This window comes from Caretta caretta, chromosome 4 (genome assembly GCF_965140235.1).
Source record: "Caretta caretta isolate rCarCar2 chromosome 4, rCarCar1.hap1, whole genome shotgun sequence".
Classification (NCBI taxonomy): domain Eukaryota; kingdom Metazoa; phylum Chordata; order Testudines; family Cheloniidae; genus Caretta; species Caretta caretta.
This window is the reverse complement of record NC_134209.1, coordinates 96,547,580-96,610,826: the sequence shown is the minus strand read 5'-3', so window position 1 is coordinate 96,610,826 and position 63,247 is coordinate 96,547,580. Positions and strand designations below refer to the sequence as shown.

Here is a 63,247-nt window from a genome sequence, read left to right as displayed (position 1 = left end):
CTGTAAAGATTCCCTACATTGTACTGTCACTCAGTTATTTCTGTGTCTGAGCTGGTTTGCTTGTGTCTGACCTAGATTGCAGCTCCTTGGGGAAGCTCTGTATCTCCTTATTTGTTCATATAGCACCAAGGACACATTCAGTGGTCAGTCAGTGCTGTACATAATAAAACACTATGACCATACATCGCCATAGCTTTGGCTTTATGTTTCAGGCTATTTGGAGGGGGAATAAGAAGTCAGTATAATGGTTGTGAAATTGCTTAACTGCCAGCCCAGGGGACTGAAATTCTTTGTCTTCAGGATAGGTATAAAATAGTATCCTGTTTATTTTAACTACTTGCCTCTCAAGCACACTCTCTATTTGCCTGTATAACTCCTTTGGCCTAAGCCACTAATTTCTGCAGCAATTGAGGAAAATACTTTCCAAATTCTCTCAAATGAATTCCTATTTGCACCAGCAGAGTATTTCGCTCTGTGACGGAGCCACTAATGTCCCAGGAGTGCCCCTGCTGGCTGCGTGCAAGCCTACAATCTCTGCTTTGTGCTGCTTGTGGTGGGCCCTGTTGGCAGTTAATGTCTTGAGCAGGTTTTCAGTGACTCCGCCCTCTGGCCAAGTCACACACAGTCTGTATGTGCAAAACAAAACAGACCCCTTCCAGGGTACAAGTTCAATAGGGCCTATCTCAGTGCACTCAGTATCGCTTTTGTCTGAAGCCCTATCCCTGGGCTCAGTTCTAGTCCATAGGGCCTATCACAGTACGCTGATTCAAACTGTCTCAGCCCCTTCTGGGCTCTCTCGCTCTCTCTCAAATGGTCCCTGCTCTGGAATGGAGCAGTGCCCCCAGGGCTTCCTTCCTGGACACTCTTCACTCGGTAGCAAGTCTTACTGGACCCAGCTCTCCAGTTCATTCCCCTTCTTGCGGGGATATCAAAGTCTACAAATGCCTACCCTCTTTGGGGTCTTTAGCCCGCTCACTGGGGCCTGTGGAAACTCCCCTTCTTCAGGGCTTTGGCCACTTCCCTAGTGGCTGGTGGGAGGGGGGGAACAGGCCTGCCCACCACTCCAAGTCCCAACCCAGGGACCCTATAAATAGCAGCCACATGCTGTGCTCCTTTTAACTCTATGGTACTGTTCCCTGGGCCACTTCCCTGCAGCTCCTTCAGCTTTACCTTCACCCTTATCGCAGGGCTAAAGTCTTTTTCTTGCATTCCCACAGCCAGCCAGGAGGACTTTCCTTGCTTCTGCCTCCCCTCCCCCACTTGTCCCTGCCAGCAACTGCTCTGTCCAGGTATTGCAACCAGCCAGGAGCACTGTCCTTACTCATCTGACTACAGCCAGTAACTGCTCTGTCCAGTCTTGCCAGTAGACTGATTGCCTAGTCCCAGCAGGCCCTTTTATACAAGCTTTCTGAGCCCTGATTGGCTGCTTCCCTGCACGCTCTTTCTGATTGGCTGTGTCCCACACAGCTGCTCTAGGCAGCTTGGAGGACCTAATATATCCCATCACAGGCCCATTAGCATTAATGCTGTGCAAAAGCTTTATAATTAATCTTGAAATGAGATGAATGGATTTTGTTTTATTACGAACCCTAAACTCAGGCCCTATTCACTCACTTCTTATTTAGCCATCCTCAGTCCTTAGGAAGCCAAAACCCTCCCCCACCCCACAAGCCAAGATTCTTAGGAACAATCTTATGCTAAGTGGGGGACTTGTCTGCCCCACTTTCAAAGCGAAATGACCCAGAAGCTACTGACTTCTTCACAGTGTAAATCAGCCATAATTCCACTGAAATCAGTGGAAATACAGCACTGTAAAATAACAATGGAAATCTGGAATGTCAGAATGGAGATTTACTCTTACAGTAAGGTACAACGAGAGCATTCCAAGCTCCAGAATAAGGTAAAGTGACATTTCAGCAGCAGCAGCTGATCAAAACTTTTGGGTCACTTTTGGGTGCAAAACTGGGAATAGGAGAGGAGAAGATCATCTGAATATATGGGAAGAGTAAAGTGTTCTCAATGCATAAATTACATCCTCTTAGACTTACTTATGCATCAATAGAGACGATATAAGGAAATATAAGGGAGGCTAAGTAAGTGAAAAGACATTTTAATTTACATCACTTTACTTCCCACTTCTGAACTTGGTCTGTTCACTACAAATGCCAGTACCCAGGTTGAATTAGCACCCACTAATCTGGCCCCAGAGCATGCTTTCAGTTGTTTAATTCATCCTGATTTCTTTCTGTTTAATTCTCCCTTATGCTTTCCAGTTGTTTGATTCTCTTGCATTTATTTCTGTACCAAAGATTTCTCTTTAAATATGCTAATTTTACAGAGGGGAAAAACATGCACATTCCACAGTGTTGTAAAAAGTCTTCAGGTTAATTTTATTAGTCAAATACATAAAAATAGAATAATATGAAAGTCTTCAATTAACAAAAGCATCTCTGTTAAGACATTACATAAGCATATTCTTATCTCATTAAAGACAATGGAACTTGTATGCTTATAGTCAAGTATGTGTATTTCCATGAATCAGGACCTTAATTCAGTGAAGTGTCCTTGTCATTTAGTTATGTTTTATTTACGTAACTATTAAATGGCTGCTTAACATATCATCATGGTCAGTCCTGACCCACTAGTTTGTATTCTTTGAGCCTATATGACTGTAAATTATGCCCTGATCCTGCAAACACACATATATGTGCTTAACTTTAAGCATGTGAAGAATCCTAATTATTTCAGCAGGACTACTTTCAAGCTTAACAGTAAGCCTCTGTGCCTACAAAATCAGAACCTTAGTTTCTTCAATATCCTTTTAGATTCATACCTCTCTAACTCTGAGAGCTTGCAGTAGGTGACTATTGACATTTAAGATCTATTATTGTCCTTATATACCTATTACATATGCATAATATGCTCATTACCTTCAGTGGGAGTTATGCATCTCTGAAGGCTGAATTAAACTTTACAAGTGACACCAGCATCTTCATCATGTTTGCAATCTGTCACACCCCAGCCTTTAAATATACAATTTTCAACAGAGGTTTCATAGCCAAAACAAAGAACTTCATCCATCCATATTTGACCAGTACCTGCAATGTTAAGAATAATTTATCTCATATATATTTCAGAAGGATAATTCTTACATGAAACTAAATATTTGTACATCTTATATATAATAACCAGGAATACTGATGGTGGGTATAACATAGTTAAATATAACACTTGACTTAATTTAAAATGCCACAGATTAAATAAATATCCCAGTAAAATTGGTAAAATGGGGTGTGTTAAAGTATTTAAAGGCACCTATTTTTCCCTATAACCAAACTAAGTTGACATCCAAAATCCAGAAACTTGGAAAATATTCTTTGATTGGGAGATAGTTCTAAAATTTTGGGTATTAATTGCAATGGGTCTAATTAATTTAGGTTTCTTTATACAGAGCACACTACCTTGGTTGTGAAATGACTGACCCACTTGGTACCCACTATGAAGCTTAGCTTCACTATTGGAAACATATATTTTTCTTTTCACCAGTGATGTCAGGATTTGAGAAAGTCTGTCATAGACCCTATACTGTGGAAAATTTTCTTCATTTTAAGTGGTGGTGTGCTTGGGTTTTGGAGCTTGAGGATTTGATCTCTCTCTGTGGCTGTCATGAGTGATGATCATGAAGATCACAAAAAAAAACCCATAGATTCCTAGGCGTACAAGGATTTGTTCAAATTATATCTATCACGTATATATGTGTGTGTGTGTGTGTGGTGGGAGAGAGAAATAGTAGTAGTCCTGGGCAGTGGAGGTGGGGGGGGGGGAAACAGTAGAGAAGAAAATAATTTAAAATCTGGTCCATTTTGGTTGTGATTTCTTTGAAAGGCTCTCAGATACTGTGACAATAATTACATTATAACCTTATCTATATGACTGATCACATCAATATGCATTATATAATTGTAATAAACACTTTAAATATAAGTTATAATTATAAAGTTTATTTATATAATCAAAACATTGAGTAAAATGCCATGTTTCGGAGAATACTCCTTGTGGGTTGGACTGACTACTTAACCTGCTGTAGATAAAACAGATGGTTAATTTCTACTTGTCTGTCCTTTTCTCTTAGTAAAACAGTTATTTTATCATTATTTTTTAAATGCACCCTTTAACTTACTTTCCTAAAAATCAGTAGCATGGCTTTGAAAATCCAATTAATTGTATGTATCTTATCTTGCTACTGTTCCATAAACAGTTCTTTAGCTACCCAACTTTAGCTGTGATTCGGGGGCAGGAGGGTGCATGGGGGGGAGATATAAAGGATACCTAGACTATATGAATTTAAAAATTCGTTTGAGTACCTTGTCCAAAATAGGCACCACTGTGAATTCTAGATGCTGTTGAATACCCCAGACTCTTACAGACCACTGCTCCATCACGAATATCCCAGTGGTCATCACAGATAGTACCCCATTCGCCAGCATGAAAAATCTCCACTCTACCTTCATTAGGAACATGTCCTCCTACAAGTTGAATACGGGAAGCTGGAGCGGAGAAAATAAAGGTAGGGTCTGATTAGATACAAACTTGATACCATGATTCATACAGGGAATATTTCAGTGGGTTTCAGTCATATGTAATAAAGAGTTAGAATGCAGGCATGGAGGTCAGGAGTTGGGGGTGCTGTCACTGCTCCTGAAATTCACTGTGTGACACTGGGGAATCAAAAAGAAAAGGAGTACTTGTGGCACCTTAGAGACTAACCAATTTATTTGAGCATGAGCTTTCGTGAGCTACAGCTCACTTCATCGGATGCATGCCGTGGAAACTGCAGCAGACTTTATTTATACACAGAGAATATGAAAAAATACCTCCTCCCACCCCACTGTCCTGCTGGTAATAGCTTATCTAAAGTGATCATCAGGTGGGCCATTTCCAGCACAAATCCAGGTTTTCTCACCCTCCAGCCCCCCCCCACAAATTCACTCTCCTGCTGGTGCTAGCCCATCCAAAGTGACAACTCTTTACATAATCAAGTCGGGCTATTTCCTGCATAGATCAAGGTTTTCTCACATCCCCCCCACCCCCATACACACACAAACTCACTCTCCTGCTGGTAATAGCTCATCTAAACTGACCACTCTCCAGGTTTAAATCCAAGTTAAACCAGAACATCTGGGGGGGGGGGGGGGTAGGAAAAAACAAGAGGAAACAGGCTACCTTGCATAATGACTTAGCCACTCCCAGTCTCTATTTAAGCCTAAATTAATAGTATCCAATTTGCAAATGAATTCCAATTCAGCAGTTTCTCGCTGGAGTCTGGATTTGAAGTTTTTTTGTTTTAAGATAGCGACCTTCATGTCTGTGATTGCGTGACCAGAGAGATTGAAGTGTTCTCCGACTGGTTTATGAATGTTATAATTCTTGACATCTGATTTGTGTCCATTTATTCTTTTACGTAGAGACTGTCCAGTTTGACCAATGTACATGGCAGAGGGGCATTGCTGGCACATGATGGCATATATCACATTGGTGGATGTGTAGGTATACGAGCCTCTGATAGTGTGGCTGATGTTATTAGGCCCTGTGATGGTGTCCCCTGAATAGATATGTGGGCACAATTGGCAACGGGCTTTGTTGCAAGGATAAGTTCCTGGGTTAGTGATTCTGTTGTGTGGTATGTGGTTGTTGGTGAGTATTTGCTTCAGGTTGCGGGGCTGTCTGTAGGCAAGGACTGGCCTGTCTCCCAAGATTTGTGAGAGTGTTGGGTCATCCTTTAGGATAGGTTGTAGATCCTTAATAATGCGTTGGAGGGGTTTTAGTTGGGGGCTGAAGGTGACGGCTAGTGGTGTTCTGTTATTTTCTTTGTTAGGCCTGTCCTGTAGTAGGTAACTTCTGGGAACTCTTCTGGCTCTATCAATCTGTTTCTTTACTTCAGCAGGTGGGTATTGTAGTTGTAAGAAAGCTTGACAGAGATCTTGTAGGTGTTTGTCTCTGTCTGAGGGGTTGGAGCAAATGCGGTTGTATCGCAGAGCTTGGCTGTAGACGATGGATCGTGTGGTGTGGTCAGGGTGAAAGCTGGAGGCATGCAGGTAGGAATAGCGGTCAGTAGGTTTCCGGTATAGGGTGGTGTTTATGTGACCATTGTTTATTAGCACTGTAGTGTCCAGGAAGTGGATCTCTTGTGTGGACTGGACCAGGCTGAGGTTGGTGGTGGGATGGAAATTGTTGAAATCATGGTGGAATTCCTCAAGGGCTTCTTTTCCATGGGTCCAGATGATGAAGATGTCATCAATATAGTGCAAGTAGAGTAGGGGCTTTAGGGGACGAGAGCTGAGGAAGCGTTGTTCTAAATCAGCCATAAAAATGTTGGCATACTGTGGGGCCATGCGGGTACCCATAGCAGTGCCGCTGATCTGAAGGTATACATTGTCCCCAAATGTGAAATAGTTATGGGTAAGCACAAAGTCACAAAGTTCAGCCACCAGGTTAGCCGTGACATTATCGGGGATAGTGTTCCTGATGGCTTGTAGTCCATCTTTGTGTGGAATGTTGGTGTAGAGGGCTTCTACATCCATAGTGGAATCAGTTAGCCTCTTTATGTCTCAGTTTCAAAACCTGTAAAATGAAGGATAATATTTGCCTAACTCAATGAGTTGCTGGGCAATTTGAATCATTGATGCCTTTGTAGTCCTTGGATGGAATCTTATAGAAGTGTAAAGTATGACATCACCATTTGCCGATGAAAATGTAGAATTGCAAATGCTTCTTGCTAATCTTCTTACAATGGATTTCCATGATCTTTGTTAATTTGGGTACAGTACTATGTATGTGGTTGAGCTACTTGCAATTGGTGTAGTTCAAGTATCCATACTATTAGATCTGTCAACTGCCTTTGATGCTGCTGATCTATGAGGCTTTGTCAATTCACCAGTGGACATTGTTGCTCTGTTCCTTCCTGTCTGAGTAGTCCCATAGACCAGGCTTGTGCAATGGCTTTTTTTCCCCCTCTCAGGATGCTCTCATTTGGGCTTTCCCTGGGTTCCATTTTGCTACCCATCTTGTGCAATATGAGGCTGTTCAAAGGGTGAGTGAGGAGACAGGGAATATGATGTTTTCAGTATGCTGTTGGTGCCCAGCTCCTGGTCTCCATTTTGTCTGTAGGTGCAGCTTAGCCTCCTGTCCAGTGTCTTGTAGAGACTAGGCACAGATGAGAATGCTAACTGGTTGAGGTTTAATCAAGATAAGACAGAAGTGAAATGCATAGGTGAGAGAAAATCCCTTGCTAAGGATTATTTCTGCCCTTCTCATGACAAGTATGTGTTTGTGTTCACAATTTGGAGGTTTGATTAGATTCCCAACTTCTGTTAGACCAGGTAACAGCAAAGAGCAACACAGCTGTTTCCCACCACCCCCCCCCGATATTCTTGCAACTCTCTCTTGTGCATGTAGACCTTATTACCATTATCTATGCTTTTTTCTCACAAAGATAGCTTACTGCACTGTATTCTACCCAGACCTACACCTTAAATCCAGCTGGAAACTGAAGATGGTGCAAGCAGCAGCTGTGGTAAGCAGTGCCTCCCACACTGCATGTCACATGAGTGTTCCAGGATCTGCATTGGCTTCCTTCTGGCTTATAGGTGGAATTCACAATTTTTGTCTTGAACTAGAAGCCCTGAATAGCTACCTCCTGAGACACTGCCTCACTTACTGCATGATATGACACTGCCAAAGCTGAGAGTGATCCTCATATGAGCATTAATGCTAGGAGTTTTTTTATTATTTATTTAACACACAGTGCTTGTTCTTTAATGTTAGGATTAATACTTTCAAGTAACAGTGAAGAGTACTGGGGACCTTCTATTTACTATATGTTCTGCGTTTGTCTTAGCTGGATTTTTTTTTAGAAACACTATAGAAAAAAATGTTTTTGCCGGAGATGACTTCTTTGGAATCTCAGAACATCATCTTGAGGATAATTCATCTGTTTTATGAAACCACCTCATTAACTCAACCAAAATGAATTATTATTTTACTATGAAGCATTGTGGGCCTATTCATCTATCTTTAGCATGCCGTTAAGGAGGGGTATTTGCAGCATGGTTCATCTCATATTCCAATCTACTCATAAAAGATAGAAGCATGTGCGCCATAAATCCGTTCAGCTCAGAAAAATGAGAGATTGATAATACTGCTTAAAGGTAGACATAATGTAAACCAGTGGTCTCCAACCTTTTTACGTCCAAGATCACTTTTTGAATTTAAGGGCAACCCAAGATCTACCCTGCCCCTTCTACAAGGCCCCGCCCCTTCCCCAAAGGCCCACCCCACTTACTCCATCCCCCACCCCCACTCTCACTCACTTTCACCAGGAGGGGGTGTGGGCTCTGGGCTGGAGCTGAGGGTTTCGCAGTGTAGGAGGGGCTCTGGTCTGAGCCTGGGGTAGGTGGGAGTGGGGCAGGAGGGGGTGAGGGGTGCAAGCTCTGGGAGGAAGTTTGGGTGCTGGAGGGGGCTGTGGGCTGGGGCAGAGTGTTGGGGTGTGGGCGGGGAGTGCGGGGTGTGGGCTCTGGGCTGGAGCAAAGTGTTAGGGTGCAAAAGGTACAGGGGGATGGGTCTGGGACAGGGGGGTCAGGGTTGGGGCAGGGTATTGGGGTGCAGGAGGAGGTCTGGGGTGCTTGCTCTGGGAGGGGGGTCAGGGCTGGGCCAGAGTATTGGGGTGCAGGAGGGGGTGGGAGTGCTGGCTCTGGGTTTGGGATGCAGGAGCGGGTATGGGCTGCTGTCTCTGGGAGGGGGCTCAGGGCTGTGGCATGGGGTGCAGGAGGGGTTTCAGGGTGCTGGCTTCAGGAGGGGGCTCAGGCACTTACCTCCGGTGACTCCTGGTCAGCAGCACAGCGTGGCTGATGCTAAGGCAGGCTGCCTGCCTACCCCATCACCATGCCGCTCCCGGAAGGGGCCAACGCACCCCTGCCCTGCTCTGCAAGCACTAGCTGCTTCCAGGAGTGGTGTGGGGCCAGGAGAGGCCAGGAGCCTGCCTTAGTGTCAGCCACACTGTGCATGTAAACTGTCACTGTGTAGGCTACCTGCCATATGCCATGTAAATGGTATAAAAGGAATCTCATGCAACGCTCCTCAAATACAACTGTTTTATTTAATCCCAAATATGCAGCCTATCAGCTCCCACTGTTCAGTCACAGAGCCAGATTCTCCCCTTGCTTACACTGTTAAATCTCCAGTAATAGTTATTCCCATTGTACCCAATGCTTTATAACACAGGAGAATCAGGCCCATAGAGTAGTTACCTGTGATCAGTTTCTATTTCAATCTTAAAGTGACACAGTCTCTTTAAAATGCTGGCTGCAGATTCATTAACCTATGTCCCCATTGTTACAAACATGCTTAGCTGGCCATTCCATATCTAATTCTCTTACACTTGCTCCAATTTCTTTTTAGATATTATCTAGTACAGTTCAATTGTAACTAACTGATGACTTGGCTCAAGGTTTTTGCTTGCATTTACATCACTGGATCCTTCTTAGTAAGGCTTTTCCTGGTTATTGCATCATATTGGACTGTTTTGAACTAGACTATAAATGCCAACACAAAGTTCAAGGCAGTGGAGAATCTGTCCTGTGGCCGCTATCTATTGTATACAGCAGTCATCTTTTTTGAGTATAGAGTCTTCATGCAAGACTGCAAACCATCCAGAATGTGAGAGACATCTGAGCATGGGGGTCAGAGATAGCCCAGGTGAAACCCATGGTTTCCATGTGGTTAGAAGAGATTGGATACTAGTCTGTCTGTGGCATTGTCTAAGAAAAATGAACCTGAGGAATTCCAGTCTTATGCTGACCCGAAGGTCCATGAGCACTTCCAACCAATAAGCAAGTTCTTTATCTGGACATCTGTAAATCACCACAAGTCTTAGGCTTTATTTCTGGTTTCATGGAAATCATATGGATTTTTGTTTCTAGAGTGAGGCACATGAAGTTGGAGGGGAACAGGCGCTGCTACTCCACTTCCTTTAGGCACGTTCTGGAATCTTTCCAGGATTATGTTGTGCTAAGTGGACTGGATGAACTAGAATAAAGTTGAAGGTGACATTACACTACAATGGGCCCCACATTACAAGAAGGATGTGGAAAAATTGGAAAGAGTCCAGTGGAGGGCAACAAAAATGATAAGGGGCCTGGAACACATGATTTATGAGGAGCGGCTGAGGGAACTGGGATTGTTTAGTCTGCATAAGAGAAGAATGAGGGGGAATTTGATAGCTGCTTTCAACTACCTGAAAGGGGGTTCCAAAGAGGATGGATCTAGACTGTTCTTTGAGCAGGGGGTTGGACTAGATGACCTCCTGAGGTCCCTTCCAACTCTGATATTCTATAATTCTATCATTAAAACAGGTCTCAGAAGAACTGGGTGACTCATCCAAAATCGGCTCCCCTCTGCAGGTAGGATCTACTCATCTTACCCCATTACAATTTAAATGGAACTGGGATTTGGTATCTATCACAGTGGAGGGCAACAAAAATGATAAGGGGCCTGGAACACATGATTTATGAGGAGCGGCTGAGGGAACTGGGATTGTTTAGTCTGCGTAAGAGAAGAATGAGGGGGAATTTGATAGCTGCTTTCAACTACCTGAAAGGGGGTTCCAAAGAGGATGGATCTAGACTGTTCTCTGTCGTAGCTGATGACAGAACAAGGAGTAATGGTCTCAAGTTGCAGTGGGGGAGGTTTAGGTTGGATATTGGAAAAACTTTTTCACTAGGAGGGTGGTGAAACACTGGAATGCTTTACCTAGGGAGGTGATGGAATCTCCTTCCTTAGATATTTTTAAGGTCAGGCTTGACAAAGCCCTGGCTGGGATGATTTAGTTGGGGATTGGTCCTGCTTTGAGCAGGGGGTTGGACTAGATGACCTCCTGAGGTCCCTTCCAACTCTGATATTCTATAATTCTATCATTAAAACAGGTCTCAGAAGAACTGGGTGACTCATCCAAAATTGGCTCCCCTCTGCAGGTAGGATCTACTCATCTTACCCCATTACAATTTAAATGGAACTGGGATTTGGTATCTATCACAGCACAGATCTTCCTGTTAACCTTTGTGAAAACATAAGCTTCAGTCATTCAAATCAGTCAACAACTTTTTCTAAGTATTTGAATCTCTCTCTATTAGTTCATGGCATCTCTAAATATAGAATTAGCCCACACTGTATGCTAAGCTATTACTGTGTGATGACTTAACTCCATAGATAAATGTCACAGCATGGAAGAAACCAAAGGATGCTGATTTAAGCTTTCCCTAAACCCTTTTTCTTTTGAAGATTTCTTTACGCAGCAAGTCGAGACATCTGTATATGGATCACAAAACACTGAACAAGGCAGGTGCTATAATTAGATACTTTGAGATTTTCTAAGTGCATGTTCCAGAGAGGTGACACAAGTCAGACATTAAACTGCAGGATATGAATTAGTGACTTTTCCCACCACCATACTGTGAAAGAAAATCATCCAATTACCATACTCTTAAAGATTTTAATAAAAAGGTTACTAGTGACTTGTAAACAGAGTTGTAATTGCATTTTTCAGGATAACATTTTGCATTGCAAACAAATTGATTTAAACTCTTTTAGACCATATTTTAATTACATACTTTCCTTTATTTGATTATTAATATTTTCGTATTGAACTATACATAAAAAATAAACAAGGAAATACACACAGCCAAATCTGAAATCAGATGTTGCACAGAACTTCCAGAGCAGTCTATGGAGGTTTGAATTTGGATCAATTCTAGGATCAGGTGCTTAAATAAAAGGTTAACAAAAATGCTGTGACTTGATGATTCTCACCTTCTGCCTCCCCCAATGTATATGTATAAATCCAGAGATTAAAAAAAACCTGGATTGTGTTTTTTGATGTGTGAGCTGTTTGTTGCTAACTAAGGCCCCAGTCCTGCAATCAGATTTGTGTAGCCAGGTTCCTGCACCCATGAGGAGTCCAGTTGAAGTCTGCCCATTCTCCCTCCCTCCTATCTCCCCTGTTCTGCTCCACACATTAAAGAGAAGTCCTTGTGCTCTCCTGAAAGGAGGGACTGGGATTCTACCTAGCCTTTATATGGGCCACGCAAGCACAGAGGGCAGCTCCGCACTCCCTTTCCTACCTATGATCTGATCTATCTCTTAGTAATTATTTATCTAAAGTATTAAAACTAATTACAGGTTTCAGAGTCGCAGCCGTGTTAGTATGTATCCACAAAAAGAAAAGGAGTACTTGTGGCACCTTAGAGACTAACAAATTTATTTGATCATAAGTTTTTGTGAGCATCTGATGAAGTGAGCTGTAGCTCACGAAAGCTTATGCTCAAATAAACTTGTTAGTCTCTAAGGTGCAAGTACTCCTTTTTTAAAACTAATTAGTGATCACTAAAGCTTTCCTTTAAAAGGCAAGAAGAATCCCTTCTGTTGTTCAGATTCCAGAATTACAAACTACTTCAATTTTGACAAACACCCTGATATTGGAGGTCCCTAAATCTCCTTGTAGTGTAACATCTTCAATATGTTTTATTTTTCTGTTGTCTTCAGGTTCTTATACCGCTCCCATGATCTATAAGACGTCTCACTGGCAGTTTTTGGGTATCATGTTTTATCCTGCGTTTACAATAATGTTTTGTTTTATTAGTCTGACATTTTTGTCCTGTCCTCTGTTGATGGCTTCTGCCCTCTGCTATGAAATCTGTTCAGGGTCTTTTGCTCACACACAACTCCCCCACCCCTTTATTTATAAGGTCTACTCTAATACTCAGACTGCGACACCTGGATTTGTGATCTGGTAAGAGGTCTACTGTTAACGTCAGAGGTCACCTCTCTCTTGGGGTTTTTTCCTCAAATGACCTTGGTTAGACTCCTACATTTTCAGTGTTCTTGCTTCCAAGTTCTGGTTTATTGTTTAATGTTCCCTGTCATACTGAACAGTCACTTCTTAGCCTTATGACACATTAGCCTGCATTGAGGATGGGGAAACAAAAATGGCTAAAGGACTTTCCTGTCCCTTCCCCAGGAACCTTTCCTCCAAATCTGAATTGAACTTTTTTTGGAAGTTTCAGATATGTTGGTTAACTTTTTAATATTTATTTTAGCTTTGTACTTATGGGTTTTGGCTGAGATCAGATTGGAAGCAACAAAATACCATGGGCAAAGTCTGATCTCTCTCAATCTCCAGATCAACTTTGGCTGGATTTGCATAAGAACAGGCTTGTCCCCCTGAGATTTCCAGTCTTTACGGATTGTTTCTGATTGGTCTATGACAAAAGCTGTTCACATGAGATTGCCAGCCCAGTTTTGCAGATCTAAGAATTTCATATAGTTCTGAGTGCAGGGTGCTTATACAAGCCAAAACCAAAATGAGGACAACATCATGTACCACATTATGTGAACTTTGTGTGACAGATTAGGAGCCGCTCTGTAATAATTTATGAGTATTGTATGTTGGCCTGGTTATTGGGCTGTTTATGTATGAATATATTGGAGGGCTATCTGGAAAAAAAAAAAACCAAGCAGGAGGGAACAAAAAAAACAAGATAAGCCATTTCACTGCAAACGCTTGAGAGCTGTAAAGAGAACATGCCCAGACAGGAAATGGCCCAGGAATACCATGGGGGAGTTTAAAAAGGAACTCTGAAGAAAGAGCGAGGTAGTTGTTCAGGGGAGCCAGAGAGACACTGGAACCCACTGGGAGTGTCTGAAGAAGTTAGGCCTGGCTAGGTTATCGACAGAGGATGGTAAGCCAGTGGGTAAGACAGACATGCATTTAGACTGTTTTTAAAATTCTCTCTCAATACTTTGTTCCTACTGTGAAAACAAACTGTAGTTTGTTTTAAGAAGGCTGTTTTGTCACTAGATGCCACTGCTCACTGGTTCTTGAAAGGAAGAACTGCAGGTGTCTGAATTCAGTTGGACCTGTAGGGTAAGAACTATAGATACACCAGGAACTGTAGTCCAGGGCCTGATCTCAGAGTAGAATTGTGTGATTCCACCCTCAGACAGGTAAAAGCCTGAGGCATGAAGGGTGTACACAGAGAGACTAGGAAGGGGACAGGTTACTCTGTAACTGTGACATTTTGTACCATCAGAGTGGCACAAACAGGATCCCAGCAGTGGAATTCCTATCTACAATGGAGCTAGTGTTGCCTCCTGCTTCTGACCCCTGTCAGTTTAGATGACATGTAGAGCAGGGAGGAGCTGGGTTCTGGTGATCCCTGGCTGACACAATTGCCCCTGCTGATGTTAGGGTAAGCAGTCAATTAAAACAGTATTAAGTACTAAGATTCCTCTAATTTATGCCAGCGGACAGTCTAGCTCCCTGCAAACACAAGGATTGGAGGAATACAGAAGTGACGTACTTTTGTCCCACCCTCAACCTCATCCTGCAACGAGCACAGCTTGGCTGACACGTGGATTGGTTTAACTAGCTATAAAGGCTCCATTTCCAGTTGGGTGAGAGGTTCCAGACTTCTTGTGCAGAAACATACCTGTCAGCCCAAGGAGAAACAAAGGCTATGCTTGCTGAATCTACATCATGAAAATACTGACCCTGAAAATAAATTAGGCAAGACCCATTACTAAGACTGTAGGTTAGAGGTTCCAGCCAGATGGCATAAATGAATTATCCTCTGTACAGTAAATCGGTCAATAGGAGCTAGATGTGGAGGTTTGTTGTTAATTGAGTGGGTATATTCTTTACAAAGGTAATCAATCTGAGTAAATAAAGCAAGGTTTAAAATTGCCTTTCTGCTTGAAATGAAATCCTTGTAGAAACAGTTGGGGGTGAGAGGTATTTTGCAATGTTACAAGCTTATATTTGATGTTTGCACTACAGTGCAAGAGTATGGTTATATTTCAAAATAGATTGTATTCCACCATTTGATTCTCAGTCGCTGAAATATGAACAGAAGTACAGATTGCTCTTAATCACTTTAACTTTATGCTTTTGAGTGGAATGTGTGGTCTTATTTGACTAACCACAACTTATATTCTGAATGTCTCTCATTCTCTTGTTATTTTAAACTGTCTTGGAGATTTAAAAAAAAAATCTTATCACTGAATCTCATTTTATCTTTGTTTAAAAATGGACAGCAAGGAAAGTGCCGGTAGTTCTCCTTGCTTTCTACAAGGAAACAGAAATTGGTGAAACAAGCTTCTGCATTTAAATAAAATTCTATTTGAGTAATTTCATTTCAGTATTTGATTGCATTATTTCTATAAACCCTTATAGCCATGTGCTCCTAATCTTCGGATTGCGCTAACTGGCACTGTGGGGCCAACATGGTACAGGGACAGGCCACTTTATAAAGGTGATTTAGAAGCATTTCTGTCATGGCGTGGGATCTGGCAAATTATTTGTACTTGATATTTGACCAACTTTATTTAGAGCAAACAGAATACTAGTCTGAGCCTTTGTTCAAAGTAATGTAAGCCTGGTAATAAATACAATGATTTCCCACCCAGAGAACTGCCATAGGTGCAGTTTAAACTCCCAAACACCAGGTGAAAAAAAAATTGCATGTTTGCAATTTGGATAATGTGAGAATCTTACAGAAAGAGATCAATGGTTTTAGTATGAAACAATATCATCAGTCCTCACTCTTACCTACTCTTTAGCAGCAGTTGCCAAACCATCTAATGACTAAAATTCCATGCTTTTCTGTTATTTTAACTTAATCACATTTTATTTTTCTCAGTTATTTCTGTTGGATCTTTCTGTCAATGCTCAAAGGTTTTTTTCACACAGAACACTAAATAAATAAACTATTGTGTTCAGTTCCATTGAGATCTGCCATGTAGGCTCCAACTGAATGGAGCTCAGCGTTCCGAGTGTAGATCTTGGTGGATATCCATATGACTAAAGCCACAAAACAGTTTGACACACTTTTTGACATTTTTTTGTTCCAGAAAGGGTCGGTACTGGATTAATGGAGTCACTGTAGGTCAGGACTACGTTATAGAGCCAGAGCTTTGCATGTAGAAGCCTGCATATTGCCTGCCCACATTAAGCCCAGCGGCACGTTTTTTTCTTACAAGAACACTTACCAAGTTAAGTAAAGAGAAAAAAACAGAAAAATACATGCTCTTTAAATCAAATAACTATTTAAGTGTTACTTACATATTGCAATGGTGCTGCTACTTCCGCTTTTGTCTCCTTTCTCCCCTTTTGGCCCTAAATCAGTTGTGTGTGTGGAGAAGATAAAAAAGACCTGTATTAGTAACAATATTTATGTGAAAAATTCATTGAGAGGGTCAAACAAGGGAGGTTTCTGAAAGGGACTTTTTTACCAGCTCTCAGGACTTGAGTAAGTCAATCTGGTGCCCTAGGTACATCCCCATATAGCACTTGCTGTGGGCCCGTATGGCCCCCGTTCCACCAGGAAAAGCTCTCTGCACAGCTATCGGGATATTACCACGAATCCTCTTAGAGGAGACTGGAGCTCCCTCCTTTCCCAGACTACCATTGCTTCTCTTTAGACAGGTTTCAGTCAGTCCCAGAGAAGGAGGACTTAACGGTCACCCACCTATGCAAAAGACTCTGAGGGTGCAAAAGACTGTACCTCCACAGCAGAGTCACTGTCACTGGTTAGTGGCATCAAAAGCTCTCCCACACCACCCCCAATTGAGTCTTCTGCTCACATGGTTGCAGAGGAGCTTGACATGGCAGTAAGTTTCTACAGTAATACCTCATTAGGCTGAATGGATGGTTCATACCTTAGATATTTTTTTCCGGCTGTTTGTAGACTCAGACTTTCTAGACCAGTGAAAAACCAGACATGATGTACTGATGTAAAATAGTGACTTACACTGATGGAGATAACTTTGGTTTGCAACCCAGGTAAAGCTACATTGGAGTACATCTCTCCCTTTCACTCTACCCACAGCATCCACAACATCTGAAGAAAAAAGATGTTTTTTTTTTTCCTTAGGGAGGGGAGCTCTCAGGCCAAGCATCCAAACCCTACCACTGACAGAGCAATTTCAGTTTTTGGGATTATCCTTAGTGTACAATAGTGATTTGGTTTCTTCTGGGTTTGATTTTCCTGAAGTTTCTACAATGATTTAATTTACGTGTAAAACTTCTCAGGAACAGGGAAGCTATTTGTGAATATTGGTACTGCATGTTAAGAAAATTAAATTTAAAGATAAAAATTCATTCAAAATAACATTGTGACCAAAAAAAATCCCTCAAAATAAATGCATAACTGTGGATAACACTAGCCACATTTCCAGTGAACTTGTGGTCAAAAAATGCCTACTTGAGAAGTGCAAAAATCGGAACCTGCAGTTAGCCTCCTAAATCCTTTCTAGATACCGAAATAAGTGACTTGATTTTCAGAAATGATGAACACTCAGCAACCTTCCTGTTGGCTCCATGTACATGTATTTATGGAGCAGCATTCTCAACTAAGTCCATATGATAATGGCTTGCATTAGTATTTAGTGTACTAGTGCATATAGTTTTATGTACAAATAAAAAAGTACTCAGCTTCCAAAAAATTAAAATAAAATAAAAAATAGTTCTGATTCTTTGTGTTTCCTTTTTATGTGGCTCTTTTCTTTCTCCCTCTTCATTCTTTTGTAACTCTCTTTCCCCTTTTCTATAATGTCCCTTTCCTTCACTGTGCTATTTGTCATTTCTTATATAAAGTGACTTGTTGTGGTGTAAAGGAAACAGTACCTAATTTATCATAATTGTCTACATGTAGTAAGGCAGAGCACTCACCAGAGTGGTGCCTCCTGCTGGTCATTCCGGGAATTAGCTCGTCCAGCTCAGCAGCGCCCTCCTCTGGCTGGTTTCTTACCCTCAGTTACCTGCCCTGTTGTCTCCACCACCTCTGGCCCCGTGTGCCTCCTGGACCTCAGAGTTCCTTACCTTGGGATGCTGCCCTCCCACACACTGGGTCTCCCCTCCCAGGGGAACCCCAACCCCCTTATACCACCTTGCCTCAGTGGCTACTGCCAGTCATCATCTAGGGGCAAACAGCAGTCTGAAATTGCCCCTTCTCTCAGGGGCAAACTGCAGTCTGAAATTGCCACTCATCGACTTGCTGCATTTTCTTGGTCTGGCTGCTTCCCTGCAGCCCGAGTACCTCCTCAGGCTTTGCTGCAAGACCTCAGCCCGGGAGGTCACCAGGCCAGAGCTCCCCAGCTCAGCCTGCCCTTTCTCAGTATCCCTGTCTCCCAGGTATCCCTGTCTCCACTAGACAGCTAGGTCCTTCTTATTCCACTGCTACAGCAAGACTGATTTCCTTCTCCCCAGGAGCCCTTCTTATATTGACCCAGTCAGGCCCTGATTGGCTGCCTCAAGTCTGCTTGTGATTGGCTCCCCGGGGCAGCCCTTTAACCCCTTCCAAACCAAAGCAGGGTCACTGATGTGCCCCTTATACAAATGTCAAGAAGGGGTTAGTTATCGTACAGGGGTCCTACATTGAGGGAATCCCCAAACAGCTGTTTAAGTTGGCCTTCTACCCACTTTGTGCTGCCAGAGTGGTGTAAATCAGATGGCTCAGGGCTGTAGTATGCCCCTTGATCTTTCTTTTTATAGTACTTTATATTTTATAGCTGACTAGAGGAGGGGAAAGCATTGTGCAATTGAGGGCCATAGTTACTTAAGCTTTGCCATCCATCCTGAGGAGAGAGATATTTTTGAGATGAATGATCAGGTCTGATCTTATCAAAGAATTCTGCTGGGATCATTTTAAATCCAGTCAGGACAAATACCTCAACTTGAATGTCTTGTCTATATTGCTATTAATTGCTTGCTATAATCACTATACCTGGAATTCCCTTTGATCCTTTTTGTCCAGGATTTCCAGGACGACCTTGTTGTCCAACTTCCCCTTTGGCTCCAGGAAAACCTAGCAAAACCAGAGAAATGAATTAGTGCAAGTCTGAATATTACAGATCAAAATCACTGTTGTATACTCTCTAGGCTATTATCTAAATCATTGATGAAGATATTGAACGAACCAGACCCAGAACTGATCCCTATGGGACGCCACTGGCTATGCCCTTCTGTCATAAATATAAAGGGAAGGGTAAACCCCTTTAAAATCCCTCCTGGCCAGAGGAAAAATCCTCTCACCTGTAAAGGATTAAGAAGCTAGGATAACCTCGCTGGCATCTTACCAAAATGACCAATGAGGAGACAAGATACTTTCAAAATCCGGGGGGAGGGAAAAACAAAGAGTCTGTCTGTATGATGCTTTTGCTGGGGACAGAACAGGAATGGAGTCTTACAATTTAGTAAGTAATCTAGCTAGATATGTGTTAGATTATGATTTCTTTAAATGGCTGAGAAATTAAGTTGTGCTGAATAGAATGGATATTTCTGTCTGTGTGTCTTTTTGTAACTTAAGGTTTTGCCTAGAGGGATTCTCTATGTTTTGAATCTAATTACCCTGTAAGGTATTTACCATCCTGATTTTACAGAGGTGATTCTTTTTTACTTTTTACTACTTCTATTAAAATCCTTCTTTTCAGAAACTGAATGCTTTTTCATTGTTGTTAAGATCCAAGGGTTTGGGTCTGTGGTCATCTGTGCAAATTGGTGAGGATTTTAACCAAACCTTCCCCAGGAAGTGGGGTGCAAGGGTTGGGAGGATTTTTTTGGGGAAAGACATTTCCAAACAACGCTTTCCTAATAAAAATAAACCCAGATAAAAGTTTGGTGGTGGCAATGGAAGTCCAAGGGCAAAGGGTAAAATAATCTGTACCTTGGGGAAGTTTTAACCTAAGCTGGTGAAAGTAAGTTTAGGAGATTTTCCTGCAGGTCCCCACATCTGTACCCTAGAGTTCAGAGTGGGGAAGGAACCTTGACACCTTCCAGCTCAACTGTGAACCACTGATATCTACTCTCTGGGAAAGGTTTTCCATTGAGTTATGCACCCATCTTATAGTAACTCCATCTAGGTTGTATTTCCTAGTTTGTTTATGAGAAGGTCATGCGAGACAGTATCAGAAGACTTACTAAAGTCAAGATATACCATGTCTAATGCTTTCCCCCACCCCGTCTACAAGGCTTGATACACTGTCAGAGAAAGCTAACAGGCTGGTTTGATATGATTTGTTCTTGACAAATCCATGCTGACTGTTATTTATCACCTTATTATCATCTCAGTGTTTGTAAATTAATTGCTTAATGATTTGCTGCATTATCTTTTCAGCTACTGAAGTTAAATTGACTGGTCTGTAATTCCTTGGATCTGTAACTCTACCGTAATTCTTTCCATTTACTATAATGGACTTTGATCAGGCCTTATTGTCAAAGGCTAGATAGCATACTTTCATCACTAGAGCTTAAGAGAGATGGATGTGCTGTGAAAAAGTACACAGTCCAATATCTTATCAGATAATTATATTGTATTAATTCCCATATTAATACCCAAAGAAACTCTGCTGAAGGGATTCAAGTCCTTCAGACACTGAAGGGTTTTCCCAACATTATGCACTTATCATTTTTCTGCATTTTAATATTCTGATTCTACATTTAAGAAAAGCTTTCTCAACCTCTGTCCCTCCCTTTATAATTTGTTTTAAACAATAATAATAATATCTCTTAAGTGTCTCTAAATTAATGCCTAATAGAATATTTTAATAATCACATTCATTCAGCAAAAGAAAACGTTAACGTTTGGTCATCACTCCTGGTTTGTGGACAATTTCTTTAAGGCCTTCACTGTTTTGTATATTCCAGTCAGAATAGTAGCCATATCAGACTTGCCTGCTATTTCAGACAGCGTTATAGCCATTTCTGGTTATTCGTTTACGGCCATGTTTGTTTCCATGACTTCCTTCTTCTCTAGTGTTTTTTACCTGTGCAAACCACCAGATTACTCCCCTCTTCCCCCAATTATATATGGAAAATATATAGAGTTCCTTCTGTTTGGCTCTGTGTTCTTCAACATTGCAAAAACTTGTAGCTCTACTGTCTCCTGATTACCTTAGTTTAGGATGGGTTCCTGAGATCCAGCTCTCCCCGTTTCTGGCAGATTTCATTAACAAACTAAGTTAGACTATAGGTTCCTAGTTAGTTAACTGGTGTGTGAGTTTTAACTGAACTTAATTTCCTGTTTTTCATAGCTAGAAAAGATTATTTTTTTCTTCCTAATGGCTAGAGCATACAAGATGAACCGATTTTAAATTTCCTTTATTCCTTTTTCAGAGAAAATAGTTTTGGTCTTGGTAGATATTTCAGAAATGTAGTTACATCATTCCCACATTATACATTCTTCAGCTGTTACTATCAAGGTCCATATGCTCAGCTGGTATAAATTGTGTAGTTGCATTGAAGTCAATAATGCTAAGCCAGTTAACTTCAGTGAAGGTTCTGACCCTTGATTTCATAATACATTTTACAGAATAAATACATAGGTCCAAATTCGCAGCTGGTGTAAATCAACATAGCTCTATAAAACATCAGAGTATTATATAAATTTACACTTTCTGATGACCTGCTCCATAGTTTTTAAGAGATCTAGGACTTCCTATTAATACAAGATCCACAGACTTTAGCTGCTTTTGCCTTGTTAATGATGTATCTGCCTCTGCTTCCTTCCATAATTTCAAATGATCCTCCCTCTTTGTCTTCCTTAAATGAAGTCAATTTTTACAAATGCCAGAGATAAAACTACTTCATACTGTTAGAGATTAATCAGTCAACATCCACGGAAAACAACCTAGTGGACTAAACACTGGTATAGGTTTTAACACTACTATTATAAATTATGTTTATTACAGTAGTGCTTTAGGACCATCCAAGAATGGGGCCCCAATGTGCTAGGTACTGTACAGATGGAGTAGGAGAGTTTTCAATGTACTGGTGTTTTCATGCTCTGACACGTAAACATATACAGTCATAAACCATGCTTGAGCCATGTGCAGACCTCCCATTAACATCACTGAAAATCATAGATTATTACTGTTACATCATTCATATAACAAGTTACTGTAATTGTTAAAGTAGATGGGTCAAGTAGGCAGGTATTCAGAGTTAGTACTCTGGGAAACATTATTGTTGAAAATAATCAGAAGACACTTTTTGTATCATTTGTAGTTGTTTCTGTGGTTTTCCAAATTAAGCCAAGGCCAATCTGTGTGATCAGTGCAATCTAAGAGACTTAAAAAGTTCATTTTCACACTTCATTTACAAGAATCTCTTTTGCCTTGCCCCTCATCTTCCAAAAAAACAAACCAAAACAAACAACAACAAAAGGTAAAATATTGGTGCTTTTCATTTTGCAAACGTAAAGTTTAGGAACAGCTGAAAAAGATGCTCCCAAAATGAAACCATTTGCAAGTTGTCATCCAGAATGACCTTTTATGGTTGAGTTATACAGCTTTGATGATAGTAGTTTATAATGGAAATGCTGACAGAGCCTTGATAATAGCAAAGGTTGTGGACTTTGATATAATACTGGTTACTTCCCTTGCTCATGACATTAATGCACTATTGTCAAGATCCACAGATGTGCAGTCATGTAAACTGACTCTTCAAGATAAAGCTAATCTGGCAGAATATTCAAGGGCAAGGAATCCCCATAGATAGGCTTTCAGCTGATGCATTAGTTTCTTAAGCAAAATGATCAGAAGGACAGTCAGGAACCAAACTCTTGCTTTTAAACTTTTAAACTAATTAAACTTGGACTGGTCAATACATTGATCAGGGATGGAAAGAGATTTACGTAATCAAAGATGATGAAAATAATGTAGTTCTACATATTTGGGCTTTTTCTAGCTTCATGAGATGATATGCAAAGTAAAAAACACATCGTCCTGTATACAGTCCTTGCTTTGAAACACTACCTGGGTTTTTGTGATACTTATGAGGAATTAAGAGCCAATTATTTTACTCACTGTCTTCTCTTATTCTTTTAGAAGGAAATAATATTTCCCTTTATCTTCTTTAATTTCTAAAGTTTATTAATTATGCTATAGATTTTAGCAAATAAAACATATAGAAAAATGGTAAAAACCAAGACTTGCTCCAAATAAACTACATACAGTTGCTGACAGCAAAGGTGAAAGTGAATTTGTATTCTACTCAGCATTTAAATTCACATCCAGTGAGTTGAAACAGATCTATTCCAGTACATCACTAGAGAAATAGAATCCAGCTAGAGTCTGTCTGATATTTATGTAGTGTATTTCTCCGAATCTGTTGGGTTTTCTTTTAAAACACACACGCGCACACACACACACAAGATGTAGCCTATTGGCGATTTTTGTTTGTTTTTGTGGTTTTAAAATGAAACGATTTATCTTCATCTAAGACAAAAAAAATAAGTAAAGTCAAGTGTTCAATATGCGATAGATACCACCAACATACAGTTATCAAGCTGGTTGCACCAGTTATTAGGCATCTGGGAAGATTGTTCAGCAAGCTAATCTGAACTAAATCCATATAGAATAGTTCATATTTTCTGAATTTAAAGCAAATCTTTTCTGTACGATAGGGTTTAGATTTCAACAATTAACCTTTTACCTGGGACTTCACATGATCATAAGCGTGACTTTATTGAGTATCCAGTACGTGCACCTTGTTCCCAGGATTATTCATTATATGACAGCCAACGTACCTCTTAGCCCATGAACTCCTTCTACGCCTTGATCTCCTCTGACACCTTTATCACCTTTCTCTCCTTTGGGCCCAGGAGGACCTTTAAAAAAATTGGACATGATACACCATTACTGTAAATCATGAATTTATTACATACGCGAAAGGATAGGCTTATCATTTTTCATTAGCAATATTCAGAAAAAGACCAATCTGCCATTGTAGTGGTTCAACCACCATAACACTGATAGGGATACTACTGCATGCAAGTGATAGAAAACAAAGTATAGCCCCCATTTAGGACCCTTAACCAAAGACCTAGAGGTTGGAGTTTCTAAAACCTTGATTCCTGAAACACAGAAGGTCATGTTTTGGTGGAATGCAGAGGAAAAGAACTAAAGGCGAGGGAAGAGGATGAAAATGAAACAGCATAGATACTTTATGCAATTGAGTGAAAAAGTGCACTGTCATAGCAATATTCAAAGCAACATATAAAATGTATTTATTAAAATGATGCCTAAAGAATTCAACAGAGAGGATATAATAAAAAGGAGGAAAGCAACTACATGATCTTTGAAAAACATTTTATTCCATTGTAAATGCTTAGGTTTCTTTCTAAAAGTACAAACTGTTCAGTTTTCAAAAAATGGGGAAGATAATTACTTTTTTATCATATGTTTTCAGCGTAAAATCTGATACTTGTATAACTCAACTGCAATAATAAATATATAAGAAATTAGACTGGTTCTTATTGGAACCAGTCTGAGAATGTATGTTTGACATTGCACGCTGCAGGTTCACAGTAGCAAAGTGTAGGGTTAATTTGGTTAGGTTTATTTTCTGTTTTGGAAGACTAAATTAACCCTGCAGTTTGCTACTGTGAACCTGCAGCGTGCAATGTCAAATGCACATTCTCACACTGGTTCCAATAAGAACTAGTCTAATTTCTTTAATGCTCTAACAGTGTCAACATCATTGCAGGACCTTGTTACGTTATTGACATAACCAACCAGAGCAACACAAAACATTTGCAATACTAAACATTACCATTAGATGGGCACATTGTATATTATTCATGTTAGTGTTACACCATAATAGGTGGTTTTGTTACGACAAGAAACATGAAATCGAGATTTGGATTTTTTTTAAACTGAAAAATGTAAAGTATTTTTTCTTTTGTTTCAGTGAGAATTTGAAAAAAAAGTTTGATCTCATGAAAAAATAGTCTGGAAAAATGTTTATTTTTTCTGCTTGTTCTTTGATCATGCTTTCATCTACTTCTTGATAATTCTTTCTTGCTTTGTCACATTAATTGTCTCTCTCAAGAACAATCAGTTTACAGACCCTGATGTGACAATTATCCTCATCATCTTCATTTGGAGTTATGGGACGTAAAGTTAAAAGAATGTGCAGTCCAATGTGTGCCTATAATTGCATTTTTAATCTACAAATTTAATTGTATAACTTTCCATTTATTCAAGACCAACACTCTCTGAAAAATACGTAAGCATAAAATTGAGAAAAAAATCCAGACAGTCATGGACATTTAGTTCCCTTGGCAAATAGTCAGAAAGAATGACATTTAGGTCATTATCCTGCATTGAGGAGCATGTGGGTGGATCTCCATTGAAGTCAAAGGGTGTCTGCCAAGTTTCAGAAGTTAGTGCATGACGTTCTCAATGCAGAATCTGGCCTTCAGCAATCTCTGAGTCTGACTCATCACAGCGATGTTCCAGCTTTTTCTTGTTGTAACACCATTGAAATCAAAGGACTTACACATATGTAAAACTGGAATAACACAATGGCGAATCAGTGAGATTCACAAAATGAATAGACATTTATATAAATAAACAGCATCTCATGAATCAGCTTAAGTCTGAGCAGTTCTCATTCTTCAGGGTTCATCAGCAAGGGTTAGGAATGAATTTACCCTATGAGGTAGCATTGCCTCATTAGTCAAATATGAAGCATCCATCATAGGCCACTGCTGGTATGGAATAGATGGACCATTGTTTTATTTTGCTACTTCAATTCTAATCTTGCTAATAATTATTACCTACTTCAGCCTGTAAACACAAATGAGCATAACACTAAATTCATGAATAAGTGTTTGCAGGATTGGAAGCTATGGGAATTGACATTGCTGGAGAAATATGTCCTCTATTTACCACAACAGCACATACAGGATCAGCAGTTACAGTGATAGCTTCCCTTATCTGTTTAATCCCTGTCCTTTCTTGTCACTTATGATAACTCTTAAATATTTTAACCGATTCTTATTTTAAGAACCACCAGAAATTACCTTGCACTAATGTAATATTCCTTAACGCTACTGAATGCTCCCAGTCTTTTAATCTGAGGTCATTTGTGATATTATTCAAAAGTTTCACTTCGCCTTTAATTTCTTGCTCCAGATTGCTTTGTTCTTGTTTTATGGTAACAATGGTTGCTGATGTGTTGTACCAATTATCCCACAGGTTTGTGATATCCTGTAAAAATATATTAGCATCATTAGGTATTTCATTCTAACACTGATGGTCCGAGACCTTACTCATTTGAGTAATCCCCTTTATTGTTATTTTTTACATTCTTTGGGATAGACATGGTAAATAAACAAAAGTGAGAAAAGAATCTGCTTGGGAGTAAATAAATTACTCCAGTGAGAAAAGACCATTCCCCTGAGCAAGGTTTGTGCCCCTTATTGATATTAAGATGCATTAGAACTGAAATAATACCTTCTGGCAGTTCAGGATTTCTTGTGCAAATACAGTGTTGTTCAAAACCAACAAGGAGTCCAGTGGCACCTTAGAGACTAACAGATTTATTTGGGCATAAGCTTTCGTGGGTGAAAACCACTTCTTCAGATGCATCTGAGTGTTGTTCACTTATTTTAAATCAGGTTATTCTTCCCCAGAACAGTATCAAATTATTTTAAACTCTTAGGAGACTACATCAGATTCTTTGCAACCTGACAGAGGTGGCCAAGATACACAATGAAAGGTGGATGGGATTTTCAGAAGTGCTCAGCGTTGGCCTTACTCTGCTCCCATTGAAGTCTATCTCGCAAAATGCCATATAAAACTAGGGCTCAGTTCTTCATATACTTTCTTCATACTTTCTTTTTTTTTTAAAGCAGAGCAGCTCTATGCCATCCCTACTCTGTGGAGGGGACATTTTGGGGAAAAGGGAGTCTCTGGGTATGACTACACTGCAATTAAACACCTGTGGCTGGTCTGAGCCAGCTGACTCAGGTTAAGGGGATCAGGTTAAGGGGATCAGGCTAAGGGACTATTTAATTGTGGTGTAAATGTTTGGGCTCCAAGATTTGGGACCCTCCCACCTCATAAGGTCTTAGAGACTCACCTCAAGCCCGAGTCCAAATATCTACACCACAGTTAAACAGCCACTTAGCCCAAGCCTCATGAGCCCAAGTCAGTTGGCACAGGCCAGTTGTGTTTTTTTAAAGGCAGCATAAACATACCCTCTATGTCCTTGTGATCCTCAACTGCTTTAAGTTATGCTAGGGATCAGCTCATACTCCTGGGAGGCTCTTGAACAGAAGGAATGCAAAGCTGCCTTAAAGCCCCACCCACTGTTCAGTTGCACTGACTGTATCTTGGCCACATCTTAGGATTTTGCCTAGGAAGCGGAAAGTGATTGTGAAGTGTTACCATTATAATTTTGCAGCATTTTGCATTCATTTTGCACACGAGTGAATGACTACACAAAGGGTGTAGTTTAGAATCTGGTCCTTGGTCTTTAACACTTAGTTAAGTACAGTACCTGCATGGTTATGTTTGAAAACTTGCTGCAGAAAGAAGGGTACATTATATTTGTCTAAAATCAATGGTCAATGTCTGATCATTTTTATATTGACTAGTGTACAGGACTGTAGTCACTAGTACATTTTTTCCAAACTGCCCCAGTAACTTGGAAGTAGAATTGGGTGAAATGTTTTGGTTAATACTTTTTTTCCTCTGAAACCTGCAGATTTGGATTGACTGAAACATTTAGTGAATTCAAATCCATTTCACTGAATTGTCTCAGTTGAAAAAACAAACTAAAGTTCTGAAAAAAAAATCCTGTTCTGTCATTTTTTAAACAAAACGTTTTGATTTTTTTATTTGAAATGACTTTTCACTTTGAAATTTAATTCACTTTTATATTTAAAAAACTTTTTAAAAGCTTGAAAATGAAGCAAGATGCTTCCTTTCAGGTCAAACAAAATGTTTTGTTTGTCTCCAAATATATATATTTTTCAAATTTTCAGTTTGCCAAAAAATTTGAAACAGTTTCATTTCGGAACATACCCAAAATGTATTTTTTTAAAAATTTTCCATCAGTTATTTGCAAAGCTCTACTTCGGAGCTTTCTACTATAACTCTCATTTAGAAAAGTGTTTAGGCATTTAGAAAGCTAAGTCCATTGACTTTCAATGAGACTTACATTCCTAAGGGACAGATTTTCAAATGTCTTTATTTATGCCCCTAAATATGCAGATAGGTGCCAAGCAGGATTTTTAAAGCCTAAGTCCCATTGGGATGAAAGTAAATGAACAAAATGTTAACCTGCCAACATGATCTCTTTGGGACCGGGTAATTTTTCAACAGGGCGGCCTTCCTTCTGTGGATGAAAATTAGGATAATTGCACTAATTATCTCATGGTCAGGTGCAAATCAGGTAAGTAGAAAGAGGTCTAAGTTGTCTGATTTGCATATGTAGTTCATTTTCCTGGTGCAAAAATATGGGAATGAATGTTAGTAGATACAAATTGCACTTGTAGAAAGAAAAGCTGTTCCCTCTGCCCTTCTGAAAATGTATTCCCAAATTTGTCATAAGAACAACAATCTGACCATCTACACGGCAAAGCTGTTACCTTTTCTTTTGCCAATGGATGGGGGATCCTATCAATGCCTTAAAACTTGTGACAAAATCAATGTAGCTTCCTACCTCTAGCTGTTTAAGGAACACTCCTGTGTATTTATTGTTCCTGTCTTCTGCAGCAGACTGAACTTCGGCTAATGTCAAATTCAGAAACCTAAATGAGGTCTGAATATCTTCTATCAACTTCCGAAGGACTTGCATTGCTAAGGTTGAGGTGTTAATCTGAAGGCCAACCTCCCAGAGCTTTTGTTCAGTTGCTGTGCTTAGATTTTGGAAATGCTCTGACTTTTGGTGAAGGTTAGTTTTCAGCTCTGAAATCTCTTTGGCAATTTGATGTAAAGCTTCAGTATGAGCTATGATGAGTTCTCTCTGCTCCTCTTTTCCTTTTCTTGCTTTGCCAGGACAATCTCCACTGAAGCACCGTTGTATGTTATTCTCACTAACTAGATTAGTGTCATTCTTCAGGTTCTTTTCCATCTCGGATACGTGAACTGAATAAAGTTCCAAGTGAAAATACAACTGTTATTGCTAGGTTCTTCAATTATTTAATCATGCAGGGTACTGAGATAATTAAATCAATAGATTAAGTATCAAGACTGTATAATTTGTTCTTAAATAAATTATCCAGGGCCTCAGCATTCCTCATATTATGGGTTAAAATTACTTTGTTCCCACAGAATTGGTATGGCATGTGAGATGATAAAAAATTTAAATAAACTCTATTGTAAGAGATCCACATTCACCTGTCTGAGTGTGATCTTATTGTTACCCTGGTCCTTTCTCTTTCTCTTTCTCTCTGTTTTGCCCATCAGTGACCCTAATTTATTGTTTTGTATGTGTTCTTAAACCTCTATCCTGCAAGGACTTCCACATATGGCCATGGTAAGAGCTGCCCAGGGAGCCCGGGCCACTGTGGGGAGGCCAGAACTTTCCACCTGCCCTGGGTGGTGTGCCCTGGGGGGCAGGGACATGGGCCAGGGGCTGCTCTCAGGCACCTCGGCATCCCACCCAGGAGAGATGCAGGGTCCAGGGCTCCCCAAAGAGGTCTAGGCTCCCTGGATGGCTCTTACCATGGTCCGGCTCCAGCTTCCAGCCTGGCTAGGGGGCAGGGGCTTGGGGAAAAGAGGAGGAGCAGGAGCAGGGCCAGTAACAGGGACCATGCCTCATGGTGAGGGGGAACTACGACCCACCTCAGTTCCCACCCTGGGAAGAGGCTGGCACCATGATCATCAGCTCCCCCGCTGCGAAGCGCAGCCCCTGCCTACACTGCACTGAGCATGCCCAAGGCTTGCAGTTTTGGGGAGCAACATGGCCACCTGCCCCTCCCAACTATGCCCATGTTAAAAAGTCGGCAGGCATGGACCCCATGGTCTCCCTGGTTCTGACACCCCTGCCAGACAGTTACTCTCTCTCTCTCTCTCTGGTCCAATTAATATTTAATCATTATACAAAGTGGAACAGCTTCAACAGGAGGGACTGAGAGAGAGAGAAAGATTTTACAGTCTGACATGACACTCACTTGCAATGTTCAAATTCATAAGGCACAATTTTTTTCACAGTGAGGGTGATTAACCACTGGAAGAAATTACCAAAGGAAGTGGTGATTTGAAGACATCAGAAGATGGAGAAACCAAGACTGGATGCTTTTCTGGAAGATATGCTTCAGTCAAACACAAATTGTTGGATTCAATACAAGAGTAACTGTATGAAATTCAATGACTTATGCACACAGGGGATCAGACTTGATGATCTAATGATCCCTTCTGGCCTTAAAATCTATGAATTATGAGAACTGCTCACTGGAAAAAAAATCAGTGAAATTTATTTAAGTGGCTAACGTTAAGCACCCAAGTTTTAAAATGTTGTCCTTTAGCCTTGGGGGTAGAGACCATGGATAAAAATATGACAAAACTCCCATTGATTTCAATGGGGCCGGGATTTCCTCCACATTTCTACTTGTTTCTGTGAAGTGGCTTGCACAATTTGGATGCTTGAAAAAAACAAGCATAGAAGTAATTCACACATAGAGCTTGTCTTAGTCCTTCAACGGAGCTCTTTTCTACTGAATATAGATTTTGCTTTTCAAATCTGACATATATTTTGAAGCAGCCATTGATAATGACTCTTTTGGTGAATTTAGTGTTTTTGAAAGGTGCTGGATTAACAGCTAGGGATTTGAAGTCTTATTTATTCAAAGGACATATACAGTCTCGGCAGTAGCATACAAATTTGCCAGTACTGCACACCAGTTTGCTCTGTGATGGTCTAGAAAGACCACACTTCTATCAAGGAAAAACTACTTTAATCTTTAAGTCCCTTCAGTTTCTCACTAGGACGGCCAACAGGGGAGCCAATTAATGTCTGTTGGGATGAGATGTTTCTGAGATATGCACAGCTGCTTACTACTGCACACTTCTAGGATCTGCTTTTTTTTTTTTTTTACCCCCACTGGTAAACTTGTGGGTGAGTAAATTAATGGCCACATGTGTTAAGTGCCTTATTTGATGCATGATGAGGCAGTTAAATCCTCTTTGCATTGTGTATCATCTCTCTAATTCTCAGAATAATTCTGAAGAGATATAGAGGGGCAGGCTGATTTTCAGCATCTATTTCATTGGAGACAAGTTCCACAACTTAATTCTAGTTGCAGATAAACAGACAAGTTCTTATTATTCATACCAGGCAGACACAGTGGGTTCTGTATTGTTGGTGAAATGGGTGCTAATGCAAACTGAAAAAAATACACCCATTTTTAGAAATTTGTCAGCATTAATAGTCAGTGATTGTAGTTTACATGAAATGAAACATTTTCTGTTCCATCAATGTCAACATTAAAAGTAGCTTGTTGTAACTATTTCCTTTGTTTCCTTTAAAAGCTTTTTACTGGAAATGTTGCTTTTTATGTCATTGAATAGGACTGCAGAGAGATTCCGGATTCTCAGTGGTTGGTTCAAGGCACTGCATCCAAGCATTGTAAACATGTTTAGCCAAATGTATCCCCGGTGTAACTTCATTGACCTCAGTGGAGTTACACCAGTGGTTAATCTACCCAAATGAGTCTGTGTGACCATATGTGAATCAGGAAATAACAGCTTCATTAGATAGAAAGTAAATAGCGCTTACACTAACTGACTAAATCTCTGTGAAAACAACAAGGAGTCCAGTGGCACCTTAAAGACTAACAGATTTATTTGAGCATAAGCTTTCGTGGGTAAAAACCCCACCTCTTCAGATACTTTCAGTTGCATCTGAAGAAGTAGGGTTTTTACCCACGAAAGCTTATGCCCAAATAAATCTGTTAGGGTATGCCTACACTATGAAATTAGGTCGAATTTATAGAAGTTGTTTTTTTAGAAATCGTTTTTATATATTCGAGTGTGTGTGTCCCCACAGAAAATGCTCTAAGTGCATTAAGTGCATTAACTCGGTGGAGTGCTTCCACAGTACCGAGGCAAGCGTCGACTTCCAGAGTGCTGCACTGTGGGTAGCTATCCCACAGTTCCCACAGTCTCCAGAAATGAGATTCAAAAGTTCGCGGTTCTTTTCCTGTCTACCTGGCCAGTGCATCTGAGTTGAGAGTGCTGTCCAGAGCGGTCACAATGGAGCACTCTGGGATAGCTCCCGGAGGCCAATACCATTGAATTGTGTCCACAGTACCCCAAATTCGAGCCGGCAAGGCCGATTTAAGCGCTAATCCACTTGTCAGGCGTGGAGTAAGGAAATCGATTTTAAGAGCCCTTTAAGTCGAAAAAAAGGGCTTCATCTTGTGGATGGGTGCAGGTTTACATTGATTTAACGCTGCTAAATTTGACCTAAGGTCCTAGTGTAGACCAGGGCTTAGTCTTTAAGGTGCCACCAGACTCCCTGTTGTTTTTGTGGATACAGACTAACACGGCTACCCCCTGATAAATGGCTGTGGGGGTTTTTCACTGTATTTTGTGAACTATATGTTCTCAGTTCCACTCTTGTGACTCTCTCCCCAGGCACATTTGCCAAGCTGAGAAAGAAACTTGACTGTAAACATATGTATGAAAACTGTTATTGCAGGTTGTAGCAGTTGCCTACAGTGATTTCTCCCAACTCTGTATGGAAACATGTATTGTAAATTTCCAAGCAATATGAGAAAAGTGCCCGGGGTAAGTGGTTAGTGCCTGTGCTGCCATCCAGCAAACTGGGTTTGATTCTTCCTCTCTCACGCGTCAGGCTATTGAGGGGTGGAATTGGCTGTTGCAGAGTGAAGATATTCAGCTTGTAGTCATAGCACAGCACTTATAATACCAAATGTGATATGTGTGGAGAGCAAGAGCCTGATCAGGGCTCCTCTCACTCTTCAAGATCCCAGGCAGAAAGACGAAAGCTCTTCCCATGATACATGTGAGGTTTCAGAGGGCTACTGAGTAACTGGACTGAAGCTAGTGGGATATTGCTGGATCTCTCTCAATATCCAGGGGTGATGGGAGAAGTGGGGGAGGGAGGAACAAAGAGAGAGGAGGTTTGCATAAAATGGAGTTCGAGAGAGCCTCAAAGTAAACATAGTGCAGCATCCTGACCTGACTTGGCAATAGTTTCATTGTTGGATTGCATCACTACATGACTACAGCTGTTTGACATTTTTCAAATTTTGATTTTTTAACGAGTTTTTTTGGAGAAAATTCAACACCCTATTCCTCCCTTCTGCCCCCCTAATGTTTGGATTTTTAAATGATTTTTCAGTCATCTCTTGGTGACACTGAATCATAATGTTTCATCATGATAATTAGGGCTAGTTGAAAAATTTAGAACTAACTATTTTCCCATTGGAAAAAAATAGATTTCGTCCAAATTTAAATTTTCTGTGGGAAAAGATTAATTTTGGCAAAATATTCCAGTGGGAAAATCATTTCTTTGAGAGTCAGGTTGACATTTACTTCTGTATCCACCTGAGCCACTGTGGTGCCTCTTGGTAGCTGTTGTTCCTCATTGGTCCCTCTATCTCACATGCTCCCCTGTGGGGCACACTTTGCAATGGGACTACATCACTCCTTGATACAGGTCAATCTATCTGTGGCTGATCTTCCAATATGCCTTTTTGGATTCCTCATGGGACAGGGAGAGCAAATACTTTCATATGAGCTTTCCCACTGTCTCTGGGTTGGATCATGATGTATATGGGGAACAAAATGCAATGCAGATCTGGACTCTAGATAATTTTTCTTTTCTCGTCAGTTCTTAGAAAGTCTCATTTTGATTAGTAAAAAGAAAATTACAATAGTCAAATTGATAAAAATGTACAAAGTGTATCATAAAAAGAAATGAGTATAAAGAGGACTTTTTTGTCGCAAAGAGCATTTGAATGCCTCTCTGTACTCAGGATTTAATTAAGAAGTAAGTAGGCCACTTTATTTAATCTGTCAGTATTGATTAAAGAATGTGCCCAGATTTTTTGCCACAAAAGTCAATAAATGACATCTTTTCCATAATTACAATTTTGGTGTTCAATTTATATTTTATTGTGCTTTTCACAGCTCTAGCCAACCCATACACTTTTAATCTTTCAGTGTCTTTATTTGTGATTCCTAAAGGATATATTTACTATGAGTGTTTCTTTTCAGGGCCTGATCCAAAGTCAATGGTTTATTGCCATTAACTTCAATGGTCTTAGGATCTGGCCCCCAATCATTACACAAAGGAGTTCAGTTATTTACATATTAATGGAATGTTTTCAGGAAGATGTTGTTTAGTCTTTTTAGCGATACAAAAAGCCAGTTACTTGAAACATATACAAGGGATATGTTTATTCATCAGTAAAGAACCTTTCTGAAGGAGACAGTGAAATATCACTGTAAAATTTGGGAAGTATGTACTAAGAAACAGAAATTATTTTAACATAAGACAGCTCCAGCAAGGAAAGAATTTTAATGGTCTTTAATCTTACATGGGGGAATGGTTTTTATTCACAGAAATAATGCCCCAGTCCTGTAAGGAGCTCTGCGTTGGTGGATTCTTCACTCACGTGGCGTCTCCATGGAAGTCAATGGCTCTGTGCCAGCACAAGTGACCATCCATAAGCAGCATGGAACTCCATGCAACAGCAGGGCATTGATATTGTACTTTGAAACAATGTTCATGAACCATCAGATGGCTCATAACTGACAGTTTTCTGTTAGATAGAGATTAGTACATTTTAATGCCTGAAGAGCCACATTGCTTATCTTGTCAGACTTGCTACATAGGACAGATCATAGAATTTACTGTCCAACAGTTTCTGCAGTGGAGGGAATTTATTTATTTATTTAGCTACATATGTGAAAACTAGCAAGCCCAATAATCTGTGATGGAACTAGAGTATGTCCTTTAGAAAGACATCCAGACTCCATTTCAAGTCTCCAACTTATGATGAATTTACAGCTTCCTTCAGTAGGCTGTGTCAATGGTCAACTTTGCTGCTAAAATCTTGTGTCTTATTTACAGTTTGAACTAGTTTTGGATTTTCACCTGAAGGAATTACTCAGTGGTGCTTCCAAAGGAAATGAAGGTTGGTTCTCAAGGGAGGCAGTGTATCTAGCCTAGTGCACAAAAAAAGGCAGCATTGTTTTTCTGGAGCAGTGACAAATACAAGTGGATGGACACCAGCACTGGGGCTTAGTTGATCCAGGAGCACTAACCATCACTGCATTAAATTTGACCCTAGTGAACACTGTGCATTCAAATCCTAAGTCATACTTCAGGTCTTCACTGATGTAAAAATAATTCCAGGTATAATCGTTCTTTACTAAATCTCTTGCTTAAGATTACCCATACCTGTTTGTTTCCTTTGGTATAATAAATTGAAATTTTTACCTGCTAGTCTGATGATTACAACGACAATGGAAAATACAAGCAGATAGAGAACACTGAGGGTAAGCATAAAACATTTCTGTTTTTTTCTTTGATGATCCGTGACCTTTTTTGTACCTGCAAAGAATTAGACATAGAGGGTTCAATCCCATAGCCCCAACTCAGGCAAGATTCCCATTGAAAATAATGGGAATTTTGCCTGACTAAAGACTACAGAAGGAGCCCAGAATATATAATATTACACTGTAATTTTTCTTGATATTAAGAAATTTTGAATCCCCTAAAGAAACTTTAAAATAATCATGGGCTATTAATTAAATAATAAAAATACTTCAGGAAACATGTTTTACATTTCATAAGCACCAGTGATTTGAATAATAAAAAATAATGCCAGTTCTCACAGTGGGACCAGTGGTCACCAAGATCACTAAGAAAGGTAGATTTGCCATCTGGTTCTCCCTACTAAATCAAGCACTCTTCTGACTCCAGTTTTCCTCTGAGATTTCTTCTTCCTGTATTCACCTTCCTTTCCCTCCAGTTCTTGATGTTAAAGTGCCATCATTGTTCCCCCTTTAATTGACCTTAGGAAGAACATATAATACATTCTGGTGCTGTATTAGCTTTCCCCTCTGGGGAAAAAAGGGCCCAGAAAGAAGCTACATCCAGGACACTCTGGTAGGAGGAACAAGGGATGGCATTAGAGGCCTGTGCCAGTACAGAGGGAAATGGCCCCCAGGTGGATAAGCCGGGACTCATGCAGATATCCACCTTCCAGATCTGCCTGGGTTGAGGGGCTGATGTATTTCCCATGGAGATAAAACTCCAGTCCCTAATGGAAGAATTGAGAGGAAGTTAGTGAGGGGATCATCATGATAATTTCCTCAGAAAAAGCTCCTCCCTGTGAGTTTTTTCTTGGGGGCACGGGCAAAATCTGGGATGCTGAAATTACTCTAAGAAAGCTGGTAACATTCTGTGACATTGTTAGCTGAAACAGTATTTCTTTTTAAACAGAAGTATATAAAGAAAAGATAAGTGAATAGCCCTCACTTATTTCTCAGTTTTAAACTACACTAAGAATTGAATGCTATTGCAATAGATTCAAGGAGTAAGGTAGAATGATTAATTAAAGTTATAGTAGGGATATATTTTCAGTCCAAAGTCACCAGGTAAGAGAGAGCCTAAAAGTAAATTTATGGCTGGTTATCAAGTTTAAACTTTGCTTTCATTTTTTTCAACTCTGCCATATCAAATCTCTGGTGCTATAGTTCTCTTCATGAAATCTCTCAAGGATATTTATTTTTACAATTTATATTACAGTGACTGAATTACAAGAGGCAAGTTAACAGGGTTTCGGTTTCAGTTTTTGTTATTTTACAGTTGGATATTGCATTGAAAAAGCCTTTTGGAATAACTGTTGCTTTTTGAAAGAAAATAATGTGTTTCTCTAATTTTAGGAATTGGGGTAAGAGACACATACCAAACTAGTATGCAGGAGTTCAGGTACCTCCAATGTTTTAGTATCTAAATATAATGGCCTTTCCTAAAGGGCAAATATTTTGATACACAGAACCAGATTTCAGATTCTGGCTTTGCTGACCATCCAAACAGGTCATAAAATCTTGTTACGTGAGCAACTCAGAATTCCCCCAGCATGGAAAATTACATGGCTGTCTTCGAGCTGAGTCATCTATTCCTGGCTCCAATGGGGGAGGAGGCATGGCCAATACATTCCCAGGCTATGGAACAGAACCTGTGGGGCCATTGAGAAGGGGCATTATATAGAGTACCCTCCAGGAAAGGGCTGATCTAAGTTTTGCCATGAGCCAGATTGACTCGTGGAAGCTTTGGGGCTGGAATAAAGATTTCAATCCCTCTATACCATCTGTGTGTAATCTTAGGCCACTGAATTTGTAAAAGCATCTCTGCACAGCCACAATAGGCAGATGTCTAAACAGTATTCATATGAGGCTTAAAATGTGCAGATGAATTTCATCCTAAGTGTGTAACACAGTCAATATAAAATAAGTAATGTGTCTTTTCTAAAGGGAAAATAATCTAGGAAGAAGTGTATCATTTTCTACTGAAAACTTTTAAATAATAAGTGTCATTCTCTGATGATGGAGGAATTAGTAGGGAGTCATCCTATTCATGTGAAGTACTTACATAGTGAAAACAGTGCTTTCTCAGACAGGGTATCAAACTTGACGCAATCAGAATGCTGGTCTGTGCAGAAAATTCCATCTGAATGATCTTCCTCACAACTTGCCATATTTTGAATGTCAAAGGCTAAAATAGTGCACATATAATTTAAATATCTTGTATTTATATATTTCTTCACAAATAACAGCTTAATCAAACATTAAGGCCCCAACTCAGGAAAGTACTTATGCATGTACTTGAGTTCACTGAATTCTCACTCTCTAACTGAATGAGAACATACCCCCCAAATGGTAGTTCTCTTCTTCTTCTAACAGAATTTTATGGGTTATTCTCCTCAGCTAGATCAAAGCTTTAGATCTCAAAGTATTTTACAAAGTAGGACACTATCATTATCCCTATTTTACAGAAGAGGAGACTGAGGCACAGAGCAGAGATGTGACTTGCACAGGGTCACCCAGAAGACCAGTGGCAGAGCCAGGAATAGCAACCAGGTCCCAGAGTTCCAGACCAGTGCTCTATCAACGACACACACTCTTCCGGAGTAACTTCACTGAAATCATGGGAACTACATTTACACCAGTGTAAGTGAGATTAGAATTATGACCAGTGTGTACCAATAGAAGTCAGAATGAAGAGCAAAAAAACAAAGAAAAAAACCAACCACACACTAGCATGCAGTAAAAAAATATTACCCTCAAGAATTAAAAATGTGTGAATAAGATGGCAAAGAATTTGTCATATCTGATTGGAACTATGGTTCCATCTAATTCAGCCTCCTGTTTTTCATAATGGTTGGCACTTGAGGCATCCAAGCAAAGTCAACCTGCTCTCTCAATCCCACCCTAGTGGCCCTAGGCAGCTGTGAAATTTTGTATAATGAGGGAAAGTCCCCTGACAGTTGCAAGCAAACATCATACACCCTGAAATAGGATATTTGATCACACACATAGCTACCTTCTCCTTATACAGCTAATATCATTAGTGGTTGTTAAGTTATAGAAACCCCTTAAAATCTAGCCAAATTATGTCTCTTTAAAAAAAAAAGATTAGTAATTATACCCAGTTGTATAGTGGTGGTTCTGTAATTTGGACAAGCATCAGTTAGGAACTCTGATGAGACCACAAATCATTTTCAATTTTGATCTACAGTAAATAGACAATTAATCAAGGTTTTCATAGAACACAAGTACATTAACACAATATTTTCCAGCACCCAGATATGCCAGTGCCCAGAGAGCTATTATGGGGACCAGAAAATGTCATTTCTGCTTTCGTGACAGTGAAATTTCATTGTATTGATGAGTCTTGGGGAAATAAATGTGGGGTTAAAGAACTTGCATGTGATGGACCAAGGTAATTGTATTTTAATATGTACTGAACTTCTTTATTTCTAAGAGAAATATTCCTGATATCTTAAAACTGTAGTGCATTATTCAGAAATCAATGCTCAAATGACAAACTGCTCAGAAATATTCAGATGAAACCACATATGAGTTTACTTTTTTAGCTCTTGCAGTAAGTCAACTGAATTAAATTTTCCCTTTATAAATTTAATACTGAATTGATATAATTAAATATAACAAGTGGATACAAGATAGATCTAATAAAAAAGGTTTCAACTGAGATTACTTATCTTCTCTGCTGCCACAACTGACTGGGTTCGGAATTTCCAATTACAGGTAAAGAATTTAAATGTCTGCTGAGCACGTATAATCTATAAAGAAGCCCACTCCCAGCAAAAGTGAAGCATCTCAACAATACAATAAGTGTATGAAAAATGAGATGAAAAGTATTAAACAACTCAGAAAAATATTGCAGACATCAGAGCTTAACTTTATGACAGGTTTCAGAGTAGCAGCCGTGTTAGTTTGTATTTGTAAAAAGAAAAGGAGTACTTTTGGCACCTTAGAGACTAACAAATTTATTTGAGCATAAGCTTTCGTGAGCTACAGCTCACTTCATCGGATGCATTCCCCACTGTATGCATCCGATGAATGCATCTGATGAAGTGAGCTGTAGCTCACGAAAGCTTATGCTCAAATAAATTGGTTAGTCTCTAAGGTGCCACAAGTACTCCTGTTCTTTTTGCGAATACAGACTAACACGGCTGCTACTCTGAAACTTAACTTCCCTTGAATCCTACATCACATATAACATTTTTCTATTAGCTGAAGAAAAAGCTGAGCTGTAATAGAGATGCCTTTTAACATTGAGGGGAGAAATTTATTTTTAGGACTTTCCCCTTTCTCATTAAAAAAGGATGAAATTGTGAGTTATAATTAAAATATGTTTTTTACCTTTAGTGCCAATGGAAGGAGAATTGATTTATGCAGTCTCTTTCTTTTCAGCAAAACCCGAAAACTGTAGTTACATAATATCTTTGCTTCCTCTTATTAAGAAAAGGAAATGAAATTCTCTCTTATGACTAGTTTTAAAAGCTGATGCAGCATCAATACTTATGTAGATGCTTGAAGATAATATTAATAAGTTTATCCTTATGTGGATATCTCCCTGTGTATCAACATGAGAATACGCCTTGGGATCTTCAACTCTGAGAATACAATTTTTATTAAATAATTTGCAATAAATTATTTGTACAACTATTAAATTATAGTTCTCTCATATATTATTTACCCCCAATTATTGTGGAGATCATGGCTTTGATCCTGCACAGACTTAGGCATGTGCTTAACTTGAATAGAATTTGTTTTCAGTGGTAGTATTTACATTTCAGAAATTTGCATGTGCCTAAATCTTTGCAGTATCAGAACAATAGTGCCCAAGTCTGTGCTCATAAGTTTAGTGTATGGTTATTACTAGTCATGGTGTCATGGCCATGTGCTAGATCAGTGGTCACCAACCTCCTGCACCCCAAGTTCCAGCCATGAGCCCCCTCCTGGAGCCAGCACCCCGAGCCCCCCTCCTGCCCCCAAGCCTCAGCCCTGACCCCCCTCCCAGAGCCAGCACCCCCAGAGCAGCATCCTGTATCCCCTCCTGCACTCAAAAACTCTGCCCCAGCCCAGAACCCCCTCCCAGAACCCACACCCTGCACCCCCTCCTACACCCCAACACTGCCTCAGCCCAGAGCCCCCTCCTGCACCCAAACTCCCTCCTTCACCCCAACCCCCTGCCCCAGGCTTAGCCCAGAGCCCCCTCCCACACTGTGAGCCCCTTGGCTCCAGCCCAGAGCCCATACCCCCCGCCAAACCCCTACCCCAGCCTGGTAAAAGTGAGTGAGGGTGGGGGAGAGCAAGTGACGGAGAGACGGGGCGTGGAATGGAGTGAGTGCGGCGGGGCTTTGGGGAAGGGGCAGGGTAGATCTTGGGTTGCCCTTAAATTGAAAAAGTGATTGTGTGTGTAAAAAGTTTGGAGACCACTGTTCTAGATAGTGTCACAGTAACTGACTAGCAGCAAGACAGATTGTGGAATCCTGCATGGTTGTTCTTCAGTATTTAATTGGCATCACTCTGAATGAAATCCACTGAAAATAAGTCACCCAATTAATAAAAAACAAAAACAAAAAGAAAAACACCCACACAATCAGGTCATAATTAGTGTGTTAATTATGACTTTATAGGCTCAGACTTGAAGTTCAGAAGTGATCACTATGATCATTTAGCACAGGGGTGGGCAAACTATGGCCCATGGACCATTTTAAGCCTGCCCATGAGCTCCTGCTGGGGAGCAGGGTCTGGGGCTTGCCCCACTCCGGCGCTCCAGCCAGGGTGCAGGGTCAGGACCGTACCAGGCAGCTTCTGCAAGCAGTCGCATCGCCCCACTCCAGCTTCTACACACTTCACTGGGAGCTGCAGGGGTTGTGCCTGTCAATGAGGCAGTGTGCAGAGACGCCTGGTTGCACCTCTGCATAGGAGCTGGAGAAGGGACATGCCACTGCTTCCGGGAGCCACTTGAGGTAAGCGCCGCTCGGAGCCTGCACCCAGAGACTCTCCCCATGCCTCAACCTCCTGCCCCAGCCCTGATCCCCCTCCTGCTCTCCAAACCCCTCGATCCCCTCCAGGAGCACCCTCCTGCACCCCAAACCCCTTATCCCTGGCCCCACCCCAGAGTCCGCAGCCCCAGCCAGAGCCCTCACCCCCTCCTGCACTCCAACCCCAATTTTGTGAGCATTCATGGCCCACCATACAATTTCTATTCCCAGATGTGGGCCTCAGGCCAAAAAGTTTTCCCACCCCTGATTTAGCAAGTATTCTATCATCAACACATTTGAAAATCTGAGTGTTGCCTTTTTCCATACATTAAAGCAGCCATTATTTGTGTTTCAGGAGGTTTTGTTATTTATTTATTTTATTGTATTATTTTCCTCCATGCAAATGGCCAAAACTGTTTGTGAGCCCACAAATTTAGGAAATGCACAGTTGTGTAGTAGTAAAAAACAAATGTGGGTAATCTAACCTAAATTAAATACCATAACCAATAGTAACCAAATAATGGCATTCAAGATACCATTATACTTTCCTATATTTAAAATACCAATCTAGTAAGATACTTTCCATTGTCTACTTCCTTTTGTCTTTTCATGCTGTTAATTGTGTAATTAGGAACATCCAATAAAGGAAACTATATAGGAGGTAGTTTTGGTATCTCTGTACAATATAGCATTTCAAAATCTTGCATCTAATGTGCATTTTGGATGGCACCAAGTTGTTATCTCCTCCCCTGAGATAATTTTTATTTAAAATCTCATGCTTTTGAAATGACTTTACCAAAAAGCAGGTCACAAATTGGGAGAAGAAAAAAGATCAGGTTTTTTTTAATGCGGAAAGATTCTGCTTCTCATTGAAATTACAGTGACAGAACCAAGCTGAGTTTTTGACTGTTCAACATAATTCTATAAGAAAAAGTGTAGAGAACTATCTCTCTATATATATTGCCATATATATGAAATGTATAATATTAAGTAAGGTATTTAGGGGATATCGATCGATGAGTCAATTTGGTTAATCTCTCTGAAATATTCATAGGGCCAGAGCTTCAGCGTAGGGTGACTACCCATCCCTACTTGGTTGGGACAGTCCCAAAATGTACATTTCAAGTGCTGGTCCCAGACTGAATGACTGCAGGACAACATTTGTCACAGAGTCCCTGTGGCACCGCTCCATGCCAGCCTGAAGCTTACGGGTGGCACCAGCCTCTTCCTGTTGGGAGGGAGGGTGGAGGGGGGCCTTAGCCCCCCTCACCATAAGACCCTGCCCCCTGCCCTTCCTATTCCCCAAAGGCCCCACTCTTGGCCAGGCCAAAAGCTACAGCCAGGCAGTAGTAAGAGCCACCCAGGTAGCCCAGGACACTGTGGGGAGCCCTGGAGTCCCAGACTCTCCACCTCCTTTGGGCGATGTGCCATGTGGGGGCAGGAACATGGGCCAAGGGCTGCTCTTGGGCACTCCAGCCTCCTGTCCAGAGCAGGTGAGGGTCCCTGGGTGGCTCTTACCACTGCCTGGTTCCAACTATCACCCTGGTCAGGGGGTGGGGCCTCAGGGAGGAGAAGGAGGAGCAGGGATGGGGCCACAGAGAAAAAGTAGGGCTCTTATGTGTCCTATTTTTGCATTTTGAATAGATGGTCACCCTAGGCATGTGAAAAACTGGCATAAAGTTTCTCTGCACTTCCCCAAAGTTTGTAGTGCTTTGCATGGGGCCAGTCCCTACACCTAAATTACAGTAGCCTAAATAAATGCTCTAATACTCAGATAATGGCCATAAATAGTTTAAATCATGAAACTGCAGCAGTACAGAGGACATACTCCTTCCCCCTGCAACAGAGGTAGTGGGTTGCACAGGAATCTCTACTCTGGTTCTTTGTCAATGGAGGATATTCCTTGCACTGGAGTTATTCTCCTGGGGCCAGATATGCCCACCCATGCCAGATTTCACTGTCAGTTCAATGCAAAATTATCGTCTTCACATTAAATAAAATATTTAGCATTTCAGCACTCTCTTTCTCTCTCTCTCTCTCTCACACACACACACACACACACACACATTCTTAGTGACTTTTCATTAATATACTAAGAAGGAAGAAAAAAGGGTTACTTAAAAATGTTAAATGCTGATGTAGTTCCCTAATGTCTGTATGTTTTTTAATGGAATAAGTGTCTATGTGAGGTCAAAATAGATTGTGCAATAAATGACACTTTACATCAATAGCAGAATTTTATGTTAACTAGGTTGGTGCCGATCAGGCTTCTCTAAGATTACTTTATGGGAAATGGTTAGAGAGTGTGTTGCATTCTAAAAATAATAGATGAGCTCACAAAATGGTGTAAGATAGATCATGGTGCAAAAAATAAAAAATTATTAGCAGAAAATAAAAGAAAAAATCATGATAGCACATAAAAACTGCATGGCTTTCATCAAAAATATAGCATGAGACTCATCAGCTAATTACCAACAGTATAATAATATGCTGGTTTAAGTGGAATGCTTACTGTATAGCTGACTGTGGATTTTCTGCTCATTTTCTCTGTGAAGCATTATATCCTGTACCTGATAGATACCATAACTGTGAATGGTATGTTCCAAAATGTGTCTGTCACAAAATCTGATGCCTCCCAAGTGCGGCTTTCTTGGCCCAAGAGATTTGTATTGGTACTGTAAGGTGTTTTGACAAGCCTAACCCCAGGCTCTTTGCCCTCAGCTCCCTAGTTCTATAATATTTTAAATACAGAGGAATGGGATACAGAAACTGAAAACAGGCGTCCATCCGATGGTAAGAAAATGCTAGACTGAAAAACAGGAAAAGGAAGGAAAATTGGTATTATTTTTTTTTCTTACACAACTTTTCTATTGTCTAGAAAACCTATTCCAATATGGAATGTATTTGAGTCACTTGATAAAGGAGAGTTAGAACAGTACTGGGGGGGGGGAAAGGAAGATAAATAGTCATTTGGGCAGGAAAATTAAAACCTGAGGTACTAGGAGATCAAAATAACATAATTGCCTTCTATGACGAGATAACTGGCTCTGTGGATGAGAAGAAAGCAGTGGAAGTGTTATTCCTTGACTTTAGCAAAGCTTTTGATACGGTCTCCCACAGTATTCTTGCCAGCAAGTTAAAGAAGTATGGGATGGATGAATGGACTAAAAGGTGGATAGAAAGCTGGCTAGATCGTCAGGCTCAACGGGTAGTGATCAATGGCTCAGTGGCTAGTTGGCAGCTGGTATCAAACGGTCGGTCCTGGGGCTGTTGTTGTTCAATATCTTCATTAATGATCTGGATGATGGGATGGATTGCACCCTCAGCAAGTTTGCAGATGACAGTAAACTGGGAGGAGTGGTAGATATGCTGGAGGGTAGGTATAGGATACAGAGGGACCTAGACAAATTGGAGGATTGGGCCAAAAGAAATCTGATGAGGTTCAACAAGGACAAGTGCAGAGTCCTGCAGTTAGGACGGAAGAATCCCATGCACCGCTATAGACTAGGGACCGAATGGCTAGGCAGCAGTTCTGCAGAAAAGGACCGAGGGGTTATACTGGACGAGAAGCTGGATATGAGCCAAAAGTATGCCGTTGCTGCCAAGAAGGCCAATGGCATTTTGGGATGTATAAGTAGAGGCATTGCCAGCAGAACGAGGGATGTGATCGTTCCCCTCTATTTGACATTGGTGAGGCCTCATCTCGAGTACTGTGTCCAGTTTTGGGCCCCACACTACAAGAAGGATGTGGAAAATGTCCAGCGGAGGGCAACAAAAATTATTAGGGGACTGGAACACATGAGTTATGAGGAGAGGCTGAGGGAACTGGGATTATTTAGTCTGCAGAAGAGAAGAATGAGGGGGGATTTGATAGCTGCTTTCAACTACCTGAAAGGGGGTTCCAAAGAGGATGGATCTAGACTGTTCTCAGTGGTACCAGATGACAAAATAAGGAGTAATGGTCTCAAGTTGCAGTGGGGGAGGTTTAGATTGGATATTAGGAAAAACTTTTTCACTAGGAGGGTGGTGAAGCACTGGAATGGGTTATCTAGGGAGGTGGTGGAATCTCCTTCCTTAGAGATTTTTAAGGTCAGGCTTGACAAAGCCCTGGCTGGGATGATTTAGTTAGGGATTAGTCCTGCTTTGAGCAGGGGGTTGGACTAGTCTATGAATCTATGAACTGTATTTACTTACATTAGAGTTTGAAAGCAAAAGCTGTGTAAAGAATATGAAATAACGTCTCTAAAATCTAAGGTATGTCAATGTAAACCCCTCTATAACAGTTGTTCCTGCCTTTTTCCATTCTGTGACCCCATGTTACAAAGTTTGGGAACCTCTTCTTATTTACTCATAAAGAAAGGCAGTGTGGTCACCATTCCTTGGACGTGTGGGTGCACATAATTGACCTGACTAACCACATAGACTCAGATTTTTGAAGTTTATTTTTAGACACACAAATCCCATTCATTTCAATAGTGGTTGCACAGATAATTCCCTTGGCTGGCTTTGGAAATCTCAACTATGATTTTTTACTGAAATGAGTATTGGCAATTACAAACACTCCAAAATCATAAGTAAAATGCACAAAGTATTGAATAGGTTTGAAATAGGCTTCAAATCATGATATTAAAAATAACAACATTGTAGGTCTTTTTAGTGGCCATATGATCTTTGTGCCTTTAGAACTCACATTTTCAAGATGTTCTCCACAATCATAATATGTAGTCATTTTTTTTTAAAAAAAGGTAGCTCAATCACTTGACTCCAGGAGTTGGAACTTGGAAAAAAAATCCAACATTGTTATCACAAGACTCATGGGGGAATGACAAATGTTACTGCATTGTCTTTGTTGTATCTCTTTCTCCCAATTGTTAAACTCACTTGTGTAATTTGCAAATTGGGTTCGCAAGCTGTTCAGGGCATGGACCAGGTCTTTCTATATGTTTGTACAATACCTAGCACATATGGGGCCTCACTGATCCTAACTGAGACCCTTAGGTTCTACTGTACTACAAATAAAATAATAAATGTGTTCAGATGACAAGAAATACATTCCTGTAAATAAGAATTAAGTGCTGCATATTATCCTGTAGCACACCCCCAAAAAAATCATTGATTATTTTTTTAGAGCAATTAAAAAGAGAAACTTTGGAAAGCACAGACAAAAATACTCAGGTCAAGGTCACATATGGGACTACCCACCTATGACAAGAAAATCTATAAAGATCTTTGCGGTGCAATTACAAATTAGACAAATCTGTCCTTCAGAGGACATGTTGTACATGGCTCTATTAGCTTGTTTGAATTCTTCCTCTAACATATATCTATGAAAATCACAGGCAATAGAATCCATTTATCTATCTTCCAAACATAAAGCTATAAAAATGATAGACATTTAGAAGCAGAAAAAATTATGCAAAGGTATTTTTTTATCTGCCTAATGTTAATGCATAACTAATCTTCACTTTATATACATAATGCGGTGAGAAATAAATAAAATGACAGATGGCTTTTCCCTTCCCTCTTGCATGTAGTAGCATGACTGGACAAACAACCTATATCACTGGCAGATACGTGCTATGGAAGCACCATGAAAAGGGTAGTTTTCTGTCTGGGAACAAAAATGCAATTGCACTGTTTATTTTGAAATTACACACACAGTGACCTGTGAAACAATCACTTGTGATGTATAACCAAATCTGAGTTCATCTTTAGGAGTATCAAATATAGCAATATATGTGTAACCCACATGCTTAACGGGAGATATCTCTTTAAGAGATCTAGCGAGAAGAAGGGGCAGAGTAATGAGTTGTGTCTGGATCATTTTGATAGGCAGATACACATGTCCAGAAGTTTCTGGAATTCGGTGCAGTAGTTTTGGGTATGCTCAATAGGCCCCCTGTAGCTGGACTCAGACTTTACTGAAGGCAAATAGACAGGGTAGCTGCTTTACAAAAGGTCATGTAATGTGGGTGGGTTGAGAGAAGCTTAGCCACAGGAGCAGAAAGCAGACAGATTTCCCCTAACACTGAAGTATTTTGCAGCAATTAGTACTACTGTTAGCTTTCCAACAGAGAATCATTGGCACTGTTAATTACAAAAAGGAGGAATTAGGAGGAAAAGCTATCTTCTTTTGTTTTAATTGTGTACCTTTAATGTTCCTTGATTTTCATCAAATTGTCTTAACCAGTCTGGTTCACCAGCGCTCTTCTTATTTAAAAGTGATGATAGGGAAAAAGTTATCTGTATTTTGCTATTCTTAATTCTCTATTTTTCTTGTGACAGGATTTTTTATTTGTGTACTTAACACTGATTGGTTGGTTTATTAGCTGACTAGCTAACTGAGTGGTTCCACAGTCCAGCAGAAGAGGAAAGAGTCTGCGTGGGTTCCAGTTGGAGATTTCTGTAAGCAAAAGGAGGAAAGATATCACTGCAATGTTTTTGACTCAGCAGACTGTACAGCATTGAGGAACAAAGAAGAACTGAGACTCAGATGAACTCAACCTAAGCTTTTGGTACTTGGAGTTAATTTTCTCTACATTTCTGTGGGGACTGAGCTATTCATATTTAAATTTTTTTTATCTATATTTATGTATATCTAATATATGTGGATTATGACGTAGTCTTATTATTGTAGTAGAAAGTAAGCTAATGTATGTGGATTATGACGTAGTCTTATTATTGTAGTAGAAAGTAAGCTATCATGTTTCTTTATCATGATAAGATTTTATCAAGTTGGTACTTAAGAATTAAATTCAAACTTTTTGTTCTTTTTGGACATAAGTGTGGGGAGTTTGACCCTGTGCAATTCTTGTCAAAAATCCTCAGTGATTGAATTCTGGGTCTGCATGTGCTTTTCTGTATGAATTGTGTTGAAGCACTAGACGAGAGGTGATGAAGTAAACTCTAGCACCCCCAGAGGTTACATATGCACACAATTGACACCCCTTTAATGATTGCATGCGTAAGTGAAGAATATTTATATTGAGTTTATGAATAATGTTGACATGGACTCAATAACATAATTAACAGGGTCACTTTCTCTAGATCTAGGCCCAAACTATTCCATACCCTTTGAAAAAATATAGGAAGGGTTAAAGTGCCCCTACCACTGAGGGAACAGCTCAAGGATCCACAGATGTATTGAGTTCCAATTTCATGGGTCCCAGGCCACCTTCATGGACAAGACTGCCTTTATTCACTGCTACTCATGTTCTACCTGTCAGCATTCCTCACTCAGGAGCTGGGCTGTTAGGTACAGATCTCAAAAGGTATTTAGGCTCCTAACTTTCATTGAAATCAGTGGAATACCTTTGAGGATCTGTACTGTCAGTGGCTACCTGTGATACATCTATTTCCTCCCCCTTCTGTGGCAGCTAAAAGACACAGAACCAAAGATAATACTGCTCCACTATTGCTTCTCATTGATTTTCTAGTAGAATTTCTTCTCACTTTCCAGATAAGTGGTTCCTCTTCAGTCCAGCCCCACTTCAAGCCAACTAGCTCCCTAATGTACAGAACCCCACCATGTGATATTCACACAGAGGGACTTCCATGGACTTTCAGAGAGAAGGGGCACAGCCACCTGTTCACTTTGCACTGTGATTGGGCTTCTCTGCTCCTTTTCACTACACAGCATAGGAGCTCTTTACATGTAATCTAATCCCATTCCGTAAATCTGCTTTATAGTTCGGGGTATTCATCAGTGTCATAACTCTGGCCGAATTGCATGTGATAAATAACAAGAGATGAGAAGCTGAACAATCATTTTTCTGTAAAAACAACATTGCCACATGGATAAAGGCAGATGCTCTGTTACCACCCACAGAAAGGAAAATAGTCAAGAGAGGTTAAGTATTACTTGTTTAGTCCTGGTCCCCTAGCATCTACCCATAGGTATAGCCATAGGCTTTTGTTGAAGAGTGATTGAATGTGTTTCCACAATATATTTCATGGTGATTGCAGCAAGAGGTTTCAAGCAGACAAGAATAATACATTAAAGGAAGATGGGTTGTATTCACCTCTGTCAGTGCATAATGCAAATTGTATTTTTGTTAGTAAGCTGTATGTTTTAAATGCCAGGTAAGTAAAGGCAGAGTTGTTGAATCTGCACATCCATTGGCCTGGTCACCATTTTTAGATTTCAGTGGCTGCAGGTTAGTGGTTGTAGGCATTTTGTGCTGCTGGTTCTGCCCCCGACAGTGGACTTTCTGCTACTAGAAGCATTGCTCTCTGGGTTACACCAGCAGAAACTGGTGTAGCCCAAGACAGAGTTCAGCCATTGTAAGTCTACATTCTGGATAGTTAAGTAACATTATGCAATTCACTAATGCTGAGGAATGGTGGAGGGTGAAGATGGGAATCATAGTTCTCTCTTCTGGCTGCTAGACCATTCCTGAAAGATATTCAGTATCTCAGCACAGCCAGACAGCTATCTCCATATATCTAGATTCTTGATCCATATACTGAAAGCTAGCCTATACCTTAAACCATCTCTCACACCAAGATATATAGGAATAAAGCCACCCTCCCTGAAAAAAATTTCAACAGGGACAAAACACAGTATTCCATCTGCTACACAGCAAACACCACAGTGAATACATCGCATAGATTATCTGCTTTATGTGTTGGCTTCTCATTTAATAGAGGCCAGTTGAAGCTCTCATATCTTTTTAAAGTGGTGTTCAAACATTTCTATTAACCTTTCTGGGCAGTGACACTGATGCTTTCATGATCTATCGATGGTCAATGTCAGCTTTTCCAAAGTAGTTGCACTTTGAACAGTGGGTATTTTTCATGGAGTACACAGTACAGATAATTTATTAGAAAAATTGGAACATGGTTTCTCTCTTTACATTTTCAAATAATGGCAGAACCCAACAGTTCTTATGAAACTCAGTAATGAGTCATTTTAGATTACCCTATTGACCTATAGATAAATTCAATCTGCCACATTTTGATATAACCAATAGTTAGAACTGAGCTGGATGAAGAAATGAGTCTCTGTACAGACCTTATGGAGTCCTGCAGCTTTCTTTAGGGAAAGTATGTCTTCCAAATGCACCCCATTAAGGCAGAAAATGAATGTGATAATGAGCAGAAAAGAAATAACTTTTCATCAGAAATCAAAGAGTTATCCTTAATCTCTGCTAAGGACAAAAATCTAGCAGTATATTCAGAATGTTGTTATATTCCGAAAGATTATTTAAAAAATTAAAGTATGCAGGGATTCACACATGCTTAAGGGAATTAGTCACCCAATCTTTGAAATTCAGTGGAAGCTGGTCCATCACTTCTGTATGTGCCTTATGTCCCACCCTAAAATAGCCATATACTATTAATTGTGCCTTATGGGACAAAAATTACAGATACAAATAAATATTGTGTAATTTGTATACCTGTTATACAATAATGTTTTATATTTTCACCCAATAAATTAACATTTTTGGGCCTGATCATACTATAAGACACTTTTCTTTGGGATTGGCCATATCTTCAGCATGAGTCATCTGCTGTTAAACCACAGCATTCCAATGTCTATGGAAATTTTTAACTTTCCCTTAACGTTTTTTGTTGCTTTTATTTAATGAGCAGGTTACTGCAGCTTAAACTTGTTCACCAGTTGATTCATGTTTCTTCACTGGTGTCAAGGTTCCTTCCCCACTCTGAACTCTAGGGTACAGATGTGGGGACCTGCATGAAAACCCCCCAAGCTTACTTTTACCAGCTTAGGTTAAAACTTCCCCAAGGTACAAACTATTTTACCCTTTGCTCTTGGACTTTCGCTGCCACCACCAAACGTCTAAACGGGTTTCTGGGAAAGAGTTGTTTGGAAACATCTTTCCCCCCAAAATCCTCCCAACCCTTGCACCCCACTTCCTGGGGAAGGTTTGGTAAAAATCCTCACCAATTTGCATAGGTGACCACAGACCCAAACCCTTGGATCTTAAGAACAATGAAAAAGCATTCAGTTTCTTGAAAGAAGAATTTTAATAGAAGTAAAAAGAATCACCTCTGTAAAATCAGGATGATAAATACCTTACAGGGTAATTAGATTCAAAACATAGAGAATCCCTCTAGGCAAAACCTTAAGTTACAAAAAGGCACAAAGACAGGAATATCCATTCCTTTCAGCACAGCTTAATTTTTCAGCCATTTAAAGAAATCATAATCTAACGCATATCTACCTAGATTACTTACTAAGTTCTAAGACTCCATTCCTGTTCTGTCCCTGGTAAAAGCATCACACAGACAGACCCAGACCCTTTGTTTTTTCCCCCCCTCCAGCTTTGAAAGTATTTTGGCTCCTCATTGGTCATTGTGGTCAGGTGCCAGCGAGGTTATCCTAGCTTCTAAACCCTTTACAGGAGGGATTTTAAAGGTGTTTACCCTTCCCTTTATATTTATGACAACTGGATGTCGGGGCTCAGAGAAAATAAACCCCTTGCAAACACTGGAAGTACTGAAATGGGGTCATTAATAGTCTACAACTGCTATAGGCTTGCTCTTGCCGTTATGCAACATGAATTTAATCTCTCTATGAATTATTTTACATAACTGGAAAAAATCTCATTGTAAACATTTTTGAAAGACTGAGTTGTGTGGCTACTCCAATCACTTTCCATGCAGGCAGCATTCATCTTCCCTTTTCCTTCATAAGAGTCAGCTTGCCTATTGCTAGACATATTGAGTAAAACCATGCAATTCAACACCCAAAAGACCTGCTTTAACCATGATGCTTACGGGGCTGCAGCAATTACAGGGAATGAATTGGGAATCTGTAGTGAACCAAAATATGCTTACGTTCAGTTCCACAATCCAACCGCAGTTTAGTTTGTGATCTATCAAGAGACCCAAGTTATGACTAACTGATGCCTACTGCCCAAATAATGTGCACTCTTCTCTACAGAAAACACTTAGGTGAGGTCCACTGCAGCTGTGGAACTTGTAGTGAGTCAGCTGTGAGAATGCTCAGTGGAACACACAACCATTGTTTTTCTGTTGGGAAACAACACTAAGACCATTATTGCCCTGCTCTGTACATTGAATACAAGCAGCACATTCACAAGCATGTGCTAAAATGCTATGCTGGATATAGGATTGTGACCAAAAAACCCTCTTAATGCCAATTGGCAAGGGGGTGCAGAGGGGTTACAGGAATCTCCTGAGTCTAGTATCTACATTCGAGTTCACTGAAGAATGTCACAAGGTCTCAAATGAAAGGTCATTGTTATCATTGCAAAATGTATGGATGGACGTTGTGTAAGGAGTTATGTATATATACTAAAATGTTCTTAAAGTCTATTGATGTATTGGTCACCAGCAAAGGTTTTCTGTCAGACAAGAAATATTTATCCATGTATCTATTTACATGTAAATTGAGTATTGTTTTGTTCACAATTGGTGTCCTATACCGTCTGAACTGAATGTAAATGAAAGATTGTAAGAATTTCAAAAACAAGCTAAACAGAAAGGAGAAATGGGGGGAGGGGTGAAGTACCTTACCAAGAGGTGCTGTTTAAAGGTTAGTTCAACTGTATCTGGGGATATACCCTGGCATCCATCACTTAGGAAGAAAATGGACAGTGGGACCTCAAACAGGCTTAGCTGAAAACACTGGAGAGAACTTCTGGTGAGATAAGCTCTTTTAGACAGGAGGTTAACCTGTAATCAATTTTAGTCTCTAGAAAGTGTACTATGATTTTGTTTTATATGGAACCATTTGTTTCCAATATTCTTACTCACTATCATTTGAATGCCTGGTCTTTGATAATAAACTTATTATTGTTTTCACTATAAATATATGTAAGTGCTGTGTGTTAAGCAAAGTGATGTTTCTGAATTGAGTCTTTCAAGCTGGTGTGTTCAGTTCCTTTGGGAACAGCAGGCCTGGTATCTAAGTGTATAGTGGATAAGGGGCTGGACACTGCAGGGAATGCTTGTACAGCTCAGGTAAATGGAAAAAAAAACACATGGACTTTAATGTAAGCATCTTTGAAAATTATTTTAATTTAAACATAAGGAAGAGATTCAAAAACTACAATGTAATCTAAAAAAATAGGAAAGTAAAGATATTTTTAGAAATAACTGGAGCAAAATCATTCCACAAAAGGATAATACAAATATGGAATAAAGTGTCAGAGGTGAAACTCAGGATTTTGCCAAAAAACAGATGAATTTCACACACGTAAGCAGTAAAGCCTTGAAGGGAATAGATCAGACAATTGGAAAAGACAAATACAACAATAAAAATTACATACAAACATGACAGTAAAAGGCTTCAAATTAGAAAAATAACCAACCTGTAATGACAGGTTTCAGAGTAGCAGCCGTGTTAGTCTGTATCCGCAAAAAGAAAAGGAGTACTTGTGGCACCTTAGAGACTAACAAATTTATTTGAGCATAAGCTTTCATGAGCTACAGCTCACTTCATTGGATGCATGCAGTGGAAAATACAGTAGGGGGATTTTATATGCACAGAGAACATGAAACAATGGGTATTACCATACACACTGTAATGAGAGTGATCAGGTAAGGTGAGCTATTACCTGCAGGAGAGAAAAAAAACCTTTTGTAGTGATAATCAAGGTGGGCCATTTCCAGCAGTTGACAAGAACGTGTGAGGTACGGGGGGGGGGCATAAACATGGGGAAATAGCTTTACTTTGTGTAATGACACATCCACTCCCAGTCTTTATTCAACCTAAGTTAATTGTATCCAGTTTGCAAATTAATTCCAATTCAGCAGTCTCTCGGAGTCTGTTTTTGAAGTTTTTTTGTTGAAGAATTGCCACTTTTAGGTCTGTAATCGAGTGACCAAAGAGATTGAAGTGTTCTCCGACTGGTTTTTGAAGATTATAATTCTTGACGTCTGATTTGTGTCCATTTATTCTTTTACGTAGAGACTGTCCGGTTTGGCCAATGTACATGGCAGAGGGGCATTGCTGGCACATGATGGCATATATCACATTGGTAGATGTGCAGGTGAACGAACCTCTGATAGTGTGACTGATGTGATTAGGCCCTATGATGGTGTCCCCTGAATAGATATGTGGACACAGTTGGCAACTGGCTTTGTTGCAAGTACAGGTTCCTGGGTTAGTGTTTTTGTTGTATGGTGTGTGGTTGCTGGTGAGTATTTGCTTCAGGTTGGGGGGCTGTCTGTAAGCAAGGACTGGCCAGTCTCCCAAGATCTGTGAGAGTGATAGGTCGTCCTTCAGGATAGGTTGTAGATCCTTGATGATACGTTGGAGAGGTTTTAGTTGGGGGCTGAAGGTGACAGCTAGTGGTGTTTTGTTATTTTCTTTGTTAGGCCTGTCCTGTAGTAAGTGACTTCTGGGTACTCTTCTGGCTCTGTCAATCTGTTTCTTCACTTCAGCAGGTGGGTATTGTAGTTGTAAGAATACTTGATAGAGCTCTTGTAGGTGTTTGTCTCTGTCTGAGGGGTTGGAGCAAATACGGTTGTATCGGAGAGCTTGGCTGTAGACAATGGATCGTGTGGTGTGGTCTGGATGAAAGCTGGAGGCATGTAGGTAAGTACAGAGGTCAGTAGGTTTCCGGTATAGGGTGGTGTATATGTGACCATCGCTTATTAGCACTGTAGTGTCCAGGAAGTGAATCTCTTGTGTGGACTGTAGTGCTGAGTATTACTACATTGTGCAGGGCAAACAGGCCCAAGAGATTTACAACATATTCACATTTGAAAAAGAGCAAGTGAACAAAATCAATGTTTTGATCAGACTATATGAAGATTGACATCCTAGGAAAAATATCACACTTGCTCGCCATATGTTCAACAAAAAGCAGATGAAACATTTTATCAGTTTGTAACAGACCTTCAAATATGCTCCAAAATCTGTGAGTAGGAACATCTTGTAGATGTTGTTATTCATGAAAGAATTTTGGAGCGGTTAATTTTGGAGGAGACAAGGCACAATGATTACATTAAATTGTACACAGATTCAAAAACAATAATGTCATAGAAACATGCAGAAGAGTGCAGGGAAAAAAGCATAGCAACAATTGGACCTGGTCTGGTGATGATTTACAAAGTTCTATTAAATGAAATAATTTTAGTGAGCTCAACTAAACCAAAACAAGATACATAATGCAAAAAAGACAAAGGGATAGAACCCTGACATACAGATGCAGATTATTTCCACTCTAGGTCATTGATTCACCTCCAGATCAGGTCACTAGGGATGACATAATATCCTACCTATTTCTATACCACTTCATATGTTCAAAACATTGGCAAGAAGTTAACCCTCCCAACACTCCTTTGTGGTAAGGGGGGAAGTCAATACTATCATCCATATTTTACAGATGAAGACAGGTGATGATTCTCCATACAGGGAGTCAGTGTTAGAACCAGATTAGCATTCAGGATCTCCTGACTCTCAATCCCCTTCCTCATTTTTTCCAGACAATACTGCCTTTCTAATAATTCAAAGTTGTTAACATCTGACAGCTAATTGCTGGCCTACATGGAATGAGTTTTTAGTACCATTTCCAAATGGTCAATGTAGTCATCAGAACAACTCACTACAGTTAACTGGTTTTTTGGTTGGCATTTTTATCAGAGGCAGCTAGAACTAAATAGCCATGGAACCTAAACAGTTTTCTTACCCCATTAGAGACCATGGAGCATCAGGTGCTCCTGTCTCACTTCCAAGAAGTTGTAGAAATGCACAAAATGCTCTGCAATGCCTCAGGCGCCTCCTCTCAGAGCAAACCCAGAGACTTGTTACCGCAACTGTGCCTAGACCTCCAAAGCCCTCACATACAATGTCCCACAAGGCTGAATCCTCTCCTCCTCATAATATAATATTTCCATATAAAAATGCTGGGAGATCTGTCAAGACAGCCCAAGTGCCAGCAGTGCAGAAATGATGCCCAATTCTAGATCTCCTTTATATCAAATGTAAACAGCACACTGCTTTCCCATCACCTAGGCAAAAATCTACAGTTGGCTAAACAGCAGCTGGCTAAAGCCGAACACAAGTGTAGCTAGAAGAAAGAAGGAAGTCCACTGAAGAAATGGCACCATCTATCACTAATGACAGCATCTCCCCACAGATTGATCAGTTGGTCAACTAGTAGCCACTGCAGTAAAACAACAAACACATACCACAAAAATTAAAGAAACCAAACTATCTGTGACTGACCAAAAGATGTGCAGCATCCTCTCCCATTCATGAACTTCAGGCTTGATTATTGCAACACATACAGCAATTAAGCCCTGAAAAAGCTCCAACTTTTACAAAATGTAGCAGTTTCTGTTTAGCATCACAGATTGCCAAGAACACATTATTCTGGTGCTCTGCCGTCTGTACTGGCTCAGTATTGAACACAGAGTTAAATTAAGGTCCCTGTCCTGATACTCAAAGCCTTTCATGAGTCCAGCACCAACTATCTGAGGATTGTCTTTCCTACCATAAGCAGGATTTCCCAAAACAGTTACATTCCACTGAAACAATGCAAATGTCAACCAACTTGATAAACTTTGTGAATACAGGAGACCTCAGCAATGGAATTCGCTCTTTCAAAAGATAAGAATGATTTTGGAGCTAGCCATTAAATGCAACACTCTATTGCTAATTACTTGGGATCAATGAGTTACTGCACTGTTGGGGGTACAACAATCAATTAGATCAGACAGATTAATGAGAACCCCTAGATGGATTCTCTCCAGTTTAGATGTAAGGTGTATTAGCAGGCCCTGTGAAGCAAGCTTGTGTTTTTGCTGCCTGTGATGTACTTTTTTTGTGGAAAAGTAGGTGTCAGTCCCCATGGAAATTCATGGAGGGTAAATTCATTGAAAAAAGTTAATGGATTGGGGACAGAATCCAGTACTGAAATGAGAACTTTGAGATACTAGGAAACTGAATTTAAATGTAGATATTACAAAGATTAATGTGATAATGGGCAATAAGGCATAGAGAAAGATCAGTAAAAAAAAGTGTTACCATAGGGACCATTTTGTGAAAGTCTATAGTAGCAAATAAATAAATGAGAGTGAATGATTTAGTGGCAGGGAGAATGAAAATGAGGAACTCTCTGTTAGAGCTCTGAAGCAGTGGAATTTGCATGATTCCTGGCATATAAATCTAGCTATACATAGAAAACATACCTTATTTCAAAGCAGTCACAGAAGCACAGAATAACTGTAGAGGAAACGTTAAAGTAGATCAGAACACTGCATAGGTCAGCATAAAAACAAACAAATCATGAACCTCTTCCTATATATTAGGTCAGTGATTCTCAACCTATTTCATACCGGGAGTGCCACTGCCCAGCTCCTGGATCCTGGCTTCTATTAGCCAGCACCCTCTTCCCATTTAGCAACATGGAAAGAGCAAGTAGATACTATTCAGATACGGGTGAAAGACTGCTGCTGTACAGCTATGCAAACAAAGTGCTTTTTACTGTCATTTTTTTTACATAGTAAAACGACATATACAAGACTAGGCCTAAAGACTTAGGGCTAGATTCTGATCTCAGTGGCACCAGAGTAGCTGGAACATAATCTATGCCTGAATCTGGAGTGGGGCGCATTTATGAGAAACATTAATGACGTTACCAGAGATATTGTGAAAAGTCTCCTCTCATTTAGACACTGAAGGGAAAGAGGTGGCGTTGATGACACTGAGGTGAAAATAATTGGCTTGTAGAAATTACAATGAATGGAAAGATTGGGTGAAATCCTGTGATTGAATTTTTAAAAGAGGCTTGGATACTATTATGGACACAAAAATTTGTATTCCAGCGAGGGCAGCCCAGAATATCACAGGGCGATCTGTGTACAGCCCTCCCCCTTCCCTTTCCAAAACGAAGGCAACCATCTCCATAGCATTGCACATCCTCGCCTTGTGCCACCGACAGGTCAAAGAAGGAGAGAGTAAGAGAATGGACTGGGCAAGGATGAGGCTCGTTGGGAGCTCAAAGTATGGCACTAGGGAAGGCACATCATCCTCCATTAGTCTTATAGAGATTCCTCAGAAAAAGTTAACACAATATTTAGTCATTTTTACTTTAAAATTGCCTCATTTCATAAAAGTTTTTTCCATTTACATTCAAACCTTCCATCCATCAATATCTTTGGGGTCATTAAAATCAATGTCAGCAATCTTATACACCAAAACATACACAGCATTTTATGGAGATTGTTTTCAAAAGCTGGACCACAGAGCTTTCTCCAGTACACACAGAGAAATATAAACATCACTTTATGGAAGTACTATAAAGAAGCATAAATATCTAAATCTAACACCCCCAATTTTCCTTTATCATGAGAAATTACACCAAAGCAAAGTGTGCGCTAGATTGAGGTTTATTCACTCTTCTGAAACCAAGATCCTAATTTTCAAATATTCTTTCTTGATACAAAAATGGATCATGGAACAATATTGTCCCTAGAGATGTGTTATATTTTCTTTGGCCTCTCTCTGGGCAACGGAACCTTCTAAAAGAGGGGCCCCAAGTTATACTCACCTAGGGGAAGTCTTCATACTATTACTCCATTTGAGCTGTGCTGTGAGAGTGCCTGCAATGGTGCTGGGGCTCCTGGAGCTGACATGGACGCAAAGGACATGTGTGTAGCGTGCCCTTTCATTTTGAAAATCTTTAACGTCCCGTAGAAAGAACAAACGGATGTAAACAAAACTAAAGAGCTGACATGACTTTCCAGTTCTCTCAACAACTCCTGTGAGAGCGGCTGCCCAGATGAATGCCCAAGAAGTTAAAAAGAGGAGTGGAGGATGTAAAAACTGGACTGACAGCTAGAGATGTGTTCATATTGTATCTCTCAACTGTGTTTGTCTTTGTGATAACTGTTTTGCACAAAGGAGCATTTCCCCTCTGTGGCCTCAGACAGTGCTCCTTACAGTCAGTCTGTTTTCAATCTCATTTACCAATGAAAAGAATAGAAACTGAACACAGCTTACTTATTGTTAAAGAGTCCATTGAAGCCCCCATAGCGGCTATTTCAGACAATGGCTATAGTAGCTTCTGTGATTTCACCTGGTCCTGCTTCAGTGCTCAGAAAGAGGATCAGACAGTCCATGCGGCGGCAACTCCTCTGCTCCCACCCATCTCCCAGCCTATTCGGTACACTGCCAAAAGAGAGGCCCCATCGACATGTGCTGTCCTCTGTACAGGTGCTGCATAACCACTGGGTAACCCTGAAATAGAACACCCCACTTCCACTGCCAGGGATGTTGGGAGACATGAAAGTGGGGGCTTTTTTTCAAATATCTTCTCAACTATTGCTTTTTTTCTTATGTATTTCCTAAATGCCTCCCACTGTTAACTGAAGGAGGGTAAGAATATCATGCTCAAATCAATCTCTTGTGCAAAGAATTGAGAACATATTCACCTCATCCCTCCATCATTGTCATTACATTTCTATCCATCTCCTGATGTAATTCAAAACTGTCCTCTTCCCAAGTTTCAAAACTCTCCCTAAGCAAAATCTAGTCAACTTGCCCCTTCCTTTCTGCTCCTCCATTCTTGATTTCTTCCTCCCATGTGCACTCATGGAAGTGTCTCTCTTTCATTTGTGCAGCCCCAATGATCTAAAACTCCTTTCCTCAACCTCTGAGCCACTGTGACTCTTTCAAGTGAGCATTTCAAAATATACCTTCTCTCTGTAGTTTAGGATTGACTCTCCCTGCTAAGTATTTTTTCTTTTTGCTGCCCCAACTGAAGGAAGCTCCAGTATATAAAAATAAATTGCATTGTAATTGCATTTCACATGTATGGAAAATGGTGATGTACCACAGGGTCCCAATTTTGATTTATAAGCTTTGTGTCAAATATAAACATCTGAAAATTAGGCTGTTGCTTCAGAAAAGTGAGCCAGACTCAGTACGTAGAGTGTCTGTGACTCTGGTGTAATGTCCAGTAAAAAAAGAAAAATATTAAGGTTTCTTAGAGTTTATTCATCTTTATATTACTTGCTTGAAAGTAATCTTTATTTTTCTCCTGTGTAATGGAGAAAGATTTGTGGTACAGCATTTAATTATTTGAATGTAGTCTGTATAACAAAGCTGTGTATGCTTTGATGCACAAGATTACTAATAATGATATCAGCTAACCAGAAAATACTGGTGGATGGAAGGTTTTCCAAATAAAAGAGAAAACATTTATTATATGAGGTAATTTTAACCCCAGCGCTGGCCCTGTAGCAGTCATATGTCCCTCATAAAATGATGTCATTCTCAGAAATACTATACTAGCATTTCAAGAGAGTGAAGAAGCCCTTGGTTGCAGTTTGACACTTTAGCTAGATGAAGCATTATTTTCTTTATCTTGCTATCCTTATGCCAAGGCCATAACTGTTACGAGTCACATAAAGTACAGATATATATGCTAGACCAAATTCATCCCATTCACCTAAATTAAGTTACACAAGGGATGAGGCCCATTGTCTACCCCTAGTGCGGGCCTATTTGCTGTGCTGTGAGGTGTTTTCCAGAAATAGTTCTCACAGCATTAGCCAATCGGTTAATCAACTGCTGCTGTGTTGCTCCCACAAACACTGCTTTCGGAACTCTACATTCACAATTGAAAAAAAACCTCGCTTGTTCATACCTGAATGCTTTTGATCCTGGCAGTGGTTCATCTTTAGCCCTTCAGCAACAAATAATTTACTTTAAAATAAACTGATGTCATTACGTTAAATATAACTAATGTTACTTGATAAAAGGTTGGAATACAAGATTCTGCCTGTGAATGAATTTTCATAATTCAAGTAGATAACAAAGTAATTGCACTAAAAAAGTGAAGATAACTGTAGGTACAGATAAAGGGCAATATACTGAAACAAAACCAGGAACAATAGATTAACTTCTCACCAAGTTAACAGCCCTCAGATTACGCTTGGGGGCAGGCGGTTGTTTTTGTTGTTTTTAACAACATTCTCTCTATATTGCATTCTTGATTAAGTGATTCACACTGCAGTCAAATGCTAAAAACAAACAAAAGCCAACCAAATATAAATACAATTCAGTCACATACTGTACCAAAAATTAGTTTTTGCAGTTGCTCCATCTGACTATATATATATATATATATATATATATTACAAATTATTAAATATATTTGCCTTCTTACCATTGCCCTCCAAGTCTTTGTTAAATATCTTCCAGAAATGTAGTGCTTTCTGGATCAAAATACAATATGATCCTAAACATAAACATATATTAATTGTAACCCATTTCCTTTAGAGTCTACAATTATTCTGAAAGAAGAAATCCAAAACTATATCTCTAGAAACAATTTAAGAGAAACATTTTTCATTTATATATTTCATTTTATTAGAGATAACATAATTTTCATTTTAATGGAGATAACAAAGAGAAAAGGCACAAATAACTCATAGCCAAAGAAAGAGCACTAAAAGAACAGTGAGTTCTAAAGTTATTCAAAAAACATATTTTTACCAACAGTCAACCCTTGGGTGTCCCAATATACCAACCAATGTATATAAGAGTGTCCCAATATACCAACCAATGTGGGTTCATAGTCCTCTTGAGTCATCCGAAAGTCAGCAGATAATGTCTTTGAGACAGCAATTTTCTTTTTCCTTGTAGCTAATATGTTGGAATCCCTAAAACAGTTAGTGAGGAATATGGACTAATTCCGAATATGACAAAAACAAAAAAACGCATGACATGACTAACAAACGCAGGATGCAAGTGGCCAGCACAATTAATGGACAAGCTATAGATTAAACAAGCTGCAGATTAATTTAATTATATGAAATCAGATATATCCAACCAACGAGACTGTTCCAAAGAAATTGGAGGAAGATTAGGGATGGCTTACTCAGCTAAAGCCTCCATTTAAAAAGTGTGGAAAAAAGCATGGCATCTCAAAATGTATAAAGGTGCAACTAGTGAAAAGCCTAATTTTTTCCATAGTGATTCATAGATGTGAATTGGTGGAAGATAATGTTGCACACAAGAAGAAAATTGAAGCTTTTGATATGTGGTGCTGATAAAGACTCTTGTGTATCTTCTGGACTGGAAAAAAGGTGAATCCCTACGTTCAAAATATTATTGGAGAAAAGCGGGCCCTGATGTTGGAAACTTGTGTATTTTGGTGACTTTAGGCATAGAGATGGAAATAATCTTGAAAAAGTTATTATGGAAGGAATGGTGGAGAGTTATCTTAGTAGGGAATGACCAGTGAGAAGATAGATGAATGGTGTGTGGCAAATCACTGGAAGGTCAGCTACTGTGTGTTCAAAGTTAGTAATGGATCATGAAGACTTCCTGGAATTCTGCTATAGTGTCACTGATATTCAGACATGAAAAAACGGATGTATTTACTTAATATTTTGGTTAACAGACTTCTCATAGGCTTCAAGTTAAGCACATGCTTCAATGTGTTGCTGGACTGTCACCCTTATTTAGTGAAAGGAGGTGCAGATTTGGGTGTCTTCTACAAAGAAGTGATGATTAGGGCTAAAGATAACACTGATATGTCCCAGATGGAAAAAAATATATTAAGCCTTTAGGCAATTCAAAGGGCGTGCTTCAGTTTCCACATCTATAAAATGGGGATAATGATACATACCCTCCTTTGTAAAGCACTTTGAGATCTGCTGGTCAAAATCACTATATAAGAGGTAGGTATTATTGTTATGATTAATGCCACCATCAAAATGAAACATGAGCAGTAAGAAAGAAGCATTGTGAAAATAATGGCTTTGTGCTCATTGTGCTCAAGAAGAATAGTGATCAGTATTTTCAAAAGACATCAAGACACTTCCTCTCCCTCTCTCCGCCCCCCCTCCCCAAAGGAGTATCAGAGAAGAGGTTGCTATGTTCATTAGATTAATTC

The 63,247-nt window shown here is 39.9% G+C and overlaps 1 protein-coding gene across 1 annotated transcript; it reads right to left on the bottom strand.

The window, feature by feature from the left end:
• Positions 1–2,964: 2,964 nt before the first annotated feature.
• MSR1 (macrophage scavenger receptor 1) lies at positions 2,965–37,580 on the bottom strand. The gene is made up of 7 exons (XM_048847023.2): positions 37,475–37,580; positions 35,315–35,428; positions 28,562–28,986; positions 26,007–26,100; positions 16,172–16,225; positions 4,365–4,553; positions 2,965–3,098 (listed from the first exon to the last, which is right to left on the bottom strand). Exons 1-7 carry the CDS (start codon positions 37,578–37,580, stop codon positions 2,965–2,967), a joined length of 1,116 nt encoding a protein of 371 aa, XP_048702980.2.
• Between the last annotated feature and the right edge of the window lie 25,667 nt (positions 37,581–63,247).

Excerpts from the sequence above, each read along its gene's own strand:
- MSR1 (XM_048847023.2), bottom strand. The coding sequence starts at position 37,580 with ATGGCAAGTTGTGAGGAAGATCATTCAGATGGAATTTTCTGCACAGAC. Across the intron at positions 26,101-28,561 it reads TGTTCCTTAAACAGCTAGAG|GATATCACAAACCTGTGGGA; the intron begins GTAGGAAGCTAC and ends ATATTTTTACAG. Across the intron at positions 4,554-16,171 it reads TAGCAGCACCATTGCAATAT|CTCCAGCTTCCCGTATTCAA; the intron begins GTAAGTAACACT and ends TTATTTTCTCCG.